The 69,516-nt window shown below is 52.7% G+C and overlaps 3 protein-coding genes across 5 annotated transcripts; 1 reads left to right on the top strand and 2 right to left on the bottom strand.

The window, feature by feature from the left end:
* Positions 1-3,994: 3,994 nt before the first annotated feature.
* PDCD6 (programmed cell death 6) lies at positions 3,995-22,820 on the bottom strand. 2 transcript variants are annotated; one of them, XM_032861813.1, is made up of 6 exons: positions 22,678-22,820; positions 21,719-21,780; positions 13,217-13,261; positions 11,934-12,086; positions 7,007-7,116; positions 3,995-4,118 (listed from the first exon to the last, which is right to left on the bottom strand). In XM_032861813.1, exons 1-6 carry the CDS (start codon positions 22,770-22,772, stop codon positions 4,020-4,022), a joined length of 564 nt encoding a protein of 187 aa, XP_032717704.1. In that variant the 5' UTR covers positions 22,773-22,820; the 3' UTR covers positions 3,995-4,019. The 2 variants fall into 2 exon arrangements, with proteins under 2 accessions (XP_032717704.1, XP_032717703.1); XM_032861812.1 differs by having other exon boundaries at positions 11,928-12,086; positions 22,678-22,817.
* Positions 22,821-28,238: 5,418 nt separating this feature from the next.
* Positions 28,239-56,233, bottom strand: SDHA (succinate dehydrogenase complex flavoprotein subunit A). 2 transcript variants are annotated; one of them, XM_032861810.1, is made up of 15 exons: positions 56,134-56,233; positions 50,027-50,116; positions 48,704-48,865; positions 46,645-46,788; positions 46,197-46,361; positions 45,166-45,314; positions 44,387-44,511; positions 42,361-42,529; positions 41,380-41,575; positions 40,440-40,611; positions 37,317-37,435; positions 32,341-32,452; positions 32,012-32,142; positions 29,631-29,744; positions 28,239-28,354 (listed from the first exon to the last, which is right to left on the bottom strand). In XM_032861810.1, exons 1-15 carry the CDS (start codon positions 56,194-56,196, stop codon positions 28,268-28,270), a joined length of 1,998 nt encoding a protein of 665 aa, XP_032717701.1. In that variant the 5' UTR covers positions 56,197-56,233; the 3' UTR covers positions 28,239-28,267. The 2 variants fall into 2 exon arrangements, with proteins under 2 accessions (XP_032717701.1, XP_032717702.1); XM_032861811.1 differs by having other exon boundaries at positions 50,027-50,113; positions 56,134-56,225.
* Positions 56,234-56,493: 260 nt separating this feature from the next.
* Positions 56,494-64,450, top strand: CCDC127 (coiled-coil domain containing 127). The gene is made up of 3 exons (XM_032861925.1): positions 56,494-56,522; positions 57,964-58,093; positions 63,756-64,450. The coding sequence occupies exons 2-3, from the start codon at positions 57,973-57,975 to the stop codon at positions 64,448-64,450; spliced, it is 816 nt and encodes a 271-aa protein (XP_032717816.1). The 5' UTR covers positions 56,494-56,522; positions 57,964-57,972.
* Positions 64,451-69,516: the final 5,066 nt, after the last annotated feature.

Below are 69,516 nucleotides of genomic sequence, written 5' to 3'. Positions count from 1 at the left end.
GATGGGTCAGATGTGCCCTCTGTGCTCCCTCGCGCCCCTGCATGAACGGGGCGAGGTCCAGGGTGCCCTGTGTCCGAACTAAAGCCCAACCACCACTTATCATGCAACCTTGGCCAAATTATGGGCCCTCTACAGGTCTTCATTTTCTTACCCAGAAAACAGAGAACTACAGACAAATGGAACAGAGAGCCCAGAAATTAACCCTCACATATATGGCTAACAATGTTTGACAAAGGTGCCAAGACCATTCCATGCGGGAAGGACAGTCTTGCCAGCAAAAGGTGGTGGGAAAAACGGATACGCACATGCAGGAGAAGAACGCTGAACCCCGACCTAACACCATGCGCAAAAATTAAATAGATCAAGGACCTGAAAGGAGAGAGAAAACGCTGAGAAGAAAACACGGGGAAAAGCCTCAGGATACTGACATTTCTCCGAGGACGACATATGAATGGCCAGTAGTATCCAAAAAGGGGCTTCATGACATCAGGGATCCGGAAGCCAAAGCCACGGTGAGATCCCACCTCACACCCAGGATGATTACGCCCCAGACAGTGGCTTCTGGCAAGGACGTGGGGCAGACGTGCTCAAGGGTGAGGAATGGCGCGTGGGGACAGGGCACGAGGGACCAGGTACTGTGGGCTGCGGGGCAGCTGGCCTGCGTCCCTCACGAGGCTTCCCCAGAGGTGCCCTGCCTGCTCCATCCCCAAAGCCTGTGTCTAAGCGGACCCAGGGCTTGGCTTGAGCAACGTGACCAACAGAGAGCCGCCCAGGTCAGTCTTCGCTCCTGTCCTGCCCTCAGACTGTGAGCTGCCTGCTCTGGTTTCTCTCTGTACCTGTAGCACACACCTGAGTGTACCATGTCCATTCCATACTGGTGTGCCCCTGGGGTCAGGCGCTAGGGGAGGCACCCAGGGCAGGTGTCCCTCCATGGTGTGACTGCACTGCCCCCGTGTGGCCAGACGGGAGCTTGCGGGGCTACATGCGGCTCCCAGTGCAGACATCCAGGTGGGAAGGTTTTCTCCCGAACTTCAAGTGGCCTGGCTCCCCACTGGAGCCCCCAAACCTCTTAAGCCCACCTGCCTCCTGGGCCTTCCAGAAACACAGCCACATACCCACCACCGCAAGACACCACAGCTGTGACTTGCTGCCCAGGTTCTCCACTGACCACCACCTCCCAAACTACCCACTCCTGGGGCGCCTGGGTGGCTCAGTGGGTTAAGCCACTGCCTTCAGCTCGGGTCATGATATCAAGGTCCTGGGATCGAGTCCCGTATCGGGCTCTCTGCTAGGCAGGGGGCCTGCTTCCCTCTCTCTCTCTCTGCCTGCCTCTCCATCTACTTGTGATCTCTGTCAAATAAATAAAAAATCTTAAAAAAACAAAAAAAAAAACAAAAAAAAACTACCCACTCCTCACCGCACCTCCACTGACCAGACCCTTGGCTCCCACGGGGAGGGCTGGTGCCGCACACCTGAGTGCACCAGTACCACTCGAGTGTATCTGTACCACACCCAAGTGCACCTGTATGACACACCTGAATATACCCGTGACACACACCTGACTGTACCTGAACCACACACCTGAGTGCACCTGTATGACACATCTGAGCGCACCCGTACCACACACCTGAGAGCATCTATATCCCATACCTGAGTATGTCTACACCACACACTTGGGGTACCTGGGTGGTGCAGCTGGTTAGGAATCCAGCTTATGATCTCAGGGTTATGGGATCAAGCCCTGCTCCAGCTCTGTGCTGAGCACAAGCCTGCATGAACCTCTCTCTCCCTCTGCCCCTCCCCCCGTGTTCTCTTTCTCCCATAATCTAATATGTAAATACTACAAATAGATACTGATAAATCCTAATAAAATAATTCTAAGTATTTAGAACTCTAATAAAATATATTGCAGTAAGATGTATCTTAAAAAGTACATACACACACACACACACATACACGTCCCATACCTGAGCACCTGGGCGCCCGCAGCACACACCTGAGTGCATCCTGCTCACAAACCTGAGTGTATCTGTACTGCACACCAGAGAATGTCGGTAGCGTACCTGACTGTCTACACCACATGCCTGAGTGCATCTCTACCGTGCACTTGGGTTTCTCTTCCCCATGCTGTGAGGCACTGAGAAGCCACACTTTCGTTAGAGGAAGAGCCCCTCCTTCCTAACCAGAGAACATGGGACCCTTACCCATCCCCACTCAGATAAATTCTTTGCTAAAATTCTGCATGCTTTTCCTCCCCCACCCAGACCCAGGAGCGCAGGGCTCATCACACATTTACACAGTTCCCTCTCTGTGGCTGACACAGCGAAGGAACAGGTCTCTCCGAGTCCACTGTGTGGCCTCCATGGAGCTTAAGCACAGCCGTGCACTGGGGCAGGTGCCTCGCCAAGGCCGAGAGCTGCTCTGCGGCCAGCTTGAGACGGGGTCTGGGTGCAGAGAGAAGGGAGGGGCTCCCGCGTGCACAGGGCGGAACGTGGTAAGGCTGATGGGCTGCCCTACAGGCCATCCTCACTCCAAGCTTGAGGTCTTTGCAGGCCTGGGTCAAAGGAGAAAGAAGTGCAGCATCTTCCAAAGGCACCTCTTGTAGCCACAACGTAGGGAAGGGGAACGGGTGGGCAGCAGAGGGGTGCATGGCTTGGGGGTGAGGACATTAGCTGGGAGATACTGAGCCCAAGATGTCTAGGGGAACCCAGAGAGAAGCCACCTGAGCACCTGAATGTGTGCGCCTTGGGTCTGACAGCCTCTTGGGAGTCAGAATTGGGGATGTGGGGTCAGATGTTGTTCACTGAAGTACAGCTTGGGGTCACGTGCTGGTGCTGTGTCAGGAGCACGCTGATGCCTGGAGACGCACCGAACAGGGGCAGAAATCCCCAAAGACACCTCCCCGTGGGCCATCCCCCGCTGAGCTCACAGAGCCGGCCCACGAGCCTCACAGATTCACAGAGTCTTTACCCCCACCCTACATACTGTCGTCAGTGGTGTCCTGACCTCTCTAATCAGATCCCAGGTAAACCCAGACATGGCCGCCTCCTAACCAGCACGGGGGGGGCTGTGCAGACCCCTGTGGGGCATCGATTTCAGAAGTCCCAGACCCACTTATAAATCCCTAAACACCCATCCGAATGTCTTCACAACTGCTAACCCAAATTCTGGTTTGGGGAAGCACACTTAGGAGAGGAAAGAGGAAGAAAACGGCTGAAAGTGATGCCCATGGGAGAGGGTGAAGCGGCTGGCTGTGTGCGACAGGCGAAGCGGATGACCCCTCCGGCTGCCTGCACCCCACCTTCACGCTGGGAAACCACAACTGACAGATCACTGCAGGACAGGCCTCGATCATCGTAAATGACAGAAACCCACACACTTCCAGACCAAATCTGGATTTCTACGTTCAAAGAAGTCTTCATGAAATTTAGTCTAGCTCCTGTCCCGAAGGACACGGTACCCTTGGGTTTCCCTTCAGAGGAGTCAGGTGGGCACCCAGAGGGCGTCCTGGCCCCCGTGCGCTCCCATGTGCGCGCACCTGAGGCAGACCGGGACGGGGGCACATCTGCTTTATTGCTTATGCTGCATATTCAAACAAGTACAGTAAACCCCGTCTTAAAGACGTAAGGCACACGAAAGCCTTTGTGCAGCTCCGGATTAGTTTTAAGTTCCTACTGGCTAATGACAGTATTGCCCCTATGGACCTGGAGCCGTCTGGCAATGACATGATGAAGTCTTCACACGCAGGATCCCTGGAACATCGTATCTTACCTCATGGCACAGCCGAAAGCCTCAGTCAAATGTGTGTATGTGAATCACGATTACAACCACTGTTACATTTGCAAAAACCTTCCCAGCTTATCCACATATGTGCAGTCGGGTCCCCACATGTTAATTATACAAAATCTAAAGGAAGAGGAACAGTATCTTGCTGCATCTGTGTCCTGTTTCCTTCGAGGGAGATCTGGCATTTTTAGTCTTCCTTCCGCGAGTCCTGCCGCTATCTGCGAAGGCCAGGGTTACACGATGCTGAAGACCATGGACAGGTACTGCTCATAGGACACCTGAATCCAGCCGTCCTGATCCGTATCGTAGCGCCGGAATATATCGGTCAGCCTCTGGGGAGCGAGACAGGCAGTTAGATCGCGGCACGTATGAAAGAGAACGAAGAAAATGTACCTGGCAAGAAGACGTTTGGGAACGGAAGTCACCCATGTCTCCAGACCCCCAAGCCCTGATGGAGAGCTGGGCAGGAAGGCATGGGTGGGTAACCCTGAGCCGCCTCAGGCCTGCCCACCAGGAGGGCGCTGCGGCCTGGTGGCACAGCAGGGGGAGGGAGGATGAACGCGGGAAGCTGGGTAAGAGGTCAGGGGGTGGGCTGTAGCCCCAACTCAACAACACACCACAGCCCCAGTCCTGGTTTCCCAAGTGGTCCAGTGCTGAGCCTGGGTCCTCCCTCTACTCTAAGACCAACCTCGTGGGGGCTCTTCCTCGAATGCTCACCACCGCTCTGGCCACGTGCCACTGAGGACACAGGGAAACCAGCCCGGACTTGGGCCCCTCCCTTACACGCAGCAGGTGAAGGCCCAGACACAGACCGTGGGAGGTAGGTCTTGTCCCGGCCTCAGGGTCCCTCCCGGCCACCCCACCCATCCAGAAGGCTCTGCTTTAGTCTGTTCACAAGCTCGATCCCCCCACAGCAGGTCAGGGGCAGAGGGAAGAACCCTGCACCCAACAGCAGGGACAGCCAGATGAGGGCCGCCCCAGCTGAGGGGCACCAGGCAAGCACAGCAGGCCCGAGACTCCTGTGTGACAAAAGGCAGCAGAATACAATTCCTCAGGACAGGAGCGGACAACAGTGCCCGGTTCACGGTGAGAGCAGGCTGGAGCCCGGCCCTCCAGCAGCAGGTGAGACAGGGTGCCTGACCCAGCCGACCGTCTGCTTGGGCGTCAGCCGGGCCCTCCCAGCGCACGTGAGACACTCCCGTCGCACCAACTACAAAAACACCCGCGGCAGGGAACACCCCGGCGGTGGCGGCGGCAGGAACTCCAGCTGAAAGAACGACGGGCAATTCTTCTTCGCACTTCAGTTGTATTTTCCTACAGTTTCTACAGATTTTCATGTTCTTTTGCAAAATATCGTTTCTTTTTGTAGAAAAATAGACGAAGGAAAATATTTTGGGGGGTGTTTTATTGTGGCCTGCAGCTTTTCTCTGTCCTGTGTTGAGGGTCACTCGGGAAGGGTGGGTGGACCAGGGACCAGCAGGCAGGCCTCCGGCTCAGCACGGAACCCCCCGGCCGTGGCTGCTGCCTGCCAGACACCCTCCTGGAGGGGCCGATCCTCGGCCTGGAGGTGTGCGCAGGCACCAGGCAAGCTTCTCGTGGGACTCAGATGGGCTTACCTCAGTTACCGAAAGTCTACACTCGACGACCTCGGCTTGAGAAGAAATGTAAGGATCAGGTGTTTCCTCAGGGACACAACCTCAAATAAAAACTCTAACCCGAGTGCACCTCTGACGCAGGCAACGAGACTTCCACGCCGCAGCTTCTCCTCAAGTGTTCAGACCCCACTGCCAGTGGGGTGGGATGAGACCGGCAAGGCTCTCCCCATTTCCGGAGCCGAAGCTCGGATGTTAACAGACCTGGCTCTCCGGCGAGGCCTGGAACAGCAGGGGCCGGGCTGTTCCCAGACTCACGGTACTTAGCTGGCCACAGAAAGTTCACTTTCACTGACCTATTTCACTTTCACTCTCATGGGAAAAAATCCCGAGGAAGTTTCTCAGAATTCCAAATTATATTAAAAAATCTCAGGCTATTCACATCTCTCTGGGGACTCGAAAGCTGACAAGATATCACCCCAACCTGGATTCGAAGATGGAATCTGTGTGACAGTAAGGGCTTGGGGTGTTAGGGTCACAGAGGGATGACATCAAACTGTCCGCCAGCGGGTAACTGCTGAGTCTGAGGGACGGGCACACCAGTTAGTCCTACTTCAGTGTTTTTTTTTTTTAAATCTGTCACAATAAAAATCTGTCACAATAAAAATCTGTCACAATAAAAATCCGTCACAATAAAAATCTGTCACAATAAAAACCTGGAAAGCCATCTAAGAGCTTATCAGTTCACTGCATTTCTAAGCCTAACTCTGTGTAACCCGGATCCCGACCTAGACACAGGAGCGGGGGCCTACGTGGGCCCAGTGGCGCAGGTTCGATCAACCCTGCCCTTGTCTCTGGGAGGGGTGCTCGTGCCAGCAAGTGCACCGAGCTCCCGCAGGTACAGAAGAAAGACTGCGGGAGGGAAATGGCGGTGCTGGGGTCAGCGGGACCCGTGATCTCCCATCCTTGGGGCTCCCCTCACACAAAAAGGCAGGGCACAGTCAACATTTCGACAGAAAATTGACCCATTTTCTCGGAATGAAAACACAGCAAAAATACCAGAGTATACACGCAAATAGCCCACTCGATTTAGAAAACGTGACCTCATCGGAAGGGACCTTGAACACAGGGTTGGGAGATGATCCCTGGAGCAGTCGAAACCCACGTAACTACTAACAGCTTTCCGTGGACCGGGAGCCTTATCGCTAACAGACTAATGTCAATGAACACTTGTTTTGTGCGTTGTGTGTATTATGTACGGATTCTCACAACAAAGTAAGCTAGAGAAAAGAAAATGTTATTCAGAAAATTGTAAGGAAACACACGTTCGGCACTATGCCACACTTACCGGAAAAAGTCTGCCTATGAATGACTGTGTGGTTGGGCCGTACGTTGTTCAGGGTCAGCGGCACTTCCACGGGGAGAAAGAACCCTACTGGCCACAGCGCCCGGAACAGAGTAGCAACTCCTCCGCCGACGGGACTAACCTGCACGCCGTCCGGTAGCAGACGCCACTCCCTTCAGCTGCTACCGCACAATGGCACTCTGCCCTCTCCCTCTGCTTCCGTGGCTACGCCCCGCCTGCCGCACCAGCCAGCGCACGGTGAGCCCCCACGGAGCCCCGTTACCTGCAAGACGATGCATCCCTGGATGAAGTCGTCAAAGGCGATCTGCCCCCGTCCTTGTCTGTCAAACTTGCGAATGAGGATGTCGTGAAACTGGTCAGACAGCCGGTACCCTTGAAGAGGAGAATGAGGATGAATGGAGGGCCAGGAGAGTGGACGCTCCCGTCACCCCCACGTCCTCCTTCCGACAGGCCCCACAGCCTATGACATCAGCAGACGACAAACGATTGAGGCAGGGGTGGGAGACACGAGGCGCAAACTCGTTCACATGCCCTCTGGAACCACGCTCCCCATCCGCAGTCCCGTGGACGGCCGGCGGGAAGACACCCCCTCTTCCTGGAAGGCGGAGTACTCCCCGGGGGCCAGCGCTTGCAGGCGCCGCAGGTCACAGCTGTGAGCTCACTCGTTTGCGTCACGTATACTCACCCCACAGCGCTGCACCCCAAACACCATCCCGCAGGGCAGCCCGGCTTCCTTGTGAAGTTTTCATTTCATAGACAGTTTCATTTTACATGTGAAAGAATGTAGCGCTGAAGGCTTCCAAATAAACACAATGTAAACTCAGGGAAGGAGCTGACCCACCGGCCCGCACGCCCTCTACGAATCAGCAGAGGCATCCGGGAGGGAAAGACCACCAGGAGCCAGGCAGCCTCCCGAAGTTCACAACCACTCAAGGGCCATCGAATGTTATGACAAAGAGTCACTGATTCCACCTTCAACTTACTGAGTGTCTTGAAAAGGTCACAGCAGGGAGGTGGTTCTGAAGACACGGGGACACAGTGGCCACTCACCTGTGGGACACCCCTCGGGGCCACTCTAAACAAGGACACCTACTTCCTTCCCTCCTAGTTCCACTACCTGTGTGACTGTGGTGTCCTTACTTATTCAGGAGACAAGATCCCGGGGCCAAAATATTTTTACTGCTTTTCCATCCTGTTGGAATCTTTGCGAGGACACATGTACACCTATTATCTGAGTGAATTTCACAGTTAATGATTGCAGAAATACTTATTTTTCTAAGAAAGAGACTCAAACATGCACACACAGGACAGTCCCTTCCGGAGTGGTCAGCATACTCTGTGCATCTGTGACTTAAATCCATCCTCCCTGCCAGTGAGAAGACAGGATCCCTGACTCAAAAAAAAGAAAGGCAGCAGGTCCGGGATGGGGGTCCCCTGTGGACAGGTAAGGAAGCGGCCCAGGCTGGTAAGGGCGGAGCTCATCCGGGTGGAGAGAGCAGACACCAGCCATCGCTGCGGCGTCTCCGGCCCAGACGTAACCCTACAGGATGGACCTCCACAATCCCTGCAGACCACAGAAGCAACTTCTATCATCCCTGGGATCAGCTTCCGACTCCCCTGGTCCTCAGTATCACTGTAGCGAGAACCAGACCAACCCAAGTCAGACTAGAAAAATGAACGATGAAGAGAGACATTTACATGAGAAGCAAAATCTTCTCTAAGAGTTTCCATCAGTGAAAATCCATGTCACGATAACCCTAGCCCTCATAAATTAAGAGGAGGTGCCCTCTGGAAATGCAAATCAGAACCCCAAGAAAGTGGCTCACGTGTCAGGATGGCTGTGATCGGAAAGACTGAAACACCATACGCTGGCAAGAGTGTGGAGAAGAGAGAGCCCCATGCACGGTGGGAACCCAGATGGGCACAGCCAGCCCTGGACACAGTACAGGCCCTCCTCAGAAAGCCAGCAACAGAGCCGCCACGGATCCAGTTATCCCGCTACTGGGATTTACCCCAAGAAAACGAACACACTGACTCGAAAAGGCATCTGCGCCCCTGGTTCACCGCAGCACTGCCTCCAGCAGCCAGGGTACAGACGCAGCCCGCGGGACGACGGCCTGAGGGACGGAGACCTTGCCGCTGGCGGCGATATGGAAGGACCTGAGTGCGTTACACTAAATGAACTAAGAGAGAGACATATACCAGATGATCTCACTTATGTGCGGAACCTAAAAATAAAAAAAAGAGCAAATGGAACAGAACCAGACCTGTAAGTACAGAGATCCACCGGTGGCCAGAGAGGAGGGTGGGGGCAGGTGAAGCAGGTGAAGGGGACTGAGAAGCGCCAGTTTCAGATTGTGAAATAAGTCCGGGAGGAAAAGTACAGCACAGGGACAGACTCGGTAACGCTGCGGGAGCGCCGTACGGTGACAGACGGCGACGGCACAAGCCGCAGCGAGGGCTGAGTTATGCACCTAAAACTGACGTAACTTACGTCAACTGCGCTTCAGTTAAATGGAAAAAAAAAAAAAAAAAAGGCAGTGCCCCCCGTATGCTGCTCCCCCAGCCTGTGACCCTGGTCAGGACTGGCCCTGTCAGCCTGGACGTGCAGGCACAGAGCCACACCCTGAGCTTAGGAGAGCAAGGTTCTCTCCTGACAACTAACAAGCCTAGGAAGGGGAGACATCAGAGTGGCCCTGATGATCCCGCGAGTCACCAACCGCCTACTCCCAGCACCCCGAAATGACGGCACACCTTCCCAAGCCCAGACGCTAACCAGTGACCTCTCTGCAGCAAGGGGCAGACCTGGAACGGGGCATCAGCCCACGTCTACAAGCAGCCGACGGCATGAAAAGGCTGGGGGCTGCCCGCGGGCCTGCTGGGTCCTGGTGCAGACGCACGGCTCATTTTTAAGGTGGGTCCGAGGCACTGACGCGGTGAGCAAACAACCACACATGGCAGGGATGCGAGTAAAGCGTGTTGGGGGGACACAGCATGGGCTTCGCACTCCTTGGCCCGCAACGGAGGACAAAGCAAACGTAGCACCAGGCCGGTAACGGCTGCGAGGCGCGGCGACCGGATGCAGGGCCGTCCACTTTGGTAACGTTTCCATCAGAACACACCGCGCTGGCCTAGCGGTTGCCAGAGCTTACACGGAGGAGGGGGGCTGCCCGTGCCTCACCTTCCCACAGCGGGGACTGCGCTGCGTGGGGGCAAACGCCTCACGCGCTTCCTTCCTTCAGCTCTCTGCACCTGGCGCTCGGGGCCCACGCGCCCTGAGTCTAGAGAAGGGATACGGGAGCTCCCGCAGCCAGCGTGTGGCCTGTGAGAGTCACCCGGTGCGGCCAGGGCTGAGCAGGAATCTTCGCTTCAGTTCCTACTGAAAATCTGCTCCCATTACTAGCGTGGAAAGGATAACAATGTCCCTTTTGACGGAAGGCCTCAGAGACCGAGAGCCGGTCCCAGGAAGAGACTGGTTAGAACGGATGGAACGCGGTAGCAGAGTATTTACTTTCTCCAGAAAATGTCTGGAAGTCAGGGAAGAGCCCACGTCAACCAGCCGGGGGAAGCTGGCCAGCTCCTGACCACGAGGGACTGCCCCATGACCTCCACGGCCCTGAAGCCGCAGCAGGGACTCAGGAGGCCAGAGAGGCCGGGGCACTGCCCACCTCAGAGCTCCCGCCAGAAGCTCTAAGGACCCAGTGGGCCACGGGCACAAAGGAAAGAGAGGGCTCTGGGCCTGACAACGTTAGTGCCATCCGTGTTCCCTGAAACCTGAGGTCACTTGTCTGTGTAATTCACAGGACCCAGGTTCCGCCCAAGCTGTTCTCGGCCCAGCCAGGCCTCCAGCTCCTTCCATCCCTTCTGTACAGCCCTATCGTCCCCCAGCCTAAGGGCAGAGCAAAGTCAGCTGCGTTCCCAGTCCCAGAGCAGAGAACCTGAGGTCAAGTCCTGCCCTAACCCTGACCCCCAGCTAGTGTGCGATGTGAGAACACAAGCTTCCTATGGAGTGCCAGAGCCACTCACTGAACACCAGAGGATTCCTGAGGCAGGAAAGGAAAGAGAAAGAGAAGACTACAGAGTGCATGCCCCACGGAAAAATGGGAGACGGGCAGAAGTTAACAACATGTTAACAGAAGAACTAAGATGTACTTCGTATTATTAAAACTCAAAATACCTGGAAGTTCATTAGTACATTATAATAACAACGTAGTATGTTAGAGAAAAAAATAGGGCCCTATAAACTAACTTGCCTCGTTTTTTCTAAGAGGTATTCCTAAGCAGTCTTTAAACAAAATGTAGCAGGAGTTTTGTAATAGGGCCCCGGTAAAGAGGGCTGAGTGAGATCATCCCAAACACGCCAGAATTGGGGTGTAATTCCCACGAGCCTTGGACAAGTCCTCCAAGTCTGCTTCCTCTCCACACAGAGAACCCCAGCCTTCTCTCGGACCCATGCACCAGCATCAGAGGCCCGCTGACCCACTCTGGAAAGGCTGTGCAGACACTGCTGGTGACACAGCACACGCGGGGGCACACGCACTTGAGAATGAGAGCTGGCACGCCCACCAACGCTGTGCCCGAGGCAGCAGCCGGCACTGCCGCTTACGGAATCATGTCTCACACGTACGGACGGTCTTGCCGTGTCTCGTGACGTGTCACAAATAAGCTGCCTGAGTTTATTGTCACTTATTCACATGAAAGTTGTTTCCAAAGCCACCACATTCTCAATGTACGTGTCCCATCACTCCATTTCACAAACGATAAATGACTGCATAGCTCGTATCTCATTTTGGATGGGGAAAAAAAAAAGCACATAAGGTCTCCATGTCAAATATAAGCCTTCATGATACAAACAATATCAAAGTATAAATCTGAATGTCAACAAAAATTTCCTAGTTAAAAACACCAGTAAAGTGGGCGCCTGGGTGGCTCAGAGGGTTAAGCCTCCTACTCCTGATTTCAGCTCAGATCTTGATTTCAGGATCTCAGGGTGCTGGGCTGGATCCCCAAGTCAGTCTCCGCACTGGGCATGGAGCCTGCTTAAGAGTCTCTCTCTCCCTCTCCCTCTGCCCTCCCCCGACTTTCAAAAAAAAAGCAGTAAACTGAACAAAGTACAAACACAGTAATGGCCCCAAATGACCTCCAAAATGAAATCTGCTACACAATCGAGACAAGTGAATTACCAAAACCTGAGAGTGCTTGCTTGAGCTCGTTCTTGTCGATCATCCCGGAGTTGTCCCTGTCATAGGTGCGGAAGACGTTTTGCCAATCTGTGATGTACTTCCAGACGCCTGTGAACTCACTGAAGTTCACGCCGGCCTTGTTCTCCCGGTCAAACATGGCTGAGACAGAAAGAAGGTGAGTGGTACGCAGCCGCCGGCCTCTCAAGGTTGGTCGGCCGGGAGCTCAGTGCCCACACGGCCTCCCCCGCGCTTCCCTTGGGCCAGCCCCGTGCTCAGCCAGCGGACGCCCGCGTGCTGCTAAGAACGCTCCCCTGCCCAACGGGAGGGCCGGGCCTCCTCTGCCAGGTGGTTACCCAGCCACAGCCCCCAACTTGCATCCCGTAGTGGCGAGGCCCACGGTCAAGAGGAACACAGTGGCGGAGCCCCGAGACACAAAATGCTCGACAGGGAAGTAGCCTCCCCCGACGCACAATGCCCAGAGGACGCTCTTGCTTTGTCAGAGGAACTGGGGCTTCGGGGTGAAGCGGGCGGCTCTGCCCTCCCAGCACCTTGTTTAGTTCCTTCCCTTCTCCAAGAGACCTACGACCACCGTGCAGGCCCGCTCCACCGAGAAACAGACTCCACTGGCTTTACATTCTGGGTTTTCTTTCAGTAAGACCCGCTTTTCGTTAAAAAGATCACCCTGGGGGCGCCTGGATGGCTCGGTCGGTTAAGCCTCCGAGTCCTGACTCCAGCCCGGGTCATGATCTCAGGGTCGTGGGATCCAGCCGCGCTGGGCTCTGCGCCTGGCAGGGAGTCTCCTTCTCTCCTTCTCGCCCTCTCCCAAATACATACACATATACGTACATAAATAAATACATTTTGAAAAAGAAAAAAAAATGAGCCTAAACCAGGTCCAAATATGAAAGAACCTGTAACTGCATTTACATAAAATGGCAAAATGGCTTAAACATGTGTAAAAATTCCATCTGTACTCCTGCTGCCAAGAAAATGACAAATCCCTTGGTCTCTCTTCACGGGGGAAGCCAGCAGAAAAACGAAACAGGAGCGGTCCCGGCTGCTCAGAAGCACACCGTAATTCCGTGCAGGCTCACATAAGGGAAACTCCGGTCGGAAACCGAGCACCGCTGTTTCCGCCAGTCAACCACTGTGCAAGATAGGGACGGTGTATGACACGCGCTGGTGCAGTGTGAACACGGGCCCTTCAGAACCGGGAGCTCAAGCGCTCAGCTGGGAGGGCAGGGCAAGGGGCCATGGCAGGACAGGGGTCTGCCTGCACCTTTACTTACAGATGATTGACCTGACAGTCACGGGGTTAAATGGAGTCCATGTGCCTGAAAATAAATGACAGGAAAGACAGTCAGTGAAAACCGTTTTCACAGCGATCTCTAAGATTCCAACCTGGAACGGCAGCAGCTACCGACAGTCACCTGCTACTCAGGGAGACCTGGGCACACGGTTCTCAGCAGGGACGCTGTCCCCAGGGGACGTTTCTGGTCGCCATGACCACTGGGGGCTGTAAGCGTGTCCTTGCTGGCATCCCATCCGGCGCTGTGCAGGGGTGCCTCAGGCCCCAACAGACATACACGCAGAGCTGCTGATAATGATACGAGGCCAGAGGCTCGCTCTTGTTTGCTACATGAACAAGATCCGGTTGTACAGTATTTTTCCCAGCGCGGATCCCAACAAGAGGCCTGAACTCGCGACCCTGAAGATCAAGACCAGAGCTGAGCTCAAGCGTCGGACACAAGCAACCAAGCCACCCAGGCGCCCCGGTTTTACTGCACTTTAACACGCACGCTGTCTTCTAGGACTGCGGCCGGCAGGTAGGTGAGCAGCTTTCTCAAAAACCCACCATAAAACGCCTTAAAAACTGTCTCCTGAAACGAGCACGTGGTGTCCGCCGACAGCACGAGTCACCTCAGCGTGACAGCAGAGATGTCGTCAGGTGCCTGTTGCGAGGGGCCTGCTAGGTCTGACGGAACCATGTGCCGACGGACAACGAAATGTCCAGCAGATACAAATCTGTTTTCAGAGCGAGTCATACCATCACCAATTTCTAGACTAAAAACAAAGTACAGAAATGTTTTTAATGTGGGGGGAAAGCGGGGCGCCTGGGTGGCTCAGTGGGTTAAGCTTCTGCCTTGGGCTCAGGTCATGGTCCCAGGGTCCGGGGATCGAGCCCCGTATCGGGCTCTCTGCTCAGCAGGGAGCCTGCTTCCTCCTCTCTCTGCCTGCTGCTCTGTCGACCTGTGATCTCTGTCTGTCCAATAAATAAACAAAATCTTAAAAAAAAAAACGTGGGGGGAAAGCAGTGTCTCTCCCCACGTCCACTGATGTAAACGCTCATGTTTCCTTCCACATATCGAACAGTTTTCATGCCCCCTCCCCTCGCCCCCGACAGAGACCCATGCCCTGACCGCGCCTGAAGCGGCTTTGGCTCCGGCGTGCGGCCTCCCCGGGTGCGGGTGGGCGGGCAGGTCTGCGGGGCGGCCCCTGGCGCCCACCACACCGGGCTTCCCGCCGCAGCCGCGCCCGCTCCACTCGGGGCTTCTCTGCTCCTCGAATGTGCCTCCCCTTAGCTCCCCGCCAGCCGCAGGAGCGCCGTGGCCCTGGGACCTTCCCTGAGTGCCCCCGTGAGGAATGTCGTCCCCGAGGGCAGGGCCACCCCCGCGCCGTAACCGGCGCACCCGCGGGATGGAGCGGCGTCCGCAGGCTCACGCCGGCTGTGCTGCTCTTGGGGCACCGGCCCGCACGTGAAGCTCCCAGGACAGCCGCCACCGACGACGGCATGACGCAGAACCCGACGGGCAGGAAAATTCTAAGCACGCAGAGGGCCCCTTCGTCGCCGTTTGCTTTTCGCTCCTTCCCACAGAGCCTGCGAGCACCAAACCGCGACTCCGCGGGACACAGCCTGGCGCTGAGCCTCAGGAGCCCGGAGCACCTGCTGGAGGCTCTCCCCGGCCCTCCGCCCCCGTCTCCCCTCCGCCCGACACAGGCTGCCGAGCCCTCGGCGAGGGGAGGCGAGGGACGCCCCGCAGCCTGCCCGACTGCGAGCAGAGGCATCAGGGGCCATGTCTGCGAACGCCGCGGCCGCAGATGTTTGAAACAAAAGCGACACAAGCGCCACAGTCCAGTACCGCGCAGACCCGAGCATGTGGTACTGAGGGCCCGGTGCCACCTCGACAGGCCCGCGGGAGCGCCCAGAGAAGGGGCATCCCTGAGGTGACCCAGGGGAACCGGCGCCTGCGCCGGAGGATTCTGAGGACGGCAGGGGTCCCGGGCTCAGGAGAGCAGCAGGTCATCCCGCGCCGCGTCCGGACGCAGAGAGGCTCCCTCTAGCACGACACCCACAGGTGTGCCGCAGGGCTGCCCTGCGAGGCTCGCGGAGGCCGGCCCCTCCGCGCACCCTTCTTGTCACCCACACAGGGCTGGACTCTCCAGGGAAACCAAGGGGTGACAAGAGCCAACAGTTAAGGACTGGCCATCGCGGCCTGTTCTCACGGGAGCCCAACGACTCGCAGTGACGCGGATACACCGCAACGTGGGGACAAGTCGTATGTCCTGTGCGGTGCGCCTCAGATGCGCCTGAGTCGGCCGGGGAACCCGAGTCGTCTGGAGAAGAGTGTTCTGGAAGAAAGCACGGCACAGTGCTAACACAGCTCCCTGAGAACAGGGCACACTATACACGGAGACGTTTTCCACAAGCCCTGCACCCCCAGTGACCCTCTAGCCCGGATTTTCTGGACCATCCCTAGTTTCAAACATTCCTGTCTGCTCTTCCCAGACACGAACGTGGTTGGATGTCAGAACCGCTCGTTTGGAAAAAGTTCTCGTCAGATTTCTACTTAGGGGTATGTGATTCCTGTACCTACAAGTCCTGCTTTAATTTCATCTCCAAGAGCTAAAGAAAACAGAGGCCCGCCTGTCCGTGCAAATCTCGTACACTGTTTTCGCCCACGCCCTGAGAACGGTGCCGCAGCTCTAAGGGGCGACCCTAAGCAAATGGCGACCGCCGAGGGAACCATCTGTAGCTGCTGAGGACGAGACCGTCCCCACCAGAAAGCACTACCGCTTCCCCTCTTTACCCTCAAGCACACAAATGCCTGCCGGACTCCCCATTCTCAAGGGGAAAAGCCCATTCCGCTCTGTGGTAACGTAGTCTTCCACCCTCCAAAGAGTTTGTTCTTGAAATTATGTCCTGTTAACCACAAGCGTAAACAGTGGGTTCAGTGAGTGGCTGAGGGTTACGACTTCATGACACCCAACATTTCCACAACTGAGATACCGAACTACTGGAAATCTTTCGGGACAAATAAATAAATAATTAAATAAATAAAATTTTAAAATAAATAAAAAATAAAAATCAGACTTTTTAAAACATCATCACTGGTGATGTCTTTCCACTTTACTTCATCAGACCAGGAACTCCCAGCCTTGCTGGGCTTTTCTGCCAACAGAGGTGTGGCAAGTGCCGCAGGCTTGGGCACAGGGCACTGGCACTCGGTGCACAGAATCTGCAAGACTCTGGTTCAGCAAAACTCCACACTTCTCCAGTTTTCTTCAACGACAGCTTCAAAGAGCACGACTAGAAACATGGCCTTTCCGAAAAGCAATCTAAATCCTGACCATCAGCATTAAAGATGCCTGTACCCTTGATGTGATATGTGTGAGCTCTAGAAACTGGTTCTGTGAAATCTGGGGCCAAATCACTACAGTATTTACATTAATGAAAACGAGAAACAATCTAGGGGACGATTAGTGAAACACCATAAGCTCAGTCCGGGCGGACACACTGCCTCCCGGTTCTGTACGTGGCAGATGCGGGATCCAGTGGACTGGGGCTTGGCTCAAGGGGGAAAAGGATCTAGACTTCCAGTCTTCCGGTCTTTACACCCAGAGAAATTGGGGCCAGAAGTGCAATGCTGCAATGCACCCAAGGTTACAGAGTAACCTGTCAGCAAAGCCAAGTCCATCAAGTCCTAACTCTCTCTTGTTCCCATCTGGAAGTCTGGCGGGGCGTGTTTCCGGAGAGAGCAGAGAGGTCAGGCTGTCCTCGGCGTCGAGAACGCCCTCAGCTCCATGACTCGTGAGGACTCCAGTGCTCAGCTGTTACAGAGAAAGGACAGAGTAAACTCCACAGGGAAAAGGCACCGGGAGGAGTCCCGTGGTCACCAGTGCTGTCCAGGATGTGCTTCTTCCGCCAGCTCCGAGTTGTAAGGACACATGCCCAGTCACGGCCACCAGGGAAGCTCCCGAGTCTGGAGTCCAGGCTCTCGCGTGGGAGTCCCTCGTGGAAGCTCCAGAGACCCAGAGGGAAAGCAGCTGTTTGCCGTAAGTCAGACTGTTAGTATCGACTCCCAGGCAAGTGGCTGTCGCACAGCTCCAGGCCGCGAGTGGACAAAACACGCTTCTCAGTCTGCGCGTCCAGGACGCAGCCAGCCCTCAAAGTCCCTCCTGGGAAGCAGCAGGTTGTGAACAACGTGGGCCTGCTGAGCGGCACTTCCCCACGCACAGGCAGAAGGGAGCTGAGCGGGCATCGCTAACTGCCCCAGCGGCACACGCAGCAGCAAGCACCCTCGGCCGCAACACCGGGCCTGTGGGGCGGGAGCAGTGCCGGGACCGGAAGGCCGGTCTGCAGGGAACTGTCTGCTTATACGGTCTGATATCCCACCATTTCTTAATACAGAATCCCCAGGACAGCTGGAACTCTATTCTGATAAAAATATCTTAAAGACAATATATGAACTATTATCTTTTTTTTTTAAGATTTTATTTATTATTTATTTGACAGACAGAGATCACAAGTAGACAGAGAGGCAGAGAGAGGGGAAAGCAGGGTCCCTGCTGAGCAGAGAGCCCAATGTGGGGCTCGATCCCAGGACCCTGGGATCATGACCTGAGCCAAAGGCAGAGGCTTAACCCACTGAGCCACCCAGGCGCCCCAATGAACTATTATCTTTTAAAGTACAGGTATAAAGAATGTCTCCACAAAAGTACCTACATAGGTTATATGAAGGCAAACCTGCAGAGGGACAAAAAAAAAGAAGCTTGAGCAAAATTAAATCCCTGCAATTCCAAAAAAGAGCATGCAAGGCTTAAAAAAAAAAAAAGTTACCAAACTGAGATAGTTTATGGCATGTGCTTCCAACAGAAGGCAAGAGAACAGTCTTCTTCTGTCTTTCTTCATACCTATTAACCACACACCCCCGAGAGCAGTTTCAGAAGCTTTCCTGTGAAACAAGTCTTATAAAGGACTCAGTGTGCGGGACCCACAAGGACCCTTTCGGAGAGGTTTCAATGACATTTCAGCGGAGAGCACACCAGCACAGACTTAATTCAAGTGACAAACCAGGGAGGTCTGAAACTTCAGTTTTGCCACCAGTAACACACTAAGTAAAGCAACGTCCTGAAATAGCCTAATATTCCAGGGCGAATATGAAAACAGAAGCCCATTCCTGGGAGAAAAATTCGAAGTCAAAATAACGTCAATTGCATCAGCTCCCGGAGTGAAGAGGACAAAGACGGGCCCATCTGGTGGCTGGTTTCTGTGCACAGACCACACCTGCACACAGGAGCCCGGCCTGGCCTTCCGTCTGGAAGCGGACAGTCTAGTGGCCAGAGGCAGCTACAGCGGTGGCCACACGGAGCAGACTGCAGAGTGTCAAGGACAAGGCACAATGCCATAGCAGTTCAGCAGCCGGGGCAGGCACATGCCTGCAGGCAGAAAACCTGGAACTCGGGATGGACACGGCTCCAGCTCACACCAACAAAAGGCAGGCCCTCCGTGTGGAGGGAGTACAGAACCCATGCAAGGGGTGCACACCCCATGGACACAGGTGGGAAGACACTGGGGCTCAGCGGGCTCCACAGAGCCTGGGAGAAGCCAGCCCCCAGCACGACTCGAGCGGAAGGGCCGAGGGTGCCAGCAACACTCGTCTGCGTTTAGATCCCGGCCCTACAGCTCGGGAGCCAGAGGGGTAGCGCGGCCAACACGACCACCCACTCTGTGAATCTGCAGCCCTGATGACACGCTTTACTGCAGAGAGAACATGGTGAAATGTATAAACTAGAGCAAAATGAAGTAAATTTTAATTACGCTGGATGGGAAAAGAAAAGCAGGAGGATAAGAAACTAAGAGCGCTAAGACCAGGTCGGTGAAAGTGACCTCTCAAACTCCTATATTCATGCTAGTGGCCACCGATTTAAATTTCTTAGCAGCTAATCTGAAGAGGAAAATGTAATTGTTAAAAGATTCAGGGTTAAGAAAACATATAAACAAAACACGTCAAAACGGCCACCACGATGCCTAGAACAGGAGAGGCCTCATGCTCCCCAGGAGAAGCGAGACGGCCGCGTCCCGGGCAGAGGGCGTGCTGGCTGCGGCGCCGCCTCTCGCTCAGGTTAGCGTGGCCGCCTGCTTCAGGCCAGTTCTCACGTGCCTCCAACAACAGCCGGGGGAGTCCCACTGGGCCCTCGACACAGGTGTCTGCAGAGGCCACTGAGACAGTCCAACCAACTGGCCGGTTGCATCAACCAGGCACTGACTTCCAAGTACCTCAGCACCAGGGAACAAAACATCTCTTGGCAACTGTCAACATTCCCTCTTTCAAACAGGTTCCTGCTGGATATTTAGTAGGAGCTGAGCTCAAGATTATGCTCTGACGGAGTCAAGGCCCATTCGCTTTCACCACCAGCTCCAGAACTAAGGGCAGTACCGACAGGCTTGAGTGAAAACCCAGGAGCCTGACCCGACAGGTCAGACTCCACACCCCAGAGCTCCAACAGCAATGCTGACGCGAGATGAGGTTTGTCAAGTGCCCAGCACAGGGCCCACCTCAATGGGCGCTTTAGTAAGGGGAACTACTGTCACCACCACCCCCGGAGCTGGCATCCTGGGGTCACAGGCCAGTCACTACTACATGCTTAGCTGACGCCACTGAGCCCTGCTACGTGCCAGGCACTGTACTGGGACTCTGTGCACTTTTTCTCCATCCTCCACCCAGAAAGGTCAAGTCCTTGCCCAAGGTCATATTCCTAGAACTGGCAGAGCCAGGACTGAAATCCAGACAGGAACCTCCGGGGTGGACACATCAGGCCAATGAGGTCAGAGTCTGACCATCACCCCAGTGGAGGTTTCACACAAACCCCAAAGCGGGTGGCGCTCTCAGAACTTCAAGCGAACAGACAACAGAATGTCCAAATGGGTCATGGAGGAGAACTCAGAGAAGCATGACCCTGAGGGCACTCTCAGCACAGGGCCCGCCCTCTTTAACATACGATGTGAAGACGTCTGTTTGGTCAACGATTAGAGTATTTTTTTTTGTTTTTTGAGAGAGAAAGAGTGCGCACACGTGTGGGGGTGGGGGGGCTCGACCTCACTGCTCTGAGATCATGACCTCAGCCGAAATCAAGAGTCAGACATTTAACAGACTGACACACCCAGGCACCCAACACTTAGAAAGTTATTTTTTTTAAGATTTTATTTATTTGACAAGGAGAGAGACACACAGAGACACACACACACACACACAGAAAGAACAGAAGCAGGGGGAGTGGGAGAGGGAGAAGCAGGCTTCCCGCTGAGCAGGGAGCCCAACGCAGGGGCTCGATCGCAGGACCCTGGGATCCTGACCTGAGCCAAAGGCTGACGCTCAACGACGGAGCCACGGAGACGCCCCAACACTTAGAAAGTTTTAAGCCACATCTGCCAGATCGTAGCCTGCTGGGTTCCAGCCTGTTTGACATCTTTCTAGAAACCCCATCTTCTATCCTCTAAGTGTACCTGCAGCCCTGGAGACACGGACAACGGAAAGGGGTGAGTAGCAAGAGAAGAATGAAGAAGGCACGGCCATCAAAGCGAGAGTAAAGAGATTTCTTGGTTCCGCGGCTACATAAACACGCGTGGAGTCACACGCCAGTTCTCTGTGGCCGCGGGAGAAATACTGGGAGAGGAAGTCGGGAGCACCCAGCACCCTTCACACGCAGGACCCTGCAGACGCGAATCCTGCACTTCACGCAAGCCACGAGGCAACGAAGAGGCCCAGCCCGGTGCGCGGTGTGTGCCTGCAGGGGTGAGCACCCTCCGTCAGCCGCCCACATGCAGCAGGTGGGGCCCTGGCGGCACCCTCACTCCCTCCACATCAACCTGCTCCCGCGAACAGAAACGACTCTTCCCGTCTCAGAATCAACCCCTTTCTTCCTTAAAGGGCCTCTGGAAAAGAGAAGCTACAAATCCAGGACTCAGAAAAGGCACCTGAGGGATTTTTAAAAAGGGCAGCGCAGCGGGTGTGTGATGAAGTCCAAGTTCTCAGACAGCGCCTGCCCCGTGACCCCTGCGGAAACCAGCAGGAACACAGCTCCACGGAGACCCCCAACACGGAGACCCCCAACACGCTGCCCCAGAGCTGCGGTCCGGTCCCGTCTGAACACCTCGTCCCCCCGGGGATGAGACCAGCTTCCCACAATCCCACTGCCAGCGCCACACCTGCAGCAACCCACGGTCTTCCCCACGGCGCCCCCGCACCCTGATGACCCTCTCCAGAGGGCCACGAGACGGACCCCTAAGAACCGCGTGATCTTCCACGCAGAAGTGGACGCGCTGTACAGAGCCAAGCGGCCCGTCCGTCCCTGCAGCCTGCACCCAAGCTCGTTCCTCCGGAAACGCTCAGCAGCAGCCGCCACGCGCTGGGGGAAGCAGGTCTTGTCACTCCTGCGCACTTGGAGCAGGAAGCCCGTCGCCAGGGCGGGTCAGGCCCCACGCCCGGCAGAAGGCCGGCCGCCCCACTCACCGTTGGAGAGCGCCTGCTGCAGCTCGCCGTCCGAGATCACGCCGCTCCGGTCCTTGTCGACCCTGCAAAGCCGAGCCCGGTTAGCCGCGGACCGACGGGCAGAGCCGGCGCCCGCACCGAACTGCGTCAACCCTGCACGGCCGAGGCAGCTCCTTCCCACGACCGTCCCCTGGGCTCAGCGGGGACGCCTCACCCCGCCTCCTGCTGGGGAACAAAGGAGGGTCGGGCGCCTTCTCCGTCCTGAGCACTCCGCCGCCACGGGGCAGGCCACGGTCCGCCGCCACGGTCCACCGCCACGGGGCAGGCCACGGTCCGCCGCCACGGGGCAGGCCGCGTCTCCCCGGGAGAACCACCTTCTCCCTCCTCACACTTCCCGGGCCTTGCTGCTCGGTTTGCCCGGGCCTGAAGTCCGCCCACACCAGCTTCTCTCCTGCCCCAGACAAGCCCTTCCCTGGCCGTGAGCCGTTCGAGTCTCGGTCACTCGCTCACGTGGAGGGTGACCGGACGGAAGGCGCTGCTGAAACCGTCGCCAGCTTCTTTCCCTGCCGCTAAGAGCGGGGGCGCGTCTGCGTCTCCGTCCGCCTCACGCCAGCGTCCCGAGACCCTCCCGGAGCGGCCCCTCAGCTGCGGGCTCCTGGCCGCGGCGGGGCGAGGGGTGGAGGCCGCGACCCCTGAGCGACTGAGGCCACTGGGCACCTCCGCAGAGCCCCGGCGGGAGGGAGGCGCGGGAGTGGGGGGCGGCAGCCCAGGGCTGGGGGCGTCGGGCAGGAGGCCGGGGAGAGATCTAAGGGAGCCGGGAAGAAGGCCAGGGCGATGGGAGGCCGGGGGAGGCCGGGGAGGCCGGAGGGAAGCCGGGAAGGAAAGCGGGAAGGAAACCGGGAAGGAGGCCGGGGAAGGCCAGGGAGGGAGGAGCGGAGGCCAGGGAGCCCCGTAAGCGTCCGGGGGGCTCCGAGCCTCACCTTTGGAAGACGTTCCACAGGAAGCTCTGGTCCGGCAGCGCCGCGCCTCCAGGCGGGCCGGCCCCGGGGCCCGGGCGGTAGGAGTAGGTGGCCATGGACCCAGACGCTCCCCTGGGCTGAGGCTCCCCAGGAACGCAGGAGGACCCGGGCGGCTCCACTTCCGCCTCCGCGGGGCGGGGCCCGGCGCTCACATCACTTCCGGGGGCACCGGAAGGCGGTGTCTCCCCACGGGCCCCTTCCGCGCCGCGGAGCCCCTCGCGGGCCGGTTGCTAGGCGACACTGGGGCCGCGGCTGTGCGCGTGCGCGCGGCGGCCGCCTCCACATTCGCGGACCAGCGGACCTGCGTGCAGAAGGCGCTGCCCTCCACCGTGTTTAATTCTTGCACCTAAAGGCCCTGGGAGCGAGCGTGGCCGGAGGGAAGAACGCGCTGCCCCTCACCGGCGGCCCGGCCCGCTGGCGAGCCCCTGCGGCGTCCGGGCGGCCTTCGGAGCCGGGGCACGGCGGTGGAGGGCCCCGCGGGGGGCGCCCCCGAGCACGCGCCGGCCGCCCGCTGGCCGCCGTCGGGGAGACGAGGGTCCCCGCGCCCGCGAGAACTCGGACGGTTTCGGAGTCCCTTCTCCCCAAGGAGTCCCCCAGCAGTCTTTTCTGGAATTTTCCGCAGCTGCGCTGGGGGCTTCCAGGCCCGTCCGCGGACCGGCTCCCGACCCCGGCTCCGCGGCTGCTCCAGCTCCGCAGCACGAACAGGCGCTTGCGACGCTGCTTGCAGGGGACAAGACTCGTCCCCGGCGGCCTCGGGCCCCGGGCCACGCGCTCCCGCCGCTGTGCCCCTGGACGGTACCCCTGGACGGCCACGGCCGGCCACCCGCGCGGAGCGGGAGCAGCTGCCGGCCTGTGGCGCCGGGCGTGCCCGCGAGGAGCATACGCACCCTGCGCGCGGGTGACCGCGCGTGGTCTCAGGCCCGGCTCGCGGCCGGCTGCAGAGGTCAAGGCTTCCTGATGGGCGAGCGGGGAGCCCGAGGCCACACGGGCCAGGACGTGCCAGCCCAGGCCGACCTGTGCTGCCCTGCCCTTCAGGCTCCTCGAAGAAACAGTGTCGCAGGGAAACAAGGGTTGAAGAAGGTCCTGCCCCTCCCCCGGCAGCGTCTGTCCGCAGATGTACGGACCGTCCGGAAGGCTCCGTCGGAAACTCGGGCCTGGGCCGTCCCTCCCTCCCCCTCGGCCCTCATTTCTGACGCGCCTGTGGCTCGGGGCGTCCGGAGGGAGCGCGGCGGGTAGGTCCCAGCTCCTGCGCCTCGCCGTTAGGGCAGGACTGAGCCTTGGAGGCCGGCCCCGAGCTGCTGCCAGGGGAGGGGAGGGGAGCGTGTTGCTGGAGGCCTGTCGCCTGGACGGCCTCCGGGGAGAGCGCCTGCTTCCATCGGAAAGAGGCAGATCGTGCCCTGCCGAGTTCTGCGGACTCCAGCACTGGCCGCTGTCCCCTGTCCCCTGGCCTGCCTTGGGACTCCGCTCCCTCTCCCCAGGTCTGTCGTTAGCGTTCCAAGCGGATGGCGCGCGCCCGGCGGGGAGTCGGAACGACAACACTGCGCTCTTCCTCCCGTGAATATTAGCACGTGATGTGTCTAGTGTCGGGCCAGGCAGAAAATGCCTTTTATTATCCTTAGAATTTTTCTAGACGTTGGCTCTTCCTGGGCGCTGGTATCCCCGCACTTGACAGTCCACCCTCTTGTTCATCTCACGTCTTTGGCATTTGGTAAACCCTCAATAATCGTCAAATGGATGACCAAGGAAGTTATGTGTCCACACACACACACACACACACACACACACACACACACACATATCTTGTATGTATCCACACTAACAGCTTTCCCTCTGAAGCCACTTTGATTCGTTACTTGTGCCTTGTCATCAGGACTACCAATGGCTTGCCCTGGGACACTTACATGCTAGACACCTTCACTGTCACTTTCTCTCTTACACACTCCGGTGCAGAAATCTAGGAGACAGACCCAACTGTGCCCAGGCCTTCCCCTCCTTTCCAAGCATTGTTTTGTCAGACTTCAGTAGGAAAGAGAATGACTTGCCACTTTTTACTTAACTCAGGTGTCCTATTAGTGGTGCCTAACTTATCCTATGTGCTGCTTAATAGGGTACCAGCGAGGGTCTTCACTGGTGTCAGCCAACCAAATTTCTGCAACGATGCAGCTGCTCCGGTGTCCAGTGTGAGAGCTGCGCACCACGCGTGCTACCGAGCACATGAAATGGATCAAGATGACTGGGGAATGTGATCTTGAGTTTTATGTAATTTTAGTGAACTTGAATAGCTATGTGGTTATGGCTAATGCCATGGACTGTTTTAAGAGTATTGTACTCTATCTTTTCTGGTTCTTTTGGTCCATATTAAAAATTATCCACATTTCTCTGGTCAGTATCCTAGTTTTTTACCTTGATGCACATTAAAAAAAAAATTACGTGGTCTGTCAATTACTCTAGTACATGGGTTCTCTTAGAAACCTTGAACACACATTGTATAAAAATTTCCAGTATGAAATAGTCTGTCCCATGGAAACTTGCATTTCCAGACCACCTACTCCCCAGTGGTTTTCTTGGTTTCAGCATGTTCATGAAAATGGTCTGCAGGTTGATTTTTGGTTGAGAAGTAGCAGATGTAAGGAGGCCACTGCCCTCAATTACTTCTTTGAAACCAATCAGCCCTTCTGTCATCTTGTCATGCTTCACATACCTGCCTTTGCCAGCTTTTCATTCATTGTCCTAACACTTAAATGATGCTCTAATGCCTGTATCTATACTTCCGCTTCTGTAAAATTCTTTGGCCAAGCTTTGTTTCATCTGCTGGTTCGGATGGAGGTCTGAGGTTGTCATCTTTCCACCTGTTATTTTCTTACGAAAATCCTCTCCTTCATGTTTGTTGAACCACAGCATCCCATGCAGGTGGTTTTCAAACTGTGGTCCCTGAACATACTACAAATGCAGATTCTCAGAACCACCCCCAGGACCTACTGAACCAGAAGTCCTGGGTGGGGTCAGGAATTATTCAACAATCCCTCCAGGTGACGCTGATCCACATGCAAGTTCCAGAACAACCTTAGGGAGAGCAAAAAGGGGGTCTTTAAATTTTGTCATTCCTTACTCATTTATCTGAAGGGATTCCTCTGTGAAACTTTTTCCAATCAATTAAATTACCCTGAATGACAATTTCTGGATGAAAGGGAGGGTAACCATTTCATTCTCCTTTAATTATGCATTTTCAATGTTAGTAGTTAGTGCCCTCGTTACTTCCAAGAATGACTGCCTATGTTTTTGTTCAGTGTTGGCTGAGTTTTAAACTATCATTATAAATTAACATACTGATGTTTTTAATAGAGTGAATCCATGGCTATCAGGGCTGGGGGGAGAGGGGAGTGGCAAGCAGACACCACAATCCAGGTGCTTAGAACCCACTGGTATTGGGACAGAGCTGGGAAATGTGTGTGTGTCCCCTAAAGAACAAAGAAAAGGGGTGCTTGGGAGGCTCAGTCGGTTAAGTGTGGTTAAGTCTCTGCCTTTGGCTCAGGTCATGATCCCAGGGTCCTTGGCTAGAGCCCCAAGTCAAGCTCCCAGCTCAGCGGGGAGTCTGCTTCTCCCTCTCCCTCTGCCCCTCCCTCCCTCCACTCATGATCTCTTTTTCTCAAATATATAAATAAAATCTTTTAAAAATGACTTAAAAAAGAACAAAAAAATTTACACTTACATTTCTATTCCAAATTTAGTATTGCAGGATTACCTCTAATTTCTTTCTCAGAAAAAATCTGTTTTAGCATTAACATAACTAGTTACTAGCTTTAACTAGTTTACTACTACACAATTTCAAAGGGTGAACACCAATATTCCCACTAACAGGGAGATTGCTGATGAAGCACAGGGTTTCTTAGTGGACCCATTTATCCTTAAAGTTCACTGAAATTGTAAACTCCAAAGTTCTATGTTCTGCCACTTGAAATGACACTTTCCTCTTGTGACAGTCATAGCTGGATTTGCAGCTCGGTTGCAGACACTCGATGCTGTGTGGCCCGGCACCTCCCCAGTACCCACCAGACCTGCAGCTTCTTGCCTCAAGCACCTGTGACTCTGCCTGGGGTCTTTCTCTGGTGGTAGAAGTGTGGCAGGGAACGGGGCCAGGAGCTGATGTAGCCCTCAAGCCACGAAACACATCCGTCCCCTTGCTTGTGCAGCAGTGTGAATGAACCACAAATCATGATGCTGATTAAGAGAAACCAAATAAAAAGAGGGCATCTGTATGGTCGCATCCATACGTAGTTTTGGAGCATGCAAGCCCATCTCTCATGACAGCACCACTGGAGATAAGGCGGGGAGATTACAAAGGGGCAAGAAGAAACCTGGGCTGGTGAACGTTTATTGACTTATGCCAATCATACCTCATGCCATCCTCCCCCCCAAAAGAAAGAAAAATAAAAATGCTATACTTAAGGTAAAATTTCTCATTATATGATTGCCGAACATCTCCAAACACTTGCTATCATTCTTTTTTTGCAAAGTTGTAGGGGCTCTCCATCACAGAGAATTTGGAGAAGAGAATCTGAGATCATCTAAAAGAACATGTGCATTTACCCGTGGACCCAGCAATTCTACTTCTAGGATTCCACCTCAAAGAAAAGAACTTCACACATGAAGTTACTCACGGTGGCATCCGTAATACTGGAAAGAACACAAACGCCTACCACTGAAGGGTAAGGTGCATTCATGCAGCCAAAAAAAGGAAGACTCGCTGATGAGAAGAAATGATCTCCAGATATGCAGACAAGGTGTGCATAATAATGCACATACAGATTTGCTTTCTTTTTCTCTTAAAACACTCACTAAGAAGATAACTAAAGTGGTTGCTATGGGGGAGAGAGTGGAGAGGATTCAGGGACAATTGAGGTTAGCTCTGAAAATGTGAATGTTTTACGTAATTACCAGACAATCCCTAAAATTGAGAAACAGTAAAATCAATGACCCTGACTGTTACGGGCCGGATCATACAGAAGCCAGCCCCGCACAAGCACTAAGTAGGAAAGGGACCCAGAGCAAGCAAGCCGGGAAGGAAGAAACCCATTGACATCTGTTTCCTTTGGTATCTGGCAATTTAAATACTTTAGGACACATGGTCGCCCATTAAACAATTTGCTTACGAAGAACAAGAAGGAAATGTTTTTCTTCATGTGCTGTCAACACCAAAATTCATTTTTACTTAATATAGACAAGATTTCTGGATTTCAGGTCAACAAACATGCCTCAAATTAAACAGTATAAGCTTTAAATGGACTTGGAGACAGAAGTGTGCAATTTATGCTTTAATGAAGAATCAGGCCCAGTTTTATGATCTCACAAGAAGGAACAAAGGATAAAGGTAGGCTTCATTCACACTTCTGGCTGTTGATTACCGGCAAGCTTCCGGCCACCGGGTAGATGACCCCTAGTCCAATGGCCTTCCTTCCTCACTTGAGTACGGGATTGTAGAAAGGTAATCAGGAAATGAAGGCACGCACGCGCTCTTCTACATAATTACAAACGCTGGTCACCTCTGGCCTCGTCAGTAGGAGCGAATGGCCGGAGGGACTGTGGCACAGTCCGCCTCGTTTAAAGTTCTGTCGATCACTGGTCTGTATTCCAATGAAACCTAAAAAAGAAGATCGACAATAAAACAAAAACACACAAACAGCATTCTCTTGCGCCTTTTTGAAAAATTAGCTATAGAAGTTATTTGCAGACATATTTCAGGAACTTAGAAACACAAGGACTCACTGGAGTATTTTTCAGTAACAAAGTAAAAAATGATCTAAATGCACAACAGGGGACCAGCCACGTAACTTATGGTAAATCCATGTAATGAAATGCAGCAAGTGAAACAGTGTATTAAATTCTTGATGCTTTACACAAATGGTCAAGAAGTGAAACCCTGCAGACAACCACCATTCTTTAATTATGTCTAAACTATGTATTTGCAAATCGTTTTCCTACTTGTATTTATATACATACACGTAAGGAAACGTGTACGCACATACACGCAAAACCTGAAGGAAATATTTCCGAACGGCAATGAAGGCTATCTCTGACTGGGCAGCTTACAAAAATTAATTCTATTTTTGTACTTTCTATACTTTCTATTGTAATTGTGAAAAGCCCTGAACATTACTAAAAGCAGGACTGTACCGAGAGGGAAGTCTGATTTCTTTCTATACACTGTGAGGAAAGAGCCTTCATGCAAAATTAAGGAAGTTACTGCCTACCTGAAAACAACAGACACCTGAGGCTCTCGGGATTAAGCAATGGCAAGAGAGCACAACATCGTTTCTGCAGACTATCCCTTACAAGCCCGAAGGGCGTACGGGTAAACGCTTTATGTCTTATGTCTGATTCTTAATGCCCAGCAGAAATGCCAAATGGGTGAACTATGCTGTGCTGCAGTCAGACTAGGAGCCTCCACTGTACTGACACTGGCTGTTCCTAGGCCTCTGCCCACCTCACCCCTCCTCTGCCTGCTCTGCACCCAGGCCGATGCTACCCGCAGCACAGAATACCCCAGGGCGACCGGAGGCTGCTCCCAGGTGGTCCGGCCAATGGGAGAAAAGGAGTATTTTCCTGTCCCACTCCTGTCCCCTGTCCTCACGCTCAAGGGGCTCCAGAATCATCGTCCCTTCCCCTCACACCAAGGCCTGGGTGCTCACTCCCTGCTGGGGGCTAAAGCTGTGGAAGACCAGCCCTTAAACCACCCGCCTACACTGGATTCTGTTTCCAGGCAGAAGCCTGAGTGTCCTTTCCAGGAGTGTCTCAAATCTGTCACCCGTCAACTAAAACCACATCGGTTCTCCCAGCCCATCCGATGCCGAACTGCAGAACGTGTGGGACTGCATAGTCATCAGCGCGCGCGTGAGCAGAACACGCTCCCTACACACCTTCCCAGTCTTGACATCAACATAGGAAAGGGTGTGCTTCCTCCAGTGCGCCTCAAACGGCTTCTTCTGCTGCCCCTGGATGGGCTTGGAGTAGTCATACTCGTCAATCCGCTCCTGACGCCAGAGAAAGGAACTTTATTTCAGAAAATGCCAGTAACAATTATACTTCAAATGTCTTATTTCTCTAACAAGGCAATGTAATTGGAAACCAGGGCAAACTCATTCAAATGATACACCAGAGGCTCGTCTGATACGAATCCCCCTAGATCCCACTCGACAAGGAGGTATCCACTGTCCCAAGCAGACCTTGGCCAGAGAGAGCGGGACCTCCCCAGTCCATTTTTCAACCCATGTCCCTTCCCTTCTACAATTCCTAGTGAAACCCCATTTTGTGTATATCTGACCTAGAAGAACACGGAGTACCAAAGAAGTGCAAGTAAGTCCCAACTCCAAGTGGGACGGAGACAGACGATCGCCACACGTTTGCCAGCGGCCAGCCTCCCAGAGCACCTGTCCATCCTGCAGCGTGGGGCAAACGGTTCGCTCATCCCAGTGCCTCCACAGCACAAATGAGCCTGATCTTTCATGTAATTAAAAGTTCATCAAATAGGGGCGCCTGGGTGGCTCAGTGGGTTAAGCCTCTGCCTTCGGCGCAGGTCATGATCTCAGGGTCCTGGGACTGAGCCCCGCATTGGGCTCTCTGCTCAGCAGGGAGGCTGCTTCCCGTCCTCTCTCTCTCTCTGCCTGCCTCTCTGCCTGCTTGTGATCTCTGTCAAATAAATAAAATCTTAAAAAAAAAAAAAAAAACTTCATCAAATACTTTGTCTTCTTGCTCATATACTGGGAGATTTTGATTTCTTCTTTTAGCTTTTTTCATTTAAATGTTTCACTTTAAGCAATTATATTAAAATTTTGTTCAAAAACTCTTAAAAAGAAGCTGAATACTATTAAGGGATGTCCTACACATGGTAATGGAAAAGACATACAAGAGCTGCTTTAAATAAAAACCAGGGGCACCTGGCTGGCTCAGCCAATGAAGCACGGGGTTGGGAGTTTCAGCGCCTTGTTGGGGGTACAGATTACTTAAAAATAAAATTTAAAAATAATAACGAACTGAGGGCTGACAGAGGGAGGTGGGTGGGGGGAGGAGGACATTTGTTGTGATGAGCACTGAGTGTTGTATATAAGTAATGAATCGGTGAATTCTAATCCAGAAACCAATACTGCACATGTGTCAACTACCTAAAATTTAAATTTGAAAAAAGTCAAAAGAATAAAAATTAAAACACAAAAGTGTACCAAAAGCAGCTTTCTATAAAAATAAATGAATAAATAAAACAAAACACAAACCCGGGAGCAAGCGGGGCTGTAGCACCCTCCCTTCTTTCTGAACACATAGCAGGGGTGAGTTCTCCGGGGCCAGCAGCCTCCACCTGCCCGACTGCTGTGACTGAACAGAAACTCGTTCACCGCGGCCACACGAACTGCCAAGTGACCCACAGCTGGGGAGGCGTCTCCTTCTCAGTACAGGTGACAAATGTGCTTCATCAGGCTGCATCTAATCCAGCCTCAGTGGCTGGCAGGTAAATTAATACAATTTCATGATGACTCAGAATGTAAGCCTCTTGCTGGGGCCAACTTTCCCACTCGTCTGTGCCCAGCTGACTGGTGTGGCTGCTGCCAGCTCCACCACACTGTCCCGGACAAAAGCCTGTCTGTCCGGAAAGCAGTGTTTGCCCTCAAGTGCCCATGTCCTCGATGTTTTCCCATCATATGCTGAGTGCTCTGTCTGGAAGAATTTGAACTGTACTCCGCATAAAAATCAGGTCATTCAGGGGCACCTGGGTGGCTCAGCTGGCTAAGTATCCCCCTTTGGCTCAGGTCATGATCTCAGGGATCGAGCCACGCATCGGGCTCCCTGCTTGGCAAGGAGTCTGCTTCTCTCTCTCACTCTTCCCCTCACCCCCGGCCCGCCCGCTTCTGTTCATGCATGTGCACTCTCTCTCAAATAAATAAAATCTAAAAAAAAGAAAAAGAAATCAGACCAAGATGAGGTCAGGCCTCAATCATTTACTCATTTTTAACGTTTTCTGGCCACAGTACTCAGACTGCAGGCTAATCTCGGACCTGGTAAAAGTCGGGTGGGCTCTTAGAGACGCCACTGGCAGGAGCAGAGGCCGATGTGAGGCAAGAAAAAGTCATGCTGGTACCAAACACAGTGACACCAAAGTATGAAAGTTATCAGAGGCGGAAAAAATGCATTTTTCAATTTACTTTTGGGAACATGGAGTGAAATGTACAGGAAGTGCACGGTGAGGGACTGAGCAATGCCCGTGGCCGGAGGACATGATGTGCACCTGGGATGTGCTGTGAGGACGCACCTTGTAATCTTCCCGGGCGTGAGCGCCACGTGACTCCCTCCGGGCCTCTGCTCCATAAATGGTCTGAAGCGCACAGAGCATCAGGTTCTGTAGCTCCAGGGTCTCCACCAGGTCGGTGTTCCAGACCATTCCTGGGGACACACAAGGCACCCGTTAGAGACAGGGTCCAGTCCGATGTGTCCTCAGGGCTGTGGCTGTGGGCTTGCCAGCATCCACTCACACAGCAAGGACAGAGTTAAGTCAGCACTACATGGGACACACAGGGCTCTGAGGCAGCCTAGCAGATACCCGGCGCCCCAAGTACACCCAGGGCCCCACAAACTGCTTACCTCGGTCAAACGTCTTCAGATGTTTCAGGTCTCCATAGAGCTGGCTGATCTTCTCACAGCCTTCCTGTAACACACTTCCCACACGGAACACTGCAGCGTGATTTTGCATCGACTGTAACACAAAATATCATCTGTAATTCTCCAGTTGGTGTGAAGCCAGGTCTAAAACTGGTAAACCCTTCAGACTTTTTCTTATGCGTTTCATTTTTACTTTTAAAGATTTTATTTTGAAAAAATCTCTAGACCCAGTGTGGGACTCAAACTCACAACCCTATATGCGTACATGTATATACAGCACATACACAGTACACAGAACACACACGCCCATGGTTAGTAACCATTCATCCACCATCAGACACCTGTCTTCTTGGCTACTGTAAACAACACGGCAACAGACATGGGGCACAGACATCTTCTGGAATTAGTGCTTTCATTCCCTCTGAATACATACACAGAGCTGGGATTGCTGGATCACAGAGTAGTTCTATTTTTAATTGGGGGGGGGGGCCCTCCACAGTGCTCTCTGCAGCGGCTGCACCAGCCTGCATTCCCACCAACAGCACGTGAGGGCTCCCCTCTCCAAATCCTTGCCAACATTCGTGTTTCTTGTCTTTTTGATACTAACATTTCTGAAGGTGTGAGATGAAGTGATGGGATTCTGATTAGCATTTCCCCCACGATGAGTGACGCTGAGCAGCTCTTCATGTCTGTTCGCCAACTGCATGTTTTCTTTGGAAAAACATCTGTTCCGATGCTCTGCCCATTTCTTAGGTTGCTTTTATTCTACTGAGTTGTAGGAGTATTTTATGGGTTTTGGGATGTGAGTCCCTTATCAGATACAGGACTTACACCTATTTCCTCCCATTCCATAGGCTGCCTTTTCATTTCGTTGGCCTCCTTTGCTGTGCCGAAGCTTAAGTTTGATGTGGTCCCAACAGTTTATTTTTACTTTTCTCTCCTCTGCTCTTTATGTCAAATCCAAAAAGTCACCACCAAGACCGCCATTCAGAAGCTTACTGCTTGTGTTTTCTTCTAGGAGTTTTATGGTCTCCGGTCTTACATTCAAGTCTTTAATCCGTTTTGAGTCAGTTTTTTGCATGTGGCTCTTCAGTTTTTCCAGCACCATTAAAGAGACCGTTCTTTTCCCACTGGATATTGTTGGCTCTTCTGTTGTAAATTATTAGCCATATACACTGGTTTATTAATGAGCTTGTTTCTATTCCATTGATCTACAGAGGTCTGTTTTTAGGCCAATACCTTACTGTTTTGATTACTATTCCTTTGTAATATAGTTTGAATCAGGGAGAGAGATGCCTCCAGCTTTTTTTTTTTCTCTCGGGATTGCTTTGGCTATTCAGGGTCTTTTGTGGTTCCATACACATTTTATGTCTGTTTGTTCTTTTTTTGTAAAAAATGCCACTGGAATTCTAATAAAGACTACCGAGTGTGTGAACAGCTTTGGGTAATATGGAAATTTTATAGTATTACTTCTTCCAGTCCATGAGACAGAATATCTTCCCACTTATTTATGTCCTCAACTGTATTCATTAATGCTTTATACAATTTTCAGTGTACAGATTTTTCCCCGCCCTTGGTCAAAATTACTCTTTCTGATGCAATTGTAAACAGAATTACTTCCTTAATTTCTCGTTCAGAATGTTCATTATTTGTGTAACAGAAACAACAGATTTTTATGTATTGATTTTGTATCTGTCAACCTTATTGAATTCACTTACTAGTTCTAAGTTTTTTGGTGGAGTTTGTGTCATGTGATCTGATATGTCTGTAAATAGCGAATTTTCCTTCCTCCTTTCCATCTAAGATGCCTTGGTTTCTTTCCTGCCTGACTGCTCCAGCCAGACTTCCAGGGCTGTGCTGAATCAAGTGGAGAGTGAACATCTCTGTCGAGTCTCCGGGATGAGAAACTAACCTTTCGGCTTTTCACCACTGAGTCTGACACTAGCTGTGGACTCATCATATACGGCCTTCATTACACTGGGGTACACTCCCTCGATACTTGCCTCGTTGACAGTTACATCATAAATAGATGTTAAAATGCAGTTTTGATGAAAGCTTTTAAAAAATGCTTCTACATTCCCATGAAGTATGTGTCTTAAATCCACATACATTAAAACTGAATAGTTTGCATTTCGGGGAGGTCATCTGTGGAACTTGGCCAGGATCTGTGATAGCAAGCAGACTTACTTGAGGCACGCTGCACTGAATGGTGGCACCTAGGGCATAGGGCTCCACCTTCAAAGTCCCAAGGAGACATTAGCTCCACTCTCGAGATCTGGTGGCAAATGTTCTAGGAGCCAGCAGACGGCCCCTTGGCGACACAAACTAAGGAGTGCTGAGGTTGAGGTGGTCAGCAGAGAGCGTGGGGTGGGCGGTCATGAAGGAGAGTGAGAAGTCAGAGCCTTGGGAATCCTCCCTGCCCATCTTCTGGTTAATCTTGCAGAAAACCACTCATATATCAAATTCCTCTATGGCTTTATGGTTTATGCTCGTAAGAAATATGACATGAAATAAACCTGACATTTATTTTCAGATCTACCTTTGTTTCCTATCACCTACTGAATGGCCTTTCATCGCTCTTGAAAAACCCCTCTACCCCATGCTCAATCACAGTGTGTGCCTGGGCCTACTTCTGGACTCCACTTTGTGCACGCACCTCTACCACAAGCTAATAAAGCTTGATGATTTAGTTCTATTTAACAGGCATGTCCTCTCTTTCTTTAGAATGATACATAATTTTATTTTTGTTTTATTTTTAAAAATTTTATTGAGAGACCAAGACCACAAGTGAGGGTGAAGAACCGGATCCCTGCCGCGGGGCTCAATCCCAGGACCCTGATATCGTGACCTGAGCCCAAGTCAGATGCTTAACTCACTGAGCCCCTCAGGAGCCCCAGAACAATACATCATTTCAAAATTGTAACGCCCAACATCAAATGTCCTGGCCTCTCGGGACAAGCAAATGGAAAAAACGATCTTAGAATCTAGGAGGTTAGTTAAAACATTCTTTTATGTTCTTCAGCGCCCACGTTTTCATACTCTTCAGGGTTAGGGCATTGTAAACTTCTGGTTGTACTGTGAATGAGGTTAATTTTCAAATGAATTATTGCAAGCATCCTGGAAAGCTACTGAGGAATCTTTTATACAGATACCTTAATTCATTCTTGTTTTTACTAATTTTTTACTTATTGTCTTGAGATTTTTAACTGTGTCTGTAAATGATGATACTTTTGTCTACTCCTTCTCAATACATACCTTGTTTCATTTCTCTGTTATCAGCTGAACTCAGCAGAACAGTCAGTCCTCCAACGCAAGCGTGCACTCCCAGCAGGGAGGATTTCGTTCAGACAACTGGAGCATCTAGAACACTGCCTGGCCCGGCAGGTAACAATTCCCATGGTCCCTAACCCACGACAGCTTGACTTACTATTCCTCACCCTCACAGTGATGCAGAAGCGGTCTGCATTCAGAGACACAGTAGTTTGGATCCTCCTCTTTGCCCAGGCTAGCCATGTGCCTGCCATAGGCGTCCCTGGGCACTGGCAGCAGCTGCAGCCACCACTCAGCCCCACGATGCGGAGGGTAAACAACCGTCCACACACACAGAGCCATCTTTTCACTTTCAGTATTCAATAAGCCACACGAGGCAGTCGACACCGCACTATGAAACAGGCTTTGCAGTTGAGTTTTCCCTACTGCCAGCTGACAATGGAGGTCGGCTGAGCAGATGTTTAGTAAGTTAGAGGTGTTTTAAATGCATTTATGACTTAGAACATTTTCAACTGTCACAGGCACATAACACCACCGCAAGTCAAAGATCTGTACACGCCTTATTCGGTGGGAACGCCCCTAGGACTTCCTATTTCAAAATGCCTCATGAATTTACCATTTCCACCCCCAAACAGAGGTTCCTAAGACCCAGGGCAATGATTACATTTGTCGTAGCTGGCCTCCAACTCCTGGGTCAGTACCCTGTGGAAGTCCTGCACAGCACCTCGTCTGCTTTCCTTCAACATACCTCTGTCCTTCACTGGCGCCATCTGCCTCACCTTCCCTGGAAGCCTCCCTGGAGCCCAGCCTGCCCAAACACAGAACCACAGTCCTACAAAAGTAGCAGTATGCGGCATTTTTCTTTTGATGGTGACCTCAAAAGACCCCTCAGCATATGACTAAAAGCAAGGGGCTTCTTTTCAGAATGCGCCTCCACAAGGAAATCCTTGAACATGATTTTAACTGGACAGAGATCCCATTCATGGACCAGGAATCCCTGTATTCGAAGACTCTGGAGGACGCCTAGCAGTCTTACGGGCTGTGTTTATCGGGCTGTGTTTATCTAACCCTCCGTTCTCCAATGCAGCAGCCACAAGTTGTGCTTGAGGGTCAACTGAAGTTGAATAAAATTAAGATTCAGTTCTTTAGTCAGACAATAGGCTCCAAGGTCACAGGGGGAACCCGTGATCCTATCCTCAGAGAAGATCCCATCAGACATGCTGATCTAGAAGGTAAACGCCCTGACGACCACCGGTGCACAGATCAGATCACCGCTCCCATCACCCCCCACCAACCCTGAAGTTCCCTCTCGTTCTGCTGTTATTTAGTGACTTCATGGGCCCAGTTCAGAGACTCTCGCAGAGCTGCTGGAGGCTGGGTGTGCCGGGGCATTAACCTCTTGGCAATGAGACGCGCAGGGCTTTAAGGAGCTCCTAGCTGGGAACGGAGCTCCTCAGACCTTGCACTGTCCCTTCCCTTTTAGGCTCTGACACACACCCGACAGCAGAGCGGGTCCGAGGAGGGGAAAGCCACATGCAAGCCCCCGGGGCGCACGACAGGACTGCGTCTCTGTCCTGCACGGCTACCTCCAGCCTTCAGGTGGAACGTGTCCCTTTGCTGTTGGCCCCGAGCCTGGCACAGGGCTGTGGGCACACGGTCTGCCCTCTGGAGTGTGTGCGGGCGCTCACCTTCTGCATGCTCAGCCGCAGTTCTGATGTTCTTATGCTTCCGTCAGCAAACCTCAGCTTGTCAAGATTCATGACAGACTCTTCCCCGGCATTTGGTTTGATCGGGGGAACTTTATCTCCTTAAGAAACACAGACAAAACGCTAGAATTTAATGGAGTTGGGAAGATGTACACATAATCTGAGTTGATATTCCGTCTGACCACCTGAGCCCTAAGGCACCACATACTGATGGAGCCAAAGGGTAAACATGAAGTCAAATCTCTGGCAAGGAGTAGGTATCCAGTAAGAAATCTCTGAACAAAACAGAAACCATTCCTAAGTTTAAAAATTAGATTTATGCATTATTACTCTACTGAATGGAAAACTGGCACCTTCACAATAGCGAGCAGCTTCCAAAAATTCTGCCAACGTGCCCCACCCCCACCAATGACGGTCGTCACTCAGGGATGAGGGAGGGCCTGGCCAGGCATGTTTAAAAAACTCTCCTGCTGATTTGGACCTTTGCATCTGCTGACCTAAACCTCATGATATGTTTCTCTGACTTTTCTAAAGAGATAAATGTTTTGAAAATTTAAAATATTTTAAAGATTTTTTTATTTGACACAGAGAGAGAAAGAGCTCAAGTGGACAGAGAGGCAGGCAGAAGGAGAGAGAGAAGCAGGCTTGCCACCGAGCAGGGAGCCCAATGTGGGGCTTGATCTCAGGACCCTGGGATCATGACCTGAGCTGAAGGCAGCCGCTCAACCGAATGAGCCACCCAGGTGCCCCCGAAAACTTAAAATATTTTAAAATTTTAAAATGTTTTAAAATTTTTCAGTTTTTTTTCTTTAAATGACATTTGGAAATGTATTTTCTTCAGTGGGTAATATGGGAGAGGTATGAAATGAGGAAGCAAAGGTCTGCAGGTAAAGCAGGGTTGCTCACAGCTGCGTTCAGCAAGGAGCGAAGGCAGCACCAGTCTCTCATGTGACCCACCCCAGCTCTTCCAGGCCAGCTGCGGTCTCTGCTTTTATTTGTAATGTTTCTTTAAAAATGGTGATCATCTGGGGCTCCAGGTGGCTCAGACAGTTAAGTACTTGACCCTTGGTCTCAGCTCAGGTCTGATCTCAGGGTTGTGAGTTCAAGCCCTGTGCTGGGTTCCACAGTGGGCATGGAGCCTACTTCAAAATAAACATATTAAAAAATTAAAATAAAAAAAATTAAAATTGAAAAGTGATCATTTACCAAAATTATTTTTCTCTAGGTGCACAATTCTACAAATCTCGACACAGGTATGGGTTCCCGTAACCATCACAATTCAGGTACCGAGTAAGATACATAATCAGGGTACAGAACGTTTAAAATTCTCACGTTTGGAGGATGTAGCAACGTTTTTCCTTCCCTTTCTGGTTTTAAAGTTGTAAAGTACGGGGCGCCTGGGATGGCTCAGCTGCTAGGCGTCTGCCTTTGGCTCAGGTCGTGATCCCAGCATACTGGGAAGGAGCTCCGCGGCAGGCTCCCTGCTCAGTGGGAAGGCCCACCGCGATAGAATGGCAGCCACTGAGCCACCTTATTCCCAATTCTGTCTCTTCCATCATGTTATACAAGTAAAACCAGAGGTGTGTGGCCTCCGGAGCCCGGATCATATGACCCAATACGTCTGGGGGTCCATTCGTGCTACTGCATGGACAAGTACTTATTCCGTTTTTATTTTTTATTTTTTTTTAAGATTTTATTTATTTATTTGACAGACAGAGATCACAAGTAGGCAGAAAGGCAGGCAGAGAGAGAGAGAGGAGGAAGCAGGCTCCCCGTGGAGCAGAGAGCCCGATGTGGGGCTCGATCCGAGGACTCTGGGATCATGACCTGAGCCGAAGGCAGAGGCTTTAACCCACTGAGCCAGCCAGGCGCCCCTTTTTTTTTTTTTTTTTTTAAGATTTTAACTTATTCCGTTTTTAATCACGAACTTAAAACAATTTTTTTGAAGTGTGTATCAATTCTTCAGATATAAAAGTACAAAATATTTTAATAAAACTTCCTTTTTCTCATTTTCGAACAAAGGGAAGCTCGAACTTTCTGCTTTGCTCGGAGATCTGACTTCAGGCTTCGCCACTGCAGTGCAGTGAGCACTGGATTCTCTGCCAGACTGGGGGATCTGACTCTTGCCTTTGCAGCAAAGACGGGGACAGGGCCCCACCTCTGCCCATCAGCGACTTGGTCGGAGTAAGGCAGATGGCGTCTGAAAGTGTAACTGTCTGTCACACGTATCTGCTGACTGCAGGCGGGACTGCGAGTGTGGCACGTGATGTTGAGGGCTGTGTTCAACTAGCAGGACAGTAAGACTCCCCCAACTTAGAATCCATACAAAAAGCTTTTGTTCAATAGAAACGGCAGAACTGAGACTGCACGGTCACCGCCAGTGAAGCCTAATGGGCAGAGCGAAGCCCATGGATCCCATCGTCCTACTCTTGGGAACAGTGTCTTCATGTCAACTGCAGTCCTGAGCGAAGGGGCCACAGGAACCCACACAGAGACCTCTGGGAGATCCCTGTGACAGTGCATGTCCTGCCCCTGGCAGGACTCGCGCTTCCAGCATGGGGCACTGTTCCCTCAGGTTATTGGGTGACCAGACGAGCACAATCACGGACTGAAAACCACTGTGACGCCGCAGAGACACCTGTGCCCAATCCTTTGTGCGCATTACGCTCTGCTTTAACAGACCATTTACATTTTTTTTTTCCCCAGAAAAACCAAAGTTACTTTTCCATAAGTACTGAGAACTTACATATAGTCACATGTACTATTCAAAATATTTCCTTGCAAGTAGTGATCTGTAACAAGCAAGCACCGTGTGACACACTTCTTCTCAAAACAACTCCCTCACAGGGGCTTTTCTAAAGAGAACATTAACGACCACAAAACAAGATCTGACCAAAACCAGGTTATCCTCTAAATTGTTAAGACCCTCACCTAGACGTATCCAGTCTCGTGTGTCACAATAGAAATCTCTGAATCACGGTCTCTTCACTTATAGGCAGAAAAACCAGACCACCCCCCATGATCACTCAGCAGATTTCCAACAAATCAAGACATGGTAACCTATCACTTCCCGAAACAGCCTGAATCCCTGAAGAAAACACGTACCGGGTCTGCAGGACTCTGCGATACTCAGGGCACACGCCCTGCCGAAGACGACCAGGTCCAAGAGCGAGTTTGCCCCGAGGCGGTTGGCACCGTGCACAGAGGCGCAGGCGGCCTCCCCACAGGCATACAGGCCGGGCACGATCTGATCCTGGCCGTTCACATGCCTGAGGACCTGTGGAAGGAAGACTTTAGACTTCAGGAGCACGGTCTGCAGAGCCCTCCTTCCCAGGACAGGGGCGTCTGCCTGCAGGCTCGGAGGAAGGATGGCAGGTAAGGACCAGACCTGCATCGTCTACAGGGAGCCCTCTGAGTCTGCACCCAGACACTCAGTCACCCCGGGCAGTCAGGTCAAAGGACCCCACACTGGCAACACCTGTCACTTCACTCCCACATCTACTGCTCATTACGAACCTCGTTCCCCACCCGACTGAGCCCCCCTCCTCACTTCCACACTCCAGCTCTGGATTCTGATGAAGGGAAGGGAGTATAGCGCATTGCTTGTCTACAAAGTGGGGAGGAGCGCCCCAGCCACCTCATCGGAGGAGAGGCAAAAAAAATCACAAACCAAAAATCCCTGGGTGGACTGCAAGCCACCCACAAGTATGTGATGTGTGGAGAATATGATTTACAAGGTCACAGTAAAAGTAACAAGAGATCAAACAGGAAAATAAACTATAAACTGGGAAAAGCTGCAAATGATACTGTGTCCATAACCATGTGTTCTGGAGGGGTCGCTGAGTCACCGGTGACTGCTCGTCCTTGCAGAGTGAGGGCAAACGCTAGCGTGTGCCCGGGCCCTGCTCTGCCCTCCAGCAGCGACTGTGCTGAGGGAAACATCTGTACGATGTTTCTGTATTTTCTGGGTCCAGAGGGACAACTATGAGGTGGGCCTGTCGTTCCTGCCCTGCTCCCCTCTGTGGAAGGGTCCCGGCTTGGTCACCTGCCCCCTGTAGTTGGTGGGAATGCCACCCATGTTGTAATGCACAGTGGGAAGGACGGGGATCGGCTCCTTAGTGACATCCACGCCCGCGAAGATCATGGCCGTCTCCGAGATGCCCGGCAGGCGTATGGCCAGCTGCTCTGGGGGCAGGTGGTGCAGCTGCAGGTAGACGTGGTCCTTCTCCGGGCCGCAGCCTCTGGTGGAGGAGGACATCATGGGGGGGAGAACGGTAAATACAGAGGATGTGAGACCACAAAGTCACTGAAGCATATCAGGTTCCACTTTTCTCAGGCTGTACGGAATGTCCCCTCACTCGTGGTCATCCATTCTTCACGTCTTTTCCGAGCACCTACCCTGGCGGAGGGGACTCCACATGCTGGGACACAGCCAGAACGTGGACAGACACTCTGCCCTCACCGGGCTCACACTCCGGTCCTGGGAAGTCAGTGTGTTTTCCTTGATAAATGGGTCAGAAGTCCTTCGAATGCAAATACTGCAAACATAACGTGTCTAGAGGCCGTAACCCCAGAACTCTGACAAGAAGCAGCGCAGTAAGGCAGCGCGGACACGGAAGAGCCGACGCTGCTTCGGGGAACACCACGGGCTCGCGCACAGCAGGTCCCCAAGCCGCATCCACGGCCCACACGCGAACTTCAGACTGCCGGCATGTGGGTCTCTGTCACAACACTCACTCACACGCACACAAACAATGTTCCACAGACTTGAGATTTAGGTCAGACCAGCCCAACTCCCCAAAATGCTGGTCTCTAGGGCGACATCACAGAGCGACAGTCAGTCAGAGGGCAGCAGGTGGCTGCACGCAACCTACAGAGTTGGGAGGAGGTGCCCAAAGTCACACACAGTCACACCAGCCCATGTCAAGATGCAGACGCGAACAGCAGCCACCAAAAGAGAAAGCAGGGGTGTGGGTGTGCATGTGCGTGTGTGCACTCAGACACCTTTGGAGATAATCACACAGACCTTCCTTCCCGGATTTCCAGAGTCATGGACCGAGATACAACGTCTCTGGATGCCAAATCCTTTGCCACCGGGGCATAGCGCTCCATGAACCTTTCGCCTTGACTGTTAATGAGAATGCCTCCCTCTCCACGACACCCTTCCGTAATGAGACAACCAGCGCCATATATACCTGCAAAGAACCCAATTAATTAGCTCTTTCTAACTGAACAACTGCTAGGTCTAGATTTTGAGCGCAAATTTTTTTCAAGGTATTTTTGGGGAAAGGAAAAGGGTATGCAAAGGGCATTGTGCTCTCAAGAGAGTAAGACAAAAGAAAGATTAAGAAGAGTAGATAAGATTATAGTAGATGTAGTAGATAAGATTAAGAAGTTTCCACAAGGAAAAGCACAAAGCAGCAGAACTGCCCCTGACCTGAGAATTCCAACGACAACCGTTTAAACTTCCAGCACAAGCAAGCACTCGTTAAATTCACGTTTTATTTTCTTTCTTTCTTTTTTTAAGATTTTATTTATTTGACAGAGACAGAGTAAGAGAAGGAACACAAACAGAAGGAGTGGAAGAGGGAGAAGACGACTCCCCACTGAGCAGGGAGCCCTATGTGGGGTCAATCCAAGACCTGGGAGCAGGACCGGAGCAGAAGGCAGACGCTGAACAACTGAGCCACCACCGGGTGCCCCTGTTTTCATTTTAGAGCATCGCCTTGTGCCACGAAATTGTGACAAGGTAGGAAAACCAGCTTGGAAAGTTCCTATCTAAACTCACTGGTAACGGGGCGCTTCATGCTTACAAGTGGAATTCAGAATCTTCAGACATTTTTTAGTTAAAAACAGTAATTAAAAAAACTACCCAAGGTGGCTCAGTTGGTTGAGCGTCTGACTCTTGGTAGAGCCCCCAATCTCGCTCTGTGTGCTCATCGAGGAGAGGCCTTGAGAGTCTCCCTCCTCCTCGGCCCCTCACCCCACTCGTGCACTCCGTCACTCTCAGATAAATAAATAAATCTTAAACAAAACAAAACAAAACCAAGCCTGGGTGGCTCAGCAAGTTAAGCCTCTGCCTTCGGCCCAGGTCATGATCTCAGGGTCCTGGGATCGAGCCCCGCATCGGGCTCTCTGCTCAGCGGGGAGCCTGCTTCCTCCTCTCTCTCTCTGCCTGCCTCTCTGCCTACTGTGATCTCTGTCAAATAAATAAATAAAATCTTTAAAATAAATAAATAAATATTTTAAAAAATTTTAAAAACAAAACTAAACTACCTAAAACATTTTTTTATTTTTCATCCCTGCCAGGGATCGGAAAAAACAGACTGACAGAGCAAAGAGAAAAAAACCAGCTCAGGTTCTTTAGCAAGGTGGGGAGCTACATGTGGCGTTCCCTCAACTGACAGGCTAGAAAAGCAACAAAAAACCACATCCAGAGTGAGACTCGTCCCTCCCAAGAGGCAGTCACTTCTGGGTAAGGGGCGCTCTCAAACCTGCACCCCCTGCACAGACCTCCCTTTTGAACCCCACATTCACACACTCAACTGTCTGAGGACCCGAGACGAGCTCAATCTGCCATGGCTGGGCAGTCAGTCATCAACACCTCAGGGGTCCCGTCTGCCACAGCTCATCCCAACTTTATACGCTCCTACTGTGACAGCTGCTGTTCTCCCTACAACCCTGAAATCTGCCCACGCCACAACTCTGGTCACCAGTGTCCCCCCCCCCCCCGCTATCAGGACACCCACTCAGTGAAAACTGCCAAGGTCCTACTGTGTGCCAGGCACTGTGAACACAGCCGTCCCTGCCCCGGCCTTTACGGCTATAGGACTGGAGCAGGTACCATCAAGGCAAGAGGCAGAGTTCGTCAAGCTGGTGCCCTAAACTGCCTTGGGGGAAGTAGGGAAAAACCTCCTTGAGCAAAAGAGGAGCTGGGCTCTGGGAACCCTCTGGGAACCGGTCCGCACAGGGAAGTGCAGAGGAGCATCAAGAGACATGGGGGGCTCGGAAGACACGAGAGCCCGGGCCGCGGGGAAGCGGTCCCATCCTACCTGTGGGGTGGAACTGCACGAACTCCAAGTCCTGGCAGGGAAGGCCTGCCCTGGTGACCATGGCTGTGCCGTCACCGGTGCTGGTGTGGGCAGACGTGCAGCTGAAGTAGGTGCGGCCGTAGCCTCTGGGAAACAGACAGGCAACAGAGAACGGTGATGCACAGGGAACCCTCGGGTCTGCCCTTCTGACGGCGCCAGAGTGGGCAGAGCCGGCCAGCAGCAGTTGCAGGTGCTGTGGTCCGCGCCCCGCTGGGCAACCGGGCAGGGAGCCCGAGCGACAGAGAAGGCACTCGTTTGTACCTCAGCGTGCTTTGGTGCCGAGCGACTTCCTGGTGAGCATGCGCTACGTTAACACTAAAATGTTTAATGTCTACGGATCCACACCTTTAAAGGCTTAAAGTAACAAACTGACGGTGTACGAAATGGAATTTACTTATTTTCATCATGTGAACAAACTACCCCAGAAAATCAGTACACAGTACCCACTAAAGCAAAAGAAGTTGGTCCAGAAAATGTCATGTGCCTCCCCAGACCCCTTTCTTCAAGGGTCCTCCCAGGTGTGAATGGAGGATACGTCCCTGCCCACCTGAGGCAGCTGCCGTGACTGGCCCCTTCAAAGATACAGACCGGAGGCTGGCGAAGCTTACTGTGCTGCTGGGTTAGGTCACTACCTGTGATTCCTGTGATTAAACCACTATTCCATAGTGCCTCCATCTTTATTTGAAGAAACTGAGACCCAACTTCCCTACAGAGAAATTAAATACAAGTCAGACTCCTACCCGGTAGCCACGACAGTGTTCTTGGCTCTTATGCGATGGATGGACCCATCTTCTATGCACAGTGCAATAACACCACGACATTCCCCATTTTCCATCAGGAGATCCAAGGCAAAGTACTCTACAAAATAGCTGGTATCATACCGCAGAGACTAAAAAACACGAGAGAAAAACAAGGTTCCCGCAGTTTCAATTGCATTTACGCTGTTGACACCTCAGCAATACTGCTCACGTGAACAGTCTGAGGCCCTGATCCGGTGTGTGGACAGCGTAAACTCTCGGAGAGCACCAGCTCGCGTCCCATCAAGCACAGCACTGATGCTGTTGTGTAACCACCAACAGGTAGCCTGCTCTCAGCTGTATGACCGGAACGTAAGGACACACACGCGTCACGCACACCACAGAAGACCACGCAGCTGCTCCGTGAAAGGGCCCTCACGAAACTGCCGGCTCCCCCACGTGACACACAATTCCGCCGGATGGGCAGATCCTGTCACACATCTGTCAGTGCACTCAGCCAGAGAAGCCACCGGTGCCCTAACATTTGTAAGTCAATACTTTGTCGCCATCTGGAAGCAACAGTTCAGAAAACGGATTATTCTCAGCGTTTGGATACTTCAGGATGCTGATTATCTGGCTATGCCGAAGTAGGCCCTGATTATCCAGTAACTACTGCCCCCAAAGCTTAGTCCAGTCTGAGCAGGTAAGTATGCAAACACCCAGTTCAGGAACTCAGAGGTGCTGAGGCATAAAGCACTCATTCGCTTCTCAAGTGTGGCAGGCCGCAGACCACCAGTTCAAACACAGCACGTAACGACTATCAGTTCCATTTTCTAGAGCAGACACCTCCTCCTTAACAATCACACGATTACTATACACATCTACCATGTTCCTCTGATGTTTATGAAGTGACCCCGGGCCTGACACTCTGACATTCCGACCTGTCCCCAGGGTGGCCCGTTTCCGGCTCATCCCCACACGCCCGGCCTAACTAGACTGTATCCCGTCAACCCGCACACCCAAGGCAGCCTCACCCTCCCATACAACGTGTGCAGCAGGGAGTGGCCCGTGCGGTCAGCCACGCAGCAGCACCGGTGGGCCTGCCCGCCTTTCCCAAACTTGAGGCTCTGTCCGCCAAAAGCACGCTGATAAATCCTCCCATCTTCAGTTCTGCTAAACGGCATGCCGTAGTTCTCCAGCTGGAAAATATAAAACAGACACCTCGTACCTTGTAGGAATCAGGACATTCACGGCGACTTTACATAACGAAACGATTTCAACATAAACCTGCAAACCCCCAACCAATACATTCTATGAAAACTTCAACACTTTGGAAAAGAGAAAAACTTCGATATAAAATGAACTGAATGGTTAATGACGGAAAAGATTCCCCTTGTTCCATCCACTGTTACCCTTCTTTGGGCGGACCCCATCGGCCTCAAATTCTCTTCATATTAGGAACAGACCATGTGAGGACACTACCTCTACCACAGAAGCAGGGGCCTGCTCTGTCATGTAGTGGATGGCGTCCTGGTCCCCCAGCCAGTCGGAGCCCTTCACAGTGTCGTAGAAGTGCCACCTCCAGTTGTCTTCCTCCATGTTCCCCAGGGCAGCATTGATCCCTCCCTGCAAACAGAGAGCACCTTACAAGCTGCAAGAAGGAGCCCCGGTGACATTTTCAGGCTCGTCCTTTGCCTCCTGCCCCAGAACTGGGTTCAGAGAAAGCCAACCGCTTTGACTGAACAGTCTGTAAGGGTCCTGAATGCAGTCCTGTCACAGGACCTCCTTCCGCCTCAGTCTCCTCACCTACAAGCTGTCTGGAGGGTTAAGTGAGGCTCCGTGTGCGACACTCATCACTTCCCAACCTGGCACACAAAAGGTACCCAACAAATCTATCTGGGATAATTTTATGACGAAATGTTCGCAGTGGTATCTATGGGCATATGGTAAAGGAGTGTTTACTGTCAAGTCAGAGTCAGAGAACACGGCAGTACAGGACAAACGTAATGCTTGCACTTTTCCTCTCCAACTTAAAACTGCAGTACCCCTCTCTTTTTCACAACTAAAGGCACAAAGAACCTCCCCCCGTTTTCCAATTGTTCCTCAGTCCCAGCTTCTGAGTCAAGCAACCCACGCTTGAACCCTTTTCCCACTTGGCGCTACTGGGCCTTGATTTCCCATTATGTTTAGTTCCCAGGAAAACAGTCCCTAGCGCAGAGCCAGGAATCCTGTAATAGACATGCAGCAAAGTTACTGCATTACTTCCTCCTCCTTCCCCACCCCCTTCACCTGTAAGCCCAAACTCAATTCCGGTGAGAAACGAGCAGTACCAGAGTAGCAGAACGGAGAAAACCTAGTTCAAAATAACACAGAAGTACTCGGCCCGGTGCACGCACAGGGGCTGCTATTTTACTGCTACTACTAGGAAAAATCAGGGCCACAGACAGCTAGTCTTCCTGGAATCCCAGCTGCACAATTTTGTTTTCTTAAAGTAATCCCTGCATCCAACGTGGGGCTCAAAGTCTCAAGTCCAGGATCAGGAGCTGTGCGCTCCGGCCAAAGCCACCCAGGCGCCCTGTGGGAGTGCACTCCAGGCTCTCCAGGCCGCCGATCGCACCCTTCCCCCAGTTACACCTATTTTCTCCAGAACCAATATCCAACTTAGCCATTTCTTACTCTTTTTATTATATTAATATTTCATTATCGGAACCCCCTATTATTTTGCATTATTCACGTTTACATCCATTTTTTCTTTTAGATACTATATTCTCCAAAGGTGTATGTTATTTATTTTTCAGTTTACAAAACATCACTTCAGGACCAAGTTACTTGGGCAGTTAAGTGCCTGAAGAATGTTGCTGGGCACTGAATACAGGCTACAGCAGTAATTAGGGCGGCTTTTATTGGCTCCTGGGAAGTCACTATGTACTCTGCTATCTCTATAAGGAAATGTGTTTCAAATACTGGAAAAAACAGTCCAGTATGATTCTGGAATACTCAACTGGGATACTACCTACAGTGTGCCAAGAAAGAAAACAAAATTACAAAATCACTGTGTAAGAGTTCACCTTACTTTTATCCTCCTCCCTAAATTCCGGGCATTTAAAGGCCAATGCTCTTCCGTCCTACGCATTTGTGCCATCACCAGAGCTCCTCACCACCGTATTTACCGGGCCTGCACCAAGGCTGCGGCAATTAACACAAGACTCAGGGCCAACGGCAGCAAGACTGGAGACGAGCTCGTTTCAGATGGGGAGAGTGCAGTGAAGACAAACTGTGATGTGGGGAGGGGTCTAGGCGGGTGCTCAAAGAAGACCTGAGTGTAACTGGAGCAGGAAAGAGTGCAAGAGGCCCCAGAAGCAGCTCTGGCTGGAGGTAAAGGCAGTGTGAGTGGTGTGAGCACAGACCCTCAGAGGTGAATGAGCCAAAGGGGTGCAAGGAGAGACAAATGGGGCTAGAGCGTGGCAGGAAGGAGGGCTGTGGCAAGAGACTGTGCTCGGCTGTAGGTACCCAAACCATGAATGGAGCCCCCTCCTCTTACCTGGGCTGCAACGGTGTGTGATCTGGTAGGAAAGAGCTTTGTGACACAGGCCGTTTTAAACCCAGCCTCGGAAAGGCCAAACGCAGCTCGCAAGCCTGCCCCTCCAGCACCAACCACCACTGCATCAAATTCATGGTCCACCACTGGATACTGCGTAGAAATCTGGGAAGGAACAATTCACCTATCAACCAAGGACTGTGGGTGCAGCACAAGAGCTTGGAGAAAACAGAACCGGCAATGAGAACAGCTTCGGCAAAGAGGGACCTCCACCCTGTGGGGCCCCACAGAGTGTGACGGGGGCAGCCCAACGGACAGGGCCAACACACAGAGTAGCCAAAAGGACAGCACTCGTCCTAGCACCCGGGAAACTTAAGAGGGACAGCCTCGGGGCGCCTGGTGGCTCAGTGGGTTAAGCCTCTGCCTTCGGCTCAGGTCGTGATCTCGGGGTCCTGGGATCAAGCCCTGCATCAGGCTCCCTGCTCAGGGAGCCTGCTTCCCCCTCTCTCTCTGCCTGCCTCTCTGCCTACTTGTGATCTCTGTAAATAAATAAATAAAATTAAAAAAAAAAAAAAAAAAGAGGGACAGCCTCAGCAAGAAACTGTAGATGCAAAGAACAAACAACACAAATCAAAGTATTAGTTCTAAATATGGCTTTTCTATTCAATTATCTTTTCATGTTTGTAGCAATATATACACACGTATGTTTATGGGACTCTAAGCTCACAGTGCAGTGTAGACCATGATTTCCCACCTGCGATCAGCAAGATTCCCGTGAGGATGTTAACATGGTGTTTCCCTCAGATAAGCACATTTCCGGTCCACCTGGGCAACCACCTCAGCACTGAGGACCAGAGCCCTGTCTCAGGACCATGCTTGTGCTTGCTTGAGATGGGGCCCACCAGCAGTCAGTAACTACTGGAGCTAATGAGAAAGACCTGTGAACAAAATGTGTCCCCGGCAGAGAACAGACGGGACCAGTGAACACAAAGAGGCTGCACTCAAGTGGCTTCACGGTCCTGTGTCATCTGGCACAGTAAAAAGGGCTCATCTGTTACTTGTGTTTTATTATTTTGCTGCTGTGACTTAAACCTTACTCTGGCTCATAGATGCCTACGAACTACAAGCAGAAAGTGCTGGTGACTGTTCTTACACCTGTACCACAACTAGGTGCTATACACTAACAATAATTTGAGCACCACTGGAATGAGAATTTTTTCCTTTAACAGGAACTGTGTATTATTCAAATGTACTGAAAACTGGTATAGATCATTACTTTCTGGACCAAGGATGTCATTTTTAAGGGAACAAAAGTTGTAAACTTACTGAATCGGAAACTTTAGCAGAAGACCTTTTATTCCCGTCAACAGTGAAGTGAAAACCGCGGGTGCCGGTCTGCCATGTCGCTGGCCACTGCTGAGACACAGATGGAGAGCATTAAGTGTCTTGAACAAGAAGGATCGGCCATCAGGATCGGCCATCAAAATCGCCCCTGAAGTCATTAACCCTTTCAGCACCCAGGTGCTCCCTCTTCACCCAGACAGCTTAGCTGGGGTCCTCTACTTAATTAACCCTGATGGGTACGGAAGGACTAAGGACCCAGGCCAGGCCTAACTGGCACGGACTTGGCACCCCAGGAAAAGCCCTCCTAAACGAAGTTTGTTTCCAAAGAGGACACTCACAGACTCAGAGAGGAAAAGGAACAATTTCACATTAATTTCTTAATTTAGGGTTCTTCATAGAGAATGGGAAAGGTATCTATTTTTGCTCAAGTGGCAGTTTGTGAACAATGAAGCACTTTTACTAGATGGGTCGGCGGCTCTCTTCACCCTAGAGCACCACACAGCTTCAAGGCCATGCAGTTCACCGGAACCGGCGCTAGACAGCTGTCGGAAACGCCTTTCCTAGAAGACGCTGTCTGGTTGTGCGGCACCTGGGCACCAATGGGATCAGCCCTTCACTGTTAACGCCAGGACCCCACGCCTAGAGACGCTCACAGTCTTGCTTCCCCACTCTCCACATCCGTGCTAGGCTCCAGGGACGTCCCCTCTCATCTGTCCCAACTCCATGGTGGTGTCCCTCTGTCTTTGACACGTATCTCTGGCCTTTCCCTGGCTAAACCCTACAACTCTCCAAGTTTGGGCTTAAATGCCCCCCCCCATAAACACTCACTCAAGAAAAGTGGTATTAATGAAATCAAAGCCCAACATGAGGCCACATTCTACATACATGAACCAATTTATGAGTCCTGTCTTTCCACTCTGCTGACTGCATCTTAGAAAACTACGAATAAAATAAAATTTTAGCAATCTCATAAAGAACAGTTTTAGGAATTAAGTACATTTCACAGTGACAGAAGGGATACGAGAGATGTTTTAAGTATTCTGCCATTTGGAAGAGACGGTATTTATTCTGTGGGGTAAAAAAAAAATTTATTCCATAGGACAAACGTGGGGAATACACGAAGGGGAACAGCAGAATGCAAAACGAACCCTAACTGAGCAGTTTTGAACTGAAAGACTTCCTTCCGAGATTAAGGGACTGAGGCCAAGGCGGGCGGGCTTGGCCACTTGCAAAGTGCAGGTGCCTCCAACCTCTAGGCTTCCTCCAGCTCTGAGTGAAATGACTGACACAAACAGTTGACTTAATGCTAACTCTCCATTACAAAGAATCTGTTGGATTTCTAAGTAGATCTGAACTGATAAAAGCAATATTCTTGAATTCCCCAATTTCAACTTTAAATACATTTGCTTTTATTGACATAAGCCAATTTTTTCTTTCAGAAAATTTAAAAACTAAAAAGAATATTCTTGTTTTAGAATAATTTAAAAATTGGTAAAATCACATCTTAAAGAAGTCAAAGAATTTTAATACAAATGTTCTTGAAAATTTTATGAAGTACAATATAAAGGTAACAGTTCCAGAAAGAACAGTACCTTTTGCAATACCAAACTAAAATTAAAACAGAAACAGTGAGCACCCCCCACCAGCTGAGTGGGGAGGTGAGGCCATGAACGCAGCACACCTGTCCCCCTCATCTTCTCCAGGAGACCCACCGGCTCTAACCCCATAAACGAAGACACCTTGAAGCTATATGGGAACTGCAACGACCCGAATGGCTACGGATGGTTATAAAGCTGTGACGGTACAGGGAGAGACCGATCCTGCTACAGGAACGACCATGAACCTGGCCAACCTCAAGTGTGTCTGGAGGAGGCAATTATGAAGACTGGTGACCCTAAGAACCTGCATGTGGATGGGCCATGTTTGCAGCTGCTGTAAGCACAGCAGAAAAGGTAGCCGTATGTATCTGGGAAAACCGCCAGAAATTTCTTCCTCTGGGCGTTCTTCATCAAGTAAAAGTATACAAAACTGACAATAATACGGTCATCTATAAAAGAGAATAGCTTTTAGGGGTTAATACTGTAGAAAGAGTAACTTCTTTCCATATTTGAAAAAGGTTGGTGGGTGGGTAGGTAGGTTGGTTTATTTACTTATTTATTTTAGAGAGAGAGAGAGAGTGTGTGTGAGTGTGGAGCCTCATGTGGGGCTCAATCCCAGGACCCTGAGACCAGGACCCGAGCTGAAACCGAGAGGCAGAGGCTTAACTGACTGAACCACCCAGGCGCCCCTTGAAAAAGGTCTTTATCCTCCTGGACTATCAAGAAGTCTTCATGTAACTGTTGTACTTCCACACTGTATTCCGGAGTGCCTGATGGATTGAAATCATTGTACGTAAGACCTGTTGTGAATTCAAATCTATAAAACCAAACTTGTAAAACATCCCGAGCATCATTTAGAGTCTTTTATCAACAGATTAAAAATCACTTCATTTTCAGAAAAACGTGGTATGGAATTTAAAGGCAAAATAAATCCATTTTTGTCCTTCCATTCTCTCGTTTGTAGTATTGTGTTTTTCTTGGCATAATGCAAAAAGCAAACATGTCTGTAAGACTTACAGTAGGTGAAACTTAGAATACATGTACATGTGATGGCACCGTCTGGAGACAAAGACAACATTCACTTCTTCCTTGATGCCGTTTAGAGGGTTCACTCAGTGAAACAAGACACACACCAATCGCCCCGGCCACGTGCTGGAGGCGGATGCACAAGGACACACCATGCCTGGGCACATCGCTTGGCGCACTTCTGCACAGCCTGCTCGTGAGGAACAGCACAATCACTGAACATGTGTCGGGAGCGTCAGGAAACTGTTACACTCGTCTGTTTCCAGACCTTTACGGCCACCCGTACAATCCCAATTCAGAAAACTGAAGAATACTCCTATGTATCAAATCCCGTGACATAAGCAACGCGGAAGGGTGTGTCGTACTGTAGAGCATCTCTTACGTACAGGTTTTCCTCATCGATCCCATTTTGTTCTGGTCATTAAACTCACCCGCTTCAGCTGAACTATAAAATCAATGAAACAGAGACCGTGAGATTCTGTGTTTCTTCTTTTTAGAATGTTCACGTTGAATAAGGACAGACACACATACACACGGGGCAGCTGTTATAACGAAATCTTTCACAAATTATCACACCATCTCTCTGTGGAAAACAGTGTACCAGCTTTTCATCTGAATCCGATTTGAGGAGCAATTTTACAGTTTCGAGAGCCCAATATTAACCCAATTTGTCTTTAAACTCTTTCTGTGCCTCTAACATTTTTTGAAGTAAAACTATCAAACAGGACAACACAGAGAAGAATAAGGAACTCTCCCCCAGGGGTAGAAAAGCAGAAAGGGAGAAAAGGCAGGAAAGCACAGGTGAATTAATGAGACAGTGAAAGGAAGAAAAAAGTGAAAAGTGTGGAATCTAGCAAAGTGGGGTGTCCTCATCTAGTAACATACACATGCAATCACAAAGAAGAAACTCATCTCTACAGTCAGAAAAGCAGCCCATAAAGGGTCTGAAAGTGGTTGCGTGACCACATTGGAAGGACGATGTGGGAAGTAAGACGGTTTGCGTGAACTAAATCCTCATTTTAAGTACAGTGTGTCTTATGCCTAGGACATAAGTCTATGTCCGAAATGGGTAAAAATACACCTGCGTATTAGCTAGAAAAACGGAGGTAAACACCAGGGGCCAATAACAGAAATAATTCAGAACTGATTCCACCGGGGAACAGGTCTGGGGAAGGAGACGGGTCTTACTCCTTTAGCCTTCTGTACTCCTTGACTTTCCCCCCCCCACAACTAAGTGTAATTCTTTTTATCAAAAAAAATAAAAGTTTCTAAAACAGGGATGCTTAAAACAGTTCCCAAGATGACCACGAGCGGGCTGCCAGCTGCAGGCTGGGGCTCAGAGCATCACGCCAGGGTTTCACGGGTCCTCTCAGAGAATCCTCGTTAAGCCCACAGGAAAGGAAGTCTACCCAGGGTCTGGACTCCGGCCTCCCCGGCTGGCACCAGGTTTCGTACATTCCCCCAGATAAGGAGCCTTTGGAAAAATCCCTGCAACTAAAATCAGATGCATAACCTGATCACGTATCAGAACCAAGCCACGGTTTTTCAAGCAAACCAGGAAAAACACACAGAACACAGAACTGAACGCCACTGCAGTATGATTACCCAAGAAGCAAAATGAAGGGTTACTACCATGGCCTAAGTAATGTAATTCTAGATACACTGCTCAAACGAATTCAGAACAGTTACGTTCAAAGGAAAGAAACGGGCTTACTCTAGACCCGCGCCCTGGATTTCCACTTCAAGAGTCTGAGAAATCTCATCTGAGGCGGTTAACCGGCACCGACCTCAGATCCTCGGGTGCACTTTTCCTTCCCCTACACTAGTTTAAACCGTCTGCAAACGCCATCCGTGCTTGGGGTAACCACAAAATGTTGCAACGTGAAAGCAGCTTCAGTGTGAAACGACTTGGAAACACCACAGACTTGAACAAAATGAGATGAAGAAAAATTCTCCGTGGATTTTGTTCAAACTGTCTTCAGCGTGTCCTGTCCAGGCACAGATCTCGGTCGGTGATCAGACGTTTCGTTTTTGTTGTGGCGACGGATGCTTCTGCCAATCCTGACGCCACAGAGCAGACGGCTGGGACGGGAAAAGCTCTCCGCGTCACGAGGAAGACTTTCGGGGCGCCCGGCAGGCTCAGTGGGTTAAGCCTCTGCCTTCGGCTCAGGTCATGATCCCGGGGTCACGGATCGAGCCCCGCGTCGGGCTCCCTGCTCAGCGAGTTGCCTGCCCCGCCCCCGCGCCCCGCCTCTCTGCCCACTTGCGATCTGTCAGATAAACAAATAAGTGGATTTTCAAAAATTTAAAAAAGAAAAAGAAAGAAAGATAAAGACTTTCGACGCCCAAGGCCGGCTTCCAGCAGGCCCCGGGGGGCTCCGTCTTGCTGGTCGGTCTTGCCCTCAGAGCACACGTCCCCGAGCCAAGGGCTGCGGCGCAGACCCGGGCCCTGGTCGTGAAGGGAAAGCGGCTGCAGCGACCGGCGGCCCGACCAGGACCGCGTGGAAACGAAGCCGACGCCGCGTTCGGAGCCGCCCTGCGGCGCTGCAAGCCCAGCGGGAAGGACGATGACCCCGGCAAGCGTCGGCGGGGGCGGCTTGTCTCCACAGCGCCCGGCAGGCACCGCTCCCGGCAGGGAGCCCCGCGGCCTCCACCGCCCGCCCGCCGGCGCCCTCCGAGCGTTCCCGGAGACCACGACGGGCCGGGAGGCGGCGACCTCCGCTCAGGGCGCAGCCGGCACAGCCCCGCGCACCCGCACCAGCCCGGCCCGCAGCGCCGGCGGCCTCCGCCCCGCACACCCCGAGACCAAGCGCTCTGCGTCCCCTGCGCCGCCGCAGCCCCGCGGGGTGGGCTCTGAGGGCGGGACCCGGGACCCAGCCCGGGAGCGCGGGGTCCACAGCGCACCCCGCGGCCCCGCACCGCGCGCGGGAAGCCGGCTCCTGGCGCGCTCGCCCCAGCGCGGACCCGCAACACCCGGAGCCGGGCCCGACCCGCGCCGGTCCACGCGCTCCCCGAAGCAGCCGCTTCCGCCGACAGCCCCATCGCGGGGGTCACGCGCCTCCCGCCGACCCGCCCAGGTCTGAGGGCGCTTCCGGACCCCGAGGCCCGGGGCACCCGCGGCCGCTCCACGTCCGAGTGACCTTGGCCGAACACGCCTCCCCGTGAGCGGAAGGCTCGGGCGGGGCGACGCTAACCCTTGAGCCCCCGAACCTCCGGCGGGGGAAGCGGCCCCGGGGCGGCACGCGGGGTCGCGACCTTCACCGCGACGCAGCCCCGCGGGCCTCTGAAAACGTCCAGCCGCCCTCGGGGTCGGCCCCACCCCTCCGGCGACCTCCGCGGGGGCCCGCAGACCCGCCTCAGGCCGTGCCGGGGCCCAGGGAATTCGGCAACCGCTTCCCCCCGCGGGCACCGTCCTGCCCCGGGGACCTCGGCCCCGCGCCCGCCCGCTTCGCGGCGCCAACTCACCGCCCTAGACAGTGCCAGGCGCCGGGCGCCCAACAGCCGAGACACCGCCCGGATACCCGACATGTCCGTCCTCCACAGCGCGGTCCCACCAGCCCCCGCGCCTGACCGCGCCTGCGCATCTAGTCGCGCCCGGGCCGGGGACGAGGGGACACCGCGCCTGCGCACCACACCGCGACCCCGGGCGGGGGGGGGGGGGGGCATTGCGCCTGCGCACAGGAACCGCGGACGGTGGCGCTGAGCGGGTCGGTCGCTCTCCGCCCGGGGGTAGGTGGAGGGCCGGGCGGTGTTCGGGAGGGGCCGGGGGGTCGGTGTGGGGGCCCGGCGTAGGTCGGCGGCCCAGGGAGAAGTCGGGGAGAATGGGTGTAGTTCGGGGTCGGGAGAGCTCCGGGGTGGGTCGGGGGTCGGAGCAGGTCGGGGCGCCGGGCCGTGTTGAGGGGCTCCGGGGGTGGTCGGGGGTCGTGGGGGCTGGGGGTGGCTCTGGGATAGGTCAGGCCGCCGGGCCGGGTGTCGGGGTGGGGGCGGGCGCCCGGGTGACACCGGGAGCCGCAGCGGGGGCGCCGGGCCGGGTCTGGGTCAGCTCCCCGGCCCAAGGGTCTTCGCGGACTCGCCTGATCGCGACCCCGGCCGTGAAGGGTGAGCGCCGCGTGTGTGTGTGTGAGCTGAACGTGACGTGACCCCGAACCCGGCCCGGAATCTCCCGGGGGGCCCGGTGGGAGGTAGACTGTCCTCAGGCCCGTGTTTCGCTTTGCGTCGTGAGGACCCTGCACGGCGGGGGGCCGGTGCGCTCCTCGTTGCTTGACTTTTCCCAGGATCTGACGGAATGAGCGCAGCAGGGGAGCAGCGGGCGCCCCCGAGCAGCCCCCCCACCCCCGCTCTATCCCAGGACTGGATCGTGACCTGAGCTGAGGGCAGAGCTTAACCACCGAGCCCCCCAGGCGCCCTATTTTATTCCCTTTTAGGTTGTTTCCAGGATCTTCGTCTTACTGAGGGTTAGGTTGACTTTGTGGGCCCGCAGGAAATGAGGACGAGTCTGCGTAGACTCCGTGGGGAGTTGTGCGGTTGTGCACTTTCAGATAACTAAGTCTCATTGCTTCGTTGAGGCAAACTCCTTAACCCGGTATTTTTGGCATTTCTTTATTGCCAGTTAGAATTTTATATTTTTAGGTGTTAAGTCCTTATTGAAAACGCTCTTAAAATTTTTCAGAATGGATTGGGTTCCTTTTTTGTTAGTAAGCCTCGATCGTTTCCTTCGTAATCAGTGTGTATTGTTCGGGGCCATCACGTAGAAGTAAGTTGAACGTCTCATCGCTCTGTTTTGTGGACGTGTCCGACCTAGTGTGGGTTCTTAGTAAATCGGTAGGTCCGTGTTAGCTTGAGACCCCAGCCCCGTTACTGAGAGAAAGCAGAGCTTTAAGCAGAAACATCTGTCCTTACGGTGAAAATGCCACCAAAGTCAGGAGGCGTGAGAGACTTCCTAGCACTGACCCCCATCCTGGCGACACACCTCTCCGTGGCCTCGTGGGTCATCATTTCCTGAAGCGGCCAGTGTTTGCTTTCACACCTTCCTGCTGACATGTCTTGTGTCCAGCCGCGCTGCGAAGCTCTGTGTAGCGGAGATCTTCCCTCACGGGCCTCATGTTTCACTTGAGACCTCTCTCTCCCGCCTGCTGTATCCCGATACTGTCTGAGGCCTTGTGTTTTCCTCTTTCATCTTGTAAGGCTCAGTGCTACGCAGCTCGTGGGTGGACCTGAGCCAAGTACATGGTAACAGTTGTGACAGATGTGTCCTGTCGTTTTATGTGGTTAATGGTTTTATTATTTACTTCAAGGTACATCTCCATGAATAACTTAAATGACCCCCCAAATTGGAATATCCGACCTAATTCCAGGGCTGACGGGGGTGATGGAAGCAGATGGAATTATGCCCTGTTGGTTCCAATGCTGGGATTGGCTGCTTTTCGTAAGTCATGGTTTTCCTCACATTTGCATTTGGGGGGGGGCTGGAACTGTGGATCCCAAAGACCTTGGGCTTTGGAGCCTGACAGATGCAAGTGTACGTCCTAGTGTTACCCCGTGTGGTGAGTCTGAAGCAAATTACTTAATCCCCTGAGCCTCGGGTCCCCGTCCCCATCCACGGAAGCGCTGTGAGCGCTGAACAAAACAAGGGGCTTGCCGGGGCGGGCTTTCGTAACGGGCCCCGCTCCATTCCACACTTCCCATTCTGGAGGGGGCTCTCGGTTCAGTCGTCCTCATCAGGACCGACAGGGAAGAAGAAAATAGGTGTAAACAAACCAGTTGGGTCCTCTGTTTCATGTTTAGGGAGTCAGTCTTAGAACCTCTGCTCAGCCTGGCCAGCTTCTCTCCGGTCTGCATGCCACTTTGGGGAAGTCACCAGTTTCCGGTCAGTTATAGTTATTCCAGCCCTAAGCTTTTATTTTCCACTTCATGATAGTTTTCTGACGTCCAGGAATTGGTTTCATGTTTTGTCAGACCCCACGGTTTTGGGCGCACCAAAGAGTACGAGAAACTGAGTAAGAGAATGGAAGAAAAGCACAGCTGTCCTCAGTTTGCAGCGATACTTTTGTGGAGACTTATTTTATGTGCTTGGATTTCTCAGGTCAGCAGACTTCCTCAGAGGGGTGAAGGCTAGGGAGAAGAGCGTTTATCGACTGTTCGTTTATCCGCGTTTACTGTCGGCGGGGCGGGGAGGCTGCTTCACACCCATGTTTGGCGATGTAATTTCTGTTTGATTATTTACTTATCTCTTGGAGGGGCGACCTGTGGAGAGGGAGAGAGAGAATCTCAAGCAGGCTCGCCAGTGAGTGTGGAGCCTGATGCAGGCAGGGCTCGATCTCACAACTCCGGGATCATGACCCGAGCCAAAGCCAAGAGCCATCCAAGTGCCGCTTGGCAATGTAATTTCTAAACTGTGCAGTAAGACATTTTTGGAGACTCCTTACAAGAATGCAGAGGTTAAAGTTTCTGTGATCATGCTAGCTAAGCAAGACAACGAAGAAGAAGATACAAAATATTCACTGATTCTTCTCAGGGACAGAAAGGAACGTTTCAGAAGTCCAAGAAGGCAAGAACTTCAAAAGTGAAGGTTGTTACGAAAGGCCATACAAGTTAGAGTCTGGAAAACAAAGGGAACATGGGAGTCGCCCCAGGGCCTGTCCCAGCCTCACGACTAATTAGTCATTGTTAGTCAGTCCTGTTAAGCCTCTCAGTTCCCTCACCAGGTTCATCACCCTGGCCACAGGCGAGGGCAGCGAAGGGTAGGGAGAGCTTTGACAGACGGCAGGCTGCTGAGCTTCTAAGTGGCACGACCTGTGCGGCTGGGTTTGGATCTATCCGGTCTGTCACCTAGGAGCAGGCACTGTACACATCACGGAATCGTAAAAAGCACCCGCTCTTCTCAGCCTCCATGGGAGTCGGCGTTTAGCTTTTTAAGAACGTGCCCAAACGGTTTCCAGAGTGCTGGGACCATTTTGCAGCCTCATCAGCACCGTGTGAGCTCACTGTTGGCTTGGAATTGGGCCCATTCTGGTTTCTGTTCCATTTCCCTGAGCGTGGCTAACGTTGACCATCTTTCACATTCCTGTTTGCTGTTACAGCCTCCTCCACAGCGTGTCTGTTCCTGTCTTCCGGCCATTGCCTAATTGCATTGTGTTTGGGGTTGAGTTTTGAGAGATTTTTATTAGATGCTAGTATTTTTTTGGCTGTCTAGTTTGCCAGTATCTTTTTCCACTCTGTAGATTGTTTTTTTGTTTTGTTTTGTTCTCTAAATGGAGGCTTTCACAGAGCGAAGGTTTTAATTTTGATGAGTCCAGTCTTGTTTTTTTCTTTCATGGGTCATGCTTTTCCTCCTGAGAGCATTTTGCCTAGCCCTAGACCCTGAACGTTCTGTCCCACATTGTTTCTTGAAAGTTTAGTTTTATGTTTTACACGTAAGTCCATGATCCATTTTGAGGTTTTTGGTTTTTGGCTTTTTTTTTTTTTCAGTATAACATATGGGACTTGGGTTTTCTTTTTTCCTTTCCAGGCTGTTTGCCTTCTATTTCCTCTTCTGTTACTTGCTTTCTTGCACTGGCTAACGCCTCCAGGCCTCCACTGAGAAGTTCCGTTGGATGGGAGGAACTTTCCGTCTTCACCATTAAGGGTGGTGTTAGCTGTGGGCTTTCATAGCTGTTCTTTGAAGGCACGGAAGCTCCCCTCAGTGTTATTTTATTTCTTGAGTTTTTTCCCCTGTGGGTGCTGAATTTTATCACACGTTTTTCTGTATCTGTTGACAGGACCGTATGATTTTTCTTCTTCAGACTATACATATGTTGATTGATTTTTGACTGTTGAACCAGTCTTACGTTTTTGGAATAATCTCCGCTTTGTGGGGGTGGGGAGCTTAGGTCGCGCATGATCTCATGGGTGGTGGGATCCAGCCCCATCTCTGGCTTTGAGCTCAGCAGGGAGTCTCCTGGAAGATTCTCTCCCTCTGCCCCTCCCCTGCTCCCATGCGCTCGGTCTTGCTCTAATATAAATAAATAAATCTTCAAAAACTAATCTCCAGGGGCGCCTGGGTGGCTCAGTGGGTTAAAGCCTCTGCCTTTGGCTCAGGTCATGATCTCGGGGTCCTGGGATAAGGCCCTGCATCGGGCTCTCTGCTCAGCGAGGAGCCTGCTTCCTCCTCTCTCTCTGCCTGCCTCTCTGCCTGCTTGTGCTCTCTCTCTCGCTCTCTATCAAATGAATAAATTTAAAAAAACGTAATAAAAAAATAAAAATAAAAACTGATCTCCACTTGGTAATGGCATATGATCCTTGTTACGTGTTGTGGACCTACTTGTGCCCGTCGCCCGCCCAGGGTGTTAGGTCTGCTCATGTGGGGTTGTTACTCCAGCCCTTCCGCAGGGTTCGTCTTCACGTTTACCTCGGCATCACGTTTTCTACGTCAGTTACTGTATTTTTCCAGTTCAAAACCTTCATGTGCTTGTTTTTGTATCTCCTTTTTCTGTGCTCAGGCTTTGTGTTATCATGTCTGCTTTTCACTCTTCGTCAGGTGCCTGAGTGGCTCAGTTGGTTGGGCGACTGCCTTTGGCTCAGGTCATGATCCTGGAGTCCCGGGATCGAGTCCTGAGTCTAGCTCCCTGCTCAGCGGGGAGTCTGCTTCTCCCTCTGACCCTCCCCACCTCACACTGTTTCTTTCTCATTCTCTCTCTCAAATAATAAAATCTTTAAAAAAAAATAATAAACTCTTTGTCAGGTAACACTAACATCTCTGTTCCCTCAGTATTGGCATCTACGGATTATCTTTTTAAGTTCTGTTGGAGATCTTTCTATGACGAGTGATCTTCGACTGAAATCTCTGTGTTTTGGGCATTATGTTATGAGACTGACCTTTATTGGTACATTCTGTGACTAGCTTTGTGGCTGGGGCTCTGGCAGGGGAGGGTGGTGTTGAGGCCTCACTCCCAGGTGGGGATGGAAGCCCAGGCTCCCCAGTCAGCCTCTGGTCCCCAGACACCAAGAGGAAGGGTCCCCTCATCACCTCTGGGCAGGAGTGGGGGTGCAGCTCCCGCAGGTTTCCACTGCTGCTCCCTAGCTAGGAGAGGTAGGAGGGTCTGGCTTCTGCTCCCCACTTGGCCCCCTCTGACACCACTCTCAGGGGAACAGGAGGGGCTCCCATCGGCCTTTGCCCACTGGCTGGGGAATGGGGCCACAGTGACTGTGCTGTTTGGCCTGAACGGTGTAGTTACTGTTGAAGTTCCCTGTCTTCCTAGGCCACCCTAGTAGCCCCTTGGCCAGAGAGAGCAGACCTGTGCTGGGGCTTTTTGAAAGAAGGTCTTCACCATTGGCATTTCAGCTCCAGGTGGGGAAAGGATGAGGGAAACTGAACCCCCAGGTGATTCCCCCACCATAGTGTTCCTCAGGCCTCCAGCTCCCTTGCCGGCCTGCCCGAGGTTCTCCCCCTTTAAGAGCCCCCTTGTGTTTGTCCTACTTAGAGTGTAGGGTTTGCAGGGCAGGAAGAATGGGAAAGAGTACTTCTGTTCCATTCCCCCGAAAGCAGGAGCCCCCTCTCTTCTCTGCCTTTGGAAACTGGGGCTGTGCACAGTTGTGTCTGCCCAGAGTCCTAAGGCAGCGTTCTCCAGGATCAGACCCAGACTTCAGGTTTTTCCCTTCTGCTTCCACACTTTCCTCTGCATACCTCTGCGGTAATCTCCCCTGTGTCTGTCCCACCTCTTCCTGGAGGCCTTCCTGATTCAGTGGACTTCCCGTAAACACAGCCTGGGCTGTGTGGTCTGGCGTGCAGTTCTGTGTGTCCTGTATCAGTTGCCACATGTTCCGCGTGTCGGTGTGGCATCTCCGTTAGATCATCCCTGGGTTAAGGTGGGAGTGGCCGCCTCTGCCCCTGCCGCCACCTCTGATCGTCCACTTCCTCCCAGAGCCGATGAGGACTTCTGCTGTTCCGCACCTGCTCGCTTCCAGAATGTGCCCCCGCTCCTTGCTGGAAGCCCTGCACCGAGTCCAGGAAGCAGTCTGCTCAGGACACATGATGCCCCCTTCTCTCCCTGTTCCTTCTGCCTAGAGGGACCTTTCCTACCAGCTGCTGCTTGTTTTGCCAGACTGGTTCCCATTCACCTCTTTCGTGAACCCCACCCGACCGCACCCCAGACCGAATTCGTCCTTCTCTCCCCCGCTTCTCACAGACCTCTCAGTGCTTAGCAAATGCTACTGCGACAGCTGCCCGCGTGGCCAGTTCCCCTGTCTGTGCGCTTCGGTGAGGGGAGGAGATGGAGGCTGGAGATGCTTTCGAGTTTCCATTACCCGTAGGACTGGACGCTGTTTTCCGTTGAGGAAGGGATGCGTTTGGTCTTAGCTTACAGAGTTGGGGCGGTACCAGCACTCAAGTGGAAAGGACTTTCAGGCACACGCAGATACGCCTCGGAGGGCGACTCCCGGGAGACATGGGTGGGGGACCCTGAATGGCTAGGACACCACCTTGAGCGTTGGGGAGGGAAAAGGAGCCTCCCCGGCACTGGATTTCTCCATGTAGCAGAGGACAGAGGCCCAGCTGCTCCTCAGTCCGTCCCACGTTTCCGAGAGTCGAGTGTCCCTGGTTTGGGGAATGGGAGCCTGACCGTGTCTGGAGCGCGAACGTCTCCTCCCGATTTTTATGTGCCCTTGTCAGACTGGAAGCAGGATGAGCAGGCAAGTCCGCATGCACTTTGCAATCACTCAGTCTGTAATCACCGCTGACCTTCCGGAAGCACAGCAGGTGGCCCTTTAGACCTTGGCACAAGGATGCGGGGCACTGTGGCCAGAGCAGGCATTGCGGTGAGTTTGAGAGCAAAAGAAAGCGGTGCTGGATTATTTCAGCCGTAGAAGATGAGGAGGCTGGAAGGGGAAAAGTCAGCAGCCCTGCTGTCCTTTGGGGGCTCTTACCTGGTTTTAAGCTAAGGATTTTGATTAATATATGGTTTCCTACAAAGTGTTATCCATACCTTTCAGGGCTTAAGATTTTATTGAAATGCTGTTCTTAGCTGCTTTGTATTTTTTCAAAATCAGGATTACAAAACCTCCCCTCTGACTTTCCGTTGAGTGTGTTTTCTCCCCCAATTTATTCCTGTCAGGTTGGATTTGGTCCAGGGAGTCCCAGAAAGAAGTAGAAAAAGAGAGAGAAGCGTACCGTCAGAGAACAGCTGCTTTCCAGCGGGATCTCGAAGCCAAGTACCACGCGGTGATCTCAGAGAACCGGCGCGCCGTGGCTCACTTGTCTTTGGAGCTCGAGAAGGAGCAGCACAGAGTGGCTAGTTACCGAGAAGCACTTATCTCTCAGGGGCGCAGGTTGGTAGAAGAAAGGAAGCTTCTGGAACAGGAGCGGGCTCAGGTCATGCAAGAAAAGAGACAGTTGCAGCCTCTGAGCAGTGCGTATCTGAGCTTCCTGGAGAAGGAGGACGACTGGCAGAGGAGGGCCAGGCTTGTGCTGAAGGAGTTCGAGGATGCCCTGACGGAGAGACAGAACATCTACTGCAGCCTGGTCCTCCCTCGCGGCAGGCGGCTGGAAATCGAGAAGAACTTACTGGTCCGAGCGTCCACGGACCCGGTAGCCGCGGAGCTGCAGGTGGCGGCCGGCCTGACCGACATATTCCAGCACGACACCCACTGCGGCGGCATCTGGAACACCAGCCGGCGCCGGAATGGCAGACTCATGTGGCTGTATCTCAGGTACTGGGAGCTGAGCGCCGAGCTGAGGAAGCGTCAGCGGGTCGAGGCCGCCATCCTGGGGGACTGGCCGGAGCCCCGCACGCCTCCGGCAACGCCCTGAGGCCCCCGGTGCTGCCGCGCTGGTTCCTCCTGGCCCGGGCGCCTGCGGCTGCCTTCACAAAGGGGCCGCGTCCTCGCCCGCCCCGTCCGCACGGGGCGCCGGGTCTCCTCCTTGGCCCTCTTCAGGATGCAGGTTCCCGGAGGACTTCTCTGAAGCTGTGCCGTGGTATGAGGCTGAGCAGTATTACACACCCTCCTGCCTTCGCTGTAGGTAACACTGTTTTTGAGAAAGTCAAATAGAGCATCGACCCTCTCTGTAAGTAGTTTTCGGTCTGTTTTTGTCACTCCCTAAATAAATTCTGTTTTCTCCTCCAGTGACTTCTCTCTCTCCTAGAATTATAAATAGACGTTGTCAGGTAGTGGCTGGAACTGCCTAAGGACGACAGAAAATAGTAACATTATCAAGGTTTCCTGCGGGCATGAGCATCTCTCCCACCCAAGGCAGAGAAAGTGCTTCTTGTATGCGGTGGCGCCTGGGACGTGTGTGGGACTTGGCTTGTGTCTGTATTTAGTCAACATACGTTATTTACCAGCAACGATCTATAATAAAAAATTCTTGAACTTAAAAGCAACAGTGCCACCTCCGTGTGCAATTTACTTTACTCTTTATAAAATGTTTTTACGTAGATTATCTCCTTCTAGCCCAAACTGATCAAAGGTAGGCACTTGCCCATTTTCCACAAAGCTGTGGTGGATCAGCCTCTCACGTATCACCCCTGCAGGCCCAGTGGGGAGGATGTGCAGCAAAATCAGCAGAGAACGGGACACCTGGGTGGCTCTGACTTTGGTTCAGTTCATGATCTCAGGGTCCCGGGATCGAGCCCCCTGGGGAGCTCTGCTCTCTGCAGAAAATCTTGTTCCTCTGCCTCTGCTCCTGCCCCTGTTAATGCTCGCTTGCTCTCAAATAAATCAGTAAAATCTTCAGAGAGAAAATCAGCAGAGGGAAAGGCATGCGGGGCTGAGTGAGAGCGCTGTGCAGCTTCCGGAATCCTCTCCCAGGGGCCGCGGGACCGGAGTGCTCCCTCCCACCGCCCCCACCACCAGCAAGGAGTGTGAACTGTCCCCAGCCTGGGACCCCCAGAGACCGCCCGGGGCTGGTGTGGACGGCTGGCCATGTGGGTATCCTCTGCAGACTCCCAGAAGGAAAGCCGGCGTCCCCTCAAACTGCACATTTAGACACGGTGGGCTGCCCTTACTGGTCCGGGGCTGGGGGATCCTCCCCGAACCCAGGTTCCCCGTGCCACCCAGGGACCAGCCTTGCAGCAGGCTTGCAGGAGGCCCACGGCCTTTGCGTGCAGGGGAGGCAGCACGCCTGCAGTCAGGAGAGGCTGGGCAGTGCACGGCCCCAGAGCTCCCGGTCACTCAGCTGTTTGGGACCAAGTGGCCCAGCAGCAGCTGCATGGAGGCCCGCCTGCTTCGGAACCCAGTTTCCACCCGGGCCGCCTGCCTGTGGCAGGGAGACAAACTTAGAAATACTAAGCTGACAAAAAACTTCCTAATTGTAGGGGAATGTCAGAGCCGGGTTTGGTCTGGGGCCCAAAATGCTGAGGACTTCGGCCAGTGGATCCGCGTGGTTTAGGCTCACGTGTGGTTTTTAATGTTTGGAGCAATTTCAGAGACGAGGAAGTGGCTCAATGACCGTAAGGTCCCCCGTGGGGCTGGGGTCCGCGCCCCAGAGTCTGCTCTTAGCTGCCGTGCCCTGCACAAGACAGTGTCATGCTTTTCTCCTCCAACGGCTCCTTGGGTTACCTTTCTGCTCTACTGTCCCTGTCCCCACTTGATCCAAACAAAACTCACTCAGGTCAATCTGAACTGACAAGTTTCTGGTTGTTTGTACCATGTAGAGTGGTGTCTGTCTGGTCTCTGGCACTCCACGGACTCTCTAGGGACCCTTGGATAAACCACCTAATGCTTTGCCCTTGGTTTTGTCTGAAAAGGGAGGGACATTCGGGGGCCCCTGGGTGGCACAATGGGTTGAGCAGCTGACTCTTGGTTTTGGCTCTGGTCATGAGCTCAGGGTTGTGGGACCAAGCCCTGTGTCACGGAGTCTCTCTCTCCCTCTCTGCCCCCTCTCCCTTGTGCTCTGTGTCTCTCTTTCTCTGAAAAATAAGTAAATCTTTAAAAAAAAAAGGGGGGGGGGAAGGGGCACCTGGGTGACTCAGTAGTTGGGTGTTTGCTATCAGTTCAGGTCATGATCTCGGTCCTGGGGTCGAGCCCCACGTCGGGCTCCCCGCTCAGCAGGAAGCCTGCTTCTCCCTCTCCCACTACCCCTGCTTGTGTTCCCTCTCTTGCTGTGTGTCTCTGTCAAATAAATAAAATTTTTAAAAAAGAGGGAAATTCAGCCTGTCATTGACTCAGTAAATTTCAAGGTGAATTATTACTCTTTACCCTAGTTTCTAACGTCCCGCAGGCTGTGAGTCTAGCCTTGAGCAGCGTGGGGACTACGTCCTGAGAATTCAAGTCTGTTTAGACACTGGTTCGATACTGCAGAATCGGAAACTTGCTACAGGAAATTATGGTGGGCTATGTTTGCCTTTGCATAGCACCTCTGCCTTCTACGAGCAAGTTGAATTGAGGGTAATTTGATGCCATCCATCTTTTTAACATTGATTTTGTTAGGCTGGAAATGTGATGACTTCATAGATGACGTCGCCTCCATCGAGTCATTTGTGATGACATCACAACGGAGGTCTGGACTAAGTGACACGACGGTGGAGCGTCATTGAACTAAAAGCATTTGACTTGAGGAGAGGAACAGGAGCCGGGATCTGTTCGGTGTGTGTGTGCGGGGTCTGTGGGGACCCGGGAGGCGGACGCCGTTGTCCAGGCTGCTTTCTGGGTGGTCTGAGTAACTGAAACCTTGAGCCCGCAAGGCAAGGAGATGCTCCAGGGTAAAAGGGGCCAGGGCTGAGGCGAGGCCTGTCTTGAGGGAGCCTGTGTGCGCCAGTCAAGGGAAGGGGGCATTTCATGGCCTGTGATTTTAATTGATCTGGGGACCCTGTGGGTGGGGTTGTAGTAGTGACTTACACAGGAAGGGCTTTGGGGGGGAGTCACCCTCTGCTTTCTAACCATGCTTACTGTGAAAGCACCTATTTCAGGGTGTTTTACTTTGGAAAATGGTTGGAAGACACAGGGATTGACCTGGATGTCCCCAAAATAAAACAAGAAGCCAGCAGTGATTCTGTAAATTAATCCCACTCAGCTTTTTTGTTAAATATGCTTTTCCCCCTTGTAAAAGTTCATAGACGCAGAGAGTTCTCATATGTATTTCTTGTGTGTGTGTGTCTGTAATGCACGTGTGGACTGACAGATGAAGTGTTTGCTTTCATGGTGACAAAAGTAATCCTATGAACATTGCACCAATGACGCGATGTTATGACAGGGAAGGGACTTCACCAAAGAACCTGTGTGTTTTTGAAAAGGGAAGTTATGGACGCCTGGGGGGCTCAGTCGGTGAAGCGTCTGCCTTCGGCCCAGGTCATGGTCCCAGGGTCCCAGCATCGAGCCCCACATGGGGCTCCCTGCTTGGCGGGGAGCCTGCTTCTCCCTTTCCCTCTGCCTGCTGCTCCCCTTGCTTGCGTGCTCTCTCTCTCTCTGACAAATAAATAAAATCTTAAAAAAAAAAAAAAAAAAAGAAAGGGGAAGTTGCATCTAACTAAACTATGTAAGAGTATTTCTTTTTTTTTTTTAATATTTTATTTATTTATTTGACAGAGATGACAAGTAGGCAGAGAGGCAGGCAGAGAGAGAGGAGGAAGCAGGCTCCCCGCTGAGCAGAGAGCCTGATGCTCAGGACCCAGGACCCTGAGATCATGACCTGAGCCAAAGGCAGAGGCTTAACCCACTGAGCCACCCAGGTGCCCCCGTAAGAGTATTTCTGTGTGGGATGATGGTTCAAAGTCTGATTGCGGAACAGTTTGCCCAGATGACCTCTCTGAGTAGACGGAGGAGACCTCTTTGTCTTGGCTTCCGCTGTCTCTGTCTCGCTTTCTGGAAGCCAGTGTGCCCTAAACACAGGGGGAGGGGAGAAGGTTCGCGTGCTCTCTGGGGACCCCGTGATGGAGCGCAGGGGACAGCGCCCGGCGCAGGGGACCTCCTGAGCCCTGCAGAGACAGTGCTGGATGGTGGAGGCCAGAGAGACACCCCTGGGCCTCCTGGGGACAGCCCAGGCCCTGCGGTCGGAACTGCCGGGCCCGTGGTGAGCGGACGCTGTCGTCTTCCGCCGGTGACAGAAACGGCTGCGTTTCTCTCTGCAGCAGGACGCGGGCTGCGAGCGACTGAGAGCGACCGAGAGCCTCTCATCAAGCTGCCTGGGACAGCTTCAAGCGGGGTGTATTCGAGGACCCGTCGTGGAACCTCGAGGGCAGGAATGGAGCCGGCAGGCCGGGTCCTCAGATGGCCGGCACCGGCCGGGAACCTCGGAGCTGTGGTCTCGCGGGCTCGTGTCTGCGCATCCGCTTCCATCTTTCTCCTCCTGCGTCTTCTGAGCTCGCGTCTTACCTGTCGGCTCCCACGCGTGGCAGTTCGGGCGCTGCCGGGGCGTGTGTAGCTTTTGTCAGCCGCGCGGGAAATCTTGAAAAAAGACGAGGAGGCTCATTGGCGGCCACCGTGGCAGCTCGAGAGGAAGCCCGTCTCCTGCAGACCCGCAGGCAAGTGGGGGCTCAGCGGGCGCAGACCGCCTCAGGGACGCCCTGGGTTCTGGGCCCTCCCACGTCCCGCCACCGCCCCGTGGCGCCCAGCGCCCGCTGCCCCTGGAGGCCTGTGCCGGGCGGACCTACGGGTGAGGTGGGGCGCACTCACCGCGTCCCTGTGTCTGGTGTCCCAGCACGGACACTGGCTCCTCGTGGGGGCCTGCGGTGGGTGGGGGTGAGTGCCAGGCTGTCCGGAGCCAGGGGCCCAGAAGGTCAGGGAGGAACGGACGGGGTGTTGGAAGGGTTTCTCGGCGTGGGGGGCAGAGGCTGCAGCCCCCGCCAACGTGCTGAGGGTCTGGGAGAGGCTCTGCCCACAGCCTGGGCCGGCTCTTGTGGGGGGACGCCACGGCGGAGGGGACTCGGCCGGGCAGCATGG

The sequence above is a fragment of the Lontra canadensis genome, unplaced genomic scaffold, assembly GCF_010015895.1.
Source record: "Lontra canadensis isolate GAN:19392208 unplaced genomic scaffold, GSC_riverotter_1.0 scaffold22, whole genome shotgun sequence".
Taxonomy (NCBI): domain Eukaryota; kingdom Metazoa; phylum Chordata; class Mammalia; order Carnivora; family Mustelidae; genus Lontra; species Lontra canadensis.
Note: the sequence above shows the minus strand (reverse complement) of the source record. Positions and strands in the feature narration are given on the sequence as shown.

Bases quoted from the DNA above. Each gene is read 5' to 3' on its own strand.
- PDCD6 (XM_032861812.1), bottom strand. From the start codon at position 22,772: ATGGCCACCTACTCCTACCGCCCGGGCCCCGGGGCCGGCCCGCCTGGA. The intron at 21,781-22,677 runs GTGAGGCTCGGA...TCGGCTTTGCAG, and splicing joins CTGTGGAACGTCTTCCAAAG to GGTCGACAAGGACCGGAGCG. The intron at 7,117-11,927 runs GTAATTCACTTG...CTCCTCTTCAAG, and splicing joins GCAAGCACTCTCAGGTTTTG to GGTACCGGCTGTCTGACCAG.
- SDHA (XM_032861810.1), bottom strand. From the start codon at position 56,196: ATGTCGGGTATCCGGGCGGTGTCTCGGCTGTTGGGCGCCCGGCGCCTG. The intron at 44,512-45,165 runs GTAGGAGTCTGA...TCTGTTTCCCAG, and splicing joins AACACTGTCGTGGCTACCGG to AGGCTACGGCCGCACCTACT. The intron at 42,530-44,386 runs GTAGGATGGGAC...GGTTCTTTGCAG, and splicing joins CGTGCAGTTCCACCCCACAG to GTATATATGGCGCTGGTTGT.
- CCDC127 (XM_032861925.1), top strand. From the start codon at position 57,973: ATGAATAACTTAAATGACCCCCCAAATTGGAATATCCGACCTAATTCC. The intron at 58,094-63,755 runs GTAAGTCATGGT...TATTCCTGTCAG, and splicing joins GCTGGGATTGGCTGCTTTTC to GTTGGATTTGGTCCAGGGAG.